This window comes from Clarias gariepinus, chromosome 23, assembly GCF_024256425.1.
Source record: "Clarias gariepinus isolate MV-2021 ecotype Netherlands chromosome 23, CGAR_prim_01v2, whole genome shotgun sequence".
In the NCBI taxonomy this organism is placed as follows: Eukaryota; Metazoa; Chordata; class Actinopteri; order Siluriformes; family Clariidae; genus Clarias; species Clarias gariepinus.
This window is the reverse complement of record NC_071122.1, coordinates 18575332-18647420: the sequence shown is the minus strand read 5'-3', so window position 1 is coordinate 18647420 and position 72089 is coordinate 18575332. Positions and strand designations below refer to the sequence as shown.

The following is a 72089-nucleotide window of genomic DNA, read 5'->3' as shown; positions in this document are numbered from 1 at the left end:
GTTTCCAATTTGTCTGTAGTGTGTGTGTGTGTGTACATGCTTGTGTGCCCTGTGATGGATCCACACCCCCGTTCAGGCTGCACCCTGCCTCATGCCCAGAGTCCACTGGAATAGGCTGCAGGTTTCTCACAACCCTGTGCATGATAAGCAGTATAAAGGATGAGTGCGAGTGAGTGTCCTGTGTAATGGACAGTTGCTTGTGTCAGTGAAAAGTGCACTGACACAAGCAGAATGTCTATTAGTGGAGACGTCTAAATCTAAGATGTCGCTTATTACACACACCATACAGTATGATTTATGCATTCATACATCCATTAAAACCAAGCTGTAAATGTAGCTTGTCTTTCAAAATGAGGAGCCATATGGTTTATTTATTGCGTCATCATCTATATAACATGATTTGTCTTTTAGTCTTTCAGTCAGTTTTCATATTTATGCTTTTATGTTGCAAATGAGGCTGCAGACAAAACACTCAGTTTTTTTGGTTCTTATTGTCTTTCTTAAAGGCAAGTGCTTGTATTTAAAAGTGGTGGTCTGTTGACCGTCTCGAACACATTTACACAAGAAAACTCCACTAGAAACCTCAGAGGGATGAATTCCTCACAGGTCATTTGCATAATCCGAAAGAGAAGGCGAGAAAAAATCGATTTAAGCGCACACATAACCTGTGTAACTTTGATTGCATGAATAGTGATGGAACTTTTGGACCCAAGTCTCCGACTCTGTATTTATGGCCATATACAGTACGGTATGTCAGCAAATCACTAGGAAGATTTGACGTTTCCGTGTTACATCCAGACTGGACTGGACTAGTTTCCTGCTGTACTGTACATCTCACATGCAGCTTATAACATCATCCACTTTTAAATGTTTTACATTCATAACGCTCATTGCCAGCGTTCTGCTATGAATGCAATCCGTAGAGGCTGGCCACCCTGCTGAGCTTGATAAAGTTGCTTTCATTTTGCCTTTTGTGCTTTCGTGATCGGAGCCTAGCCTGCTGTGCAGCTGTATTAACAACAGCAAGCTTGTCCTGTCAGATACTAAATGGCCATTTCTGACCCCGCAGCCCATCCATCTCAATCCTTCAGCGATTTATATATATATAAAACAGGCGTGATAAGAGACAGGATAGGCAAAGGATGCTGGTTAAAACCTGCTTGTGGGGTTAGAGAGAGAGAGAGTGCTATTAATTGTAGCCTAGTTGGGAAATCTGTCAGGTATGGTATGTATGTACAGTATGTATGTATGTATGTATATGTACATGTATGTTAATATACCCTACATGGCCAAAAAAAAATCACAATTTCAGAAGAGTCAAATTATTGTGCAGAATTAAGCAAGGAAAACAACTAAGGAAATTTAAAATTACTGGAATTGGGTCAAGCGCCCTTCAACGCATTATTAAAACACTGGCAGACTAGTGCTGAACTGTCAAGTTTGTGAAAGAAATGTGGTTAAAAAAAGCCTGACTTAAGATATCTTCAACACTTGGTTGCATAAGTTGCATGGAAAAATATTAAAAGCTATGTTTAATAGAGAAAGTAAGAGCATTTTAATTTGTGATGAGAACTCACAGGATTGGGACTAAACACCTGCATGGCCATAATAAACCACTTGTTAATCAGACAGAAAGGCTAGGGAGCATAAAGATTGGGCTTTGGAGCACTAGAAGACGTCGTGTGGTCTGATTGACTCTCTTTCAGAGCGATGGGCGCGTCAGGGTAAGAAGTAGGGCTGTGTATTGGCAAGGGCCATACGATACGATACGTATCATGATACATGGGTCACGATACGATAAATCGCGATATATTGCGATACAATACATATTGTGATATATTGCAATAGTTTGTATTAGTATGTGTGTCACATTATATTGACAACTTGATAAAGTAGGCAGACGAATTAAAATTCCAATTCCAATTTATTTTTCATCCATTCCAATTCATTAGAACGGCACAGTGTGATCGAAGTCCATATTGTTATAAAACACTTAACACTTAAACATTCAACTAAAATCTATATGCCACTTAAGTTACATATAAATTAAATAAACAATTTATAAAACTAAAATAAATGTAAGCAAAAAAATTCAAGTTCATCAAGTAAACATAAAACTGGAACATAATGCTCTAATATGAGGTATTCATTGTCACCAAACTGTTAGACCAAAAACTCTCTTGCCTCCAAACTATTAGAAACTTAAGTGTAGTATCGATACTTGAGGTTTGACTATCGATACACTATCATAAAAGAAATTATCGCGATCCTTAGATGTATCGATATTTTTGCATAGCCCTAGTAAGAAGGGAATCTTAAGAAGAGACGCATCCATCAGGCCCACTGTACAAGCCTCTAGAGACAGTGGGGTTCAGTTGGCCAGGTCTAGGCTCAGCCACGTTATGTGGCAGTAAAAGTCAGATGATGACCTGAATGTACTGAATGATCAGGTTATCACATTAGTGAAGTTGAGAGAGTAGTTCTGGGAGCATGTGGAATCACAACAAATGAATTGGCTACCAGACACATGAATTGGCCACCACATTGTTTATTTTAATCAAAGCTAAATCCTTTATATTGAACTTCCATCTTCCTAACACTCAGTATGACTGCACTACAATTCCTGCTATCCATTATCACCCAAATGAGGATGGGTTCCCTGTTGAGTCTGGTTCCTCTCAAGATTTCTTCGTATTGATATCTCAGGGAGTTTTTTCTTGCCACCATCACCCTCGGCTTGGTCATCAGGGCCAGGCAGTGCTTATGTACACAAAGTGAAAGTGACATCAAGAGCTGGTGTCTATAGCTGCGTGATTTTTCTTTAATCCAGCAAGAGATCATTGGACCAAGTGTCTAATGTCACTGTTACTCTTTGTATTCTGGACTGCTCGTGTCATTGGTCAGTTTTAGTTTAATTACATCCCTAATGTTCCATCACCTTATGCAGTAAAGTTAAAATAAAATGCCAGCAAAGTCACAAAAGAATGATTTGTGTTAGTGTTCAATCTAGAAACATGATATATACATTCAGTAGAATATTAGAAATATTAGACATAGAGAAGAAAATGTCAAAGTAATCAACTCATGATATTGCCTCCAAAGTGCCAATAAGAAACTTAAACTCACAAGGAAAATAGCTTGAGCTTTTCTTTAAAATTCAATAAAATTGTGTGTATTTTTTTCATTTGAACAAGTCTGTGCTACTGAAAGTCAAACTACATCTCGTTCTGAAGCACTGCCTGGTTTCCACAGTTAAAAAAAAAAAAAAAAAGTACATGAAATATTATCTGCCCACACCTGTATGCCGAGGGTCCCAGGAGAATATGGAGCCTCGGTAAGAGTTGAAATATTAAATGTGATGTGGAATTTCTAGAAATGTGTCCATGTCCATGATTTTAATTAAACCATCACATGTAAACTGGACTGTGTGCATCATCTGCTCGCCTTTCCTTAATCTGCTAAATTGGCATACCAATGAAGATCATGTTGGCCAAGAAGCCAAAAAGCAGTTTCTGGCTCACAGATTTGTTTATCACTTTAATTTAAGAATGATGCCGCATTTAAATCCACTGGGGAATCTGTGTGACATTTCTAAAACCATTATATAGCCTGTTTACTCCTACTTACATCATGAAAGGATTGGTCTGTGAATCGGAACAATAAGAAAGTCATCACTGATAGAAAATTTTGGGTTTGTCATAAATCCTAAAAAATATTATGGTTCCAAAGACATATTGTGTTTATCACTCGCTTTTTTTTTCCTAGCTGAAATTCGATTTAGAGTAGTATGTCAAGTCATTAAAGATGTGTGGCCTTCTGAAGAGCTGTCCTGCAGAGGTCATAGTGTTAATGATGATCGAGACCTGGGAGACTGGCCATTTCAACTATTTTTGGCAGTCGATACTGAGCTGTTGGTTTCTGTTTTGTCACGATGTGATGGCAACTGGTGGCCAGCTGTGGTAGACTGAGGTTGACCTTTTTTGAGCCAATCATTTAAGAGTCACTTATCGATCTTTCCGGTCTCTGTATTCGTCCTGTGGGACCACTGCCTAAGAGGACACAAAAACCATTGGCAGTCCATCAGCGGTATTGTCACACCAGTGCAACACTATTGGAAAGTGGATGAAAAATTTTTATGCTCAAAACACAGCAGGCAGTTTCCATTGTAACATAAGACCACTGTGTCATTCACTAGAGCCTGCATGGTGGAAAAAGAATATATTTTTAAAGAGCAATTCAGAATGATATCAGCAAGAAAGTTGTGTTTGCTTCTGTAGAGACATACAGTACCGATCAGCCATAACATTAACACTGCATAACTATTAAATTGATTATATATCTTAGTAACGGGATCTTGGGCACCCAAGTCTCAACCATGACTTGAAAAAGTCAATGTTGGCCGTGATAGAAAGGCACCAGAACACCAAGTGCACCACAGCCTGCTGCTCACGTGGCCCAGCGGCAAAAGAGCCCAAGACTGCCAACACGGGCTTCAAACTCTCCAGATCCAAGAGCTTCTCAGATGGCACAAGATTCAAGATTCAAAGAACTTTATTAATCCCAGAGGGGAAATTGCTTTGTCTTGGTCATGAAGGGGAAAAATAGACTAGACAAAAAAAATAAAAAATTCAAGAAATAACATTAAAAGGAAAGAATTAAATATAGCACACAGTTACATATTGCACTGAAAATAATTAATATACCGATATTGCACTTGGAATGTAGTGTAAGTGAATAGAAAGAATATTGCACAAATGTACTGGTAATCAGATAATGCACTTGGAACTTATCTTGAGTTGTGGGAACAGTAGTGTCATAAAGTATTATTGAGCAGTAACTACTGACAGTCTCTATCCTGTAACACAATATTCGGCATAATGTCCTGCACTTTTCTCAAAAAGTGTCTTGTTACTGGAAAAGCAACATTACATACTTCTTGTGCTACTCCGTTTTGGCTAGCAACACTTCTTACATGCTTACTGAAGTAACATGCACCATCATAACGCTTCTTGAGGTATAGATTGTAAAAAACTAAATGTCTTTTCTAAAATCCTGTATATGTACAGCTAGGTGTGAGTTACATTTATCTACAGTTTCTTCAAATAAGTGTAAAACACACCAAAAATAAGATTATTAAGCTGATTTTCTAATCAAACATTATTATTATTGTAAGCCAAATTTATTTTTTTTTTGGCTGATACTTTTGCTGCTTTTTAGGAATTTATTTTGAAAGGAACAAAATTCTCTACCAAAAAGTACCAGAACTTTTTACTTACAATTTTAGAAAGATTTGGCTAGAAATAAGTTTAATAATCTCATATTTGCTTTGTTATAATCTTTTTTAAAGAAATTATACATAGGTTTAACTCGATTGAAGCATATTTCATGTTAGGTTGTCGTTTTTATTGCAGTGTATTACTGTGTCTCTGCTTTAAGAATGTCTTTACCATCAAATTCATTATAGGGTTATACTGGGACAGACCGTTATAACCTATGAATATCTCAGTAGGCCTGACCTTTACCTGATGCATCACGAATAATCCCAGCCTGGGTGCTTCAGTTTTTTTCCGTATCTTGCTTTTATATTGTGACCTTTTCTAAGGGTTTAGGATAAAACAGGTGTCATTGCATTCACACTGATTTGACATAGCAAGAAGACCTTTTCCATGCAAAAACCTTTCTTAGTATGGAAGCGTTACACCTGAATAAGTTTCAATCAAATGATTGTTTGAAGTAGCGAGCTGATAAGCAATCTTGATTTCCTGATAACCAGCCTTGGGAAATGAAAGCAAACATTTCAGTGTTTTTCTTAAGAAGTTTTTCTAAAATTGGTACACGAGTAGCTGCTGCATGGTGATATTTGAAGATGTTCGAACATCTCGGTCAGGTGCGAGCAAGGTTTTCTTTCCTCTCATATTAAAACAGAAAGTCTCTGCCAAAACTCTGTTGGAGTTCGAGCATGGGCATGACCAACAGGGTTCCACTGAGCCTGCATCTGCCTTCATTTCTGCCAGAGGGTCCCAGTGGGAAACTTAGCCATCTGGAGGAAAGCAATGCTAATGAAATTGTTATGCAACTCGAGCAGGGACGGACAAGATTTGTTGACCCTGGAGGACGGTGTACGCAAAGCGCCGGGCGTCCAAGTGTTACATTATAAACTCCACTGCATGGTTTGTGGCTTTTAGTGTCAGCCATCTTCCCGCCTCGAATCACTCGGTATCCTTCTCCCGACTGATCTGAGTGCCGATATATAGAAGAACGAGGCACTCCGAGATCGTTTTATGACCCTCACAAATGTAAAACAGGTGGTAGAATAACATTAGATAGCTTTTTTTTCCTATTTCACAGTGGCAATAAAGAGAACCATGAAGCCCTGTTGTATGTGATTTGTTCTTTAGACATGCTCGGGGAATACAGTCGGCTATGTGTGCATTTGGAAGAAGGTGTTATGCCTCACCATTGGACACCTTTCTGTTACATCTGTTTAATTCTCACTTTGTAAGAGTTAACACGCTGCCTTGATTGCAGGGGGATCCCTGGGAAGAAGTGTGGAACCATCATCCTGTCAGCAGAAGAGCTGGGAAACTGCAGGGTATGTACTGTATACTCGTCTGCACTATATGGGTCTACATACTGTGTGTACACCGTGTATAGTGTATGTTTGTGTAGTACCACATTAACCAGCACTGATTTGCAGATTAATGAGAAGACCTCATGCTCTTTTCTCTTTTAATTACAGGATTTTCCTTGTTTATTAAATCCTTATAATTAACATGATTTTCAGTGGCATCCGAGATTTACAGTTTGTAATTAAACTCTGAGTTGACAGGTTGTCATCAGCAGGTCGGTCTGTTTTTTTTTTTTTTCGTAGTTAATGCTTTCATACGTTCCACATCTCATTAGATGGTAGTTGGCGATTCACTGCTAAGACCGGGTTGCGGTGTGTTGTCTAATTACCACGGAAACAGCGTACACTTTGGATTATACACACTAACTTTGATTATTACTCTACCTTGTACCCTTCTTTATTTTTTTTAACTCAGTAAAAAAGAAAAATTATAGTACACAGAACATTTTCTCAAAAAGAAAAAAAAAAGCATAAGTACTCGTCTGAAAGTAAATATATGCTGTCAGTGGTCAGTTTATTATGTACACCTGCACTATAGTTGTACATATGCCATTTTACCAGGTGTATCTACCATGTAAGTGCACTTGTCTTTATTTTTAAACTCTTCAAGGTCAGTGCCGGGTTAAGAAACAATTTTGCCGACAAGAAATGTCCAGCCAGCAGTTGTGATACAGTCAAAAGCTGACACTAATGAGGGGTAGAAGACGATTAACACAAAGTGCATGGAACAAAGAGATACTCTCAACTTTTACACAAGCTGACAAGCTGTTATTATTTTATTTTTTATCCCAGAAGGAGCTCATGCAAAGGAGGGTCTTGTCACTGCAACGAATGACATCAAGTAAAAAGAGACTTCTTGGGTTTCCTATTATAATATTGGAAAAATTGAAGGAAATCAAATATAATAATATTATCCACGTATTTGCATTTATTGTTGTGTGGCATGGTGGTTTAGTGATCAGCACTGTCGCTTGACATGCAGGTTAGGCTAATTGGTGTTCCCAAATTGCCCGTAGTGTGTGAATGTTGACTGGAGGTCCTACCACGCGGTCGTACAAGATGGGAATAAATACAGTGGTCATCAATGGCCTCCACGGTTCCTGTTTGGACTGCAGAGGTTCCTGGATGGATGGAAATATTATAACAAGCTTTAAAGTTTTTTTTTCTACTTAATAATAGATTTTTTCCCTCCTCATTTTTAGGGAGAAATGCTTAAAATGATTAAAACTTTCTGCAAATAAAAGAAGACTTTTTCAAATTTAAAATGGATGAAAATGATCAAATAATTTTTAAAAAAATCTTAAAATTGAGATTTATTGCAGAGTTTGAGACAGGGAAATGAGAAGACTATGGAGTCGATATTGCCAAATAAGATATAAAAATATATTGAAATATAGAAATAAGTATATGCTGATAATAAGTGTATGTTTTACTGAAACCTGGCAACCCTTCCTTATAGCAAAGGCAATACACTTCTTAAACATTAAACTTTTAAAACATGGCGTTAAACTGTATGCTGGATTACTTTATGTTTTAATTTACAGCTTCCTATTATGAATTAATTAAAAATTTTTATTACATAATGTTTTTGTTAAATTTAATCATTTTAGAAATGCACATTTAATTTCTTTAACAATTTTAATAGAAGTGGCAAATTCCTTCTCATTTAGTGTTTAAATGCTGTATTGCTATCAGCACTTTATATGCTGCAATGTTTTGTCTTTAATGTCCAGATGAAAGGTGTACTGACTCGTTATCGATGTAAATGAGTTTTCATCAAATGTATATGAGTGACAGATATTGATAGGGTCTAAGGCGGTTCACATACAGTACTGTGTAAAAGTCTTGAGCCACCCCTTATTTCTTCATATTAAATTCAATTCTGTAGAATAAATTAAAGAACTGGAACAAATGCTTTACTATAACAGGCCTCAAAGGGCCTAAAGATAGAATTAAAAAAATGCTTGTTTATGTATCAACCCCAGCAGCAACCTCATTTCCCCTCTCATCCGTTCCAACCCATCAGGATACTTAACACCGGCCTGATCATCTGTCATCATCTGCACCTCTTTCTCACTGGTTCATGCCTTAAATTAGAGGATTTTTATACTTGAATGATTCACAGGTCACTGTGTGGCTTAACAAGCAAAAAACATTCCTCTGAATCTGGCCAGGTACAAGGACTGGAGTGAAAATGAGAGGCAAACCCCTGCCAACACTGCAAGGTAAAAATGTCCTTCAGGAAGCCTGGAGAACTATTGCTCGAGACTTCATTAAAAATACAAGAGGGTCTGGGTCTTTATATCTGGCAGAATATGAAGAAATGAGTGATGGCTCAAGACTTTTGCTCAGTACTCCACATCATTCGAATTACGAAGTCATTTTAAAAACAGATCAATCCAAATATTGTGAATTTCAGGTTAATTTGATCACTTATGAGAACGAACACAATCTAAATTAAATCGCAAATGAATTTAGCGGCGTTCGTGGTGCAGTTGAAGCGTCCCTCTGTCTTTGAGCTACTCTCTGATATGAGGACGGGCACCGGACATCATCCCACTGAAACACCTTCATTACAATATCAAAAGGATTTCTATTGCCTGCCCGGTCTGTAGATCAATAAGAGAGCTCATTTGTAGTTTTTTTTTTTTTTTATTATTCTCTGCGCTGCCCATCTTTTACACACAAAAGCTTTCAGTCCATCTTAGGAACAAGGAGCTATCAAACAAACCGTGTCACGAGTTAGACGGTTTCTCCTGATCCCTCGTCTGAGGCGTAGAGACCTCAGTGGTGCACAGAATATTCATCCCCCAGCTTGATCCACATGAAAGACACTAGTGTAAATGGTTTTAAAAATGGAACATCGGCTACCTGTTGTGTAAGGAATAAAACATGACAGGACATGCTGTTATAGGAAAATAGTTGGTGGTGGCGTGTGGTGACGTGTGTCAACATGAAGAGGACCTACTGTTACAATGCCAAAGTGAATTATTTCCATCAACAGCACATCCTAAATTGGTTTATTTAACACATCTTTGAATAATAAAGTGTTTATAGTTGCAAAAAACATTACTGTACAACAGTACTGTGTAAAAGTCCTGAGACACCCCTCATTTCTTTATATTTGGCTAGAAAAATCAGACAATAAGTATAGTAATTTATTGCAACATACAAACACTAAATACATTATATAATACAAAGAGACTTATTGATATAATAATAATAATAATAATAATAATAATAATAATAATAATTCCAACAAGCCAGTAGTCAATATTTGGAATGACCACTGCTATTCTTCAACACAGCCTGAACTCTCTCTACAAGCTTTCCTGTGGTCTACAGAAACAGTTTCTAGTCCAGGCTTCTTGAAGGACATCCCAAAGCTCTTCTTTGAATGTTTCCTGCCTTTTGTTCCGTTTTCTGTCAAGATGATCCCACACCGCTTCAATAATGCCGAGATCTGGGCTTTGGGGACAGGACAGAAAATGAGAGTCAAAAAACTTTAAAAGTCCTTCAGGAAGCCTGGAGATCTATTGCTCAAGACAACATGAAAAAAAGGTAAAGAAATGAAGGTTGGCTCTGGACTTTTGGAAAGTACTGTAGCTTGTTAGTTTTTGAAGAATTGCTCATTTATAAAAGTGTCTTTGTTTAATGACACATTTATTATTCCTTTATTATTAGATCAGTCTTAGATTATGTACAGCACACACACCTTGTTATTGAAATGTCACTATAGGAACACAAATCAAATTCAAATTCAAATTCAAATTTTATTTGTCACATACACAGTCATACACAGTACGAAATGTAGAGAAATGCTTACACGACCGCCAGTGACCTTAAAAAGAGAATTAAAACTTATAAGTAATAAATATCAATATAAGAAATATGATAAAAAATTGAAATAAAAATTTAACTAGAAAAAATAGAACCTGAAAATAGAAATATATTGTATACATAGAACTATAATTTTGTGCAAGTATGCATAGAAAAAGTGACTTTGTGCAATGGTTATTAAAGTGACTTTGTGTAATGGTCCAGAATGTAAACGTGAACATGTAGTGTAGATGTGATGTGCGTGGAGTTGTCCATAGTGTCCATGGATGTATAGAGATTGATTGATTAATTTTGAGAACTGTGAAAATATTGTGTTAGTTTTGCCTAGTGGTGTGGTTGAGAGACCTTATCGCCTGCGGGAAGAAGCTCCTCCTCAGTCTCTCTGTGTTGGCCCTCAGGGAGCGGAATCGCTTCCCAGACCGCAACAGAGTAAACAGTCCATTGTTGGGATGGCTGAGGTCCTTCACGACCTTCCTGGCCTTGGTCCAGCACCGCTTGGTGTAGATTGAGTGCAGGTCAGGGAGCTCGATGCGGATGATGCGCTCAGCTGATCGCACCACCCTCTGTAGAGCTCGTCTGTCCTGCATGGTGCAGTGCTATAATATATAATCTTGTACAAGGGGTGTTCAAGTCAAACTTTTGAATGCAGAATAATAGAGGAAATGTTTGTATCTCCACTGTAACACTAATGCACTTATCGCAGCGTCTCACTAGTGCTCGAATACCATCAAGGCGGAAAGTTTTCTCAGTACCCCTAAGCCGTGATCAGACTGTCTGCATGATGTCTGAAACACTGGCCTCCCAGGAACTCCTTGCCCCAAACATGTGGAAACGGCTTGGAGTGAGGTCAATAACTCCCAGCCGAGTTTCTGTGATGTACAACTTGTGTTTGTGAATCGTGCTGTATAGTTCACACAGACGGATGTGTTTTTTTCATAAGTTGGCGAGAAATGATCCATTAGTTTCTGTCACTCTCTGAATATTCCTGGAAGAGACAGCGTAGGGCTCCAAGCCACTTTGAAAATAAATCGGATGTTGATCCTTTCTTTAAACTGTTTGCACCATTCAGAGTCTCGTCACCGTACTTCGCTTGTAGTCTTCTGTAAATGTCAATCGTTTCTATCTTTTACGCCAATTCCCTGGTTCGACTTGGACACCTCTCACAGTTTTAATTACTTACTATTGTCAGATCTGTTGTTATTGACAATTCATCATCACCTGTCCAATCAGATTTGAGAGTTATAATGAGAGCTTCAGGAGAGCGAATATTGGTTTAGCACTTCAGCTCAAAACTTGTATTTGAGAATGTCCTTTATAATGCTGTTGGATGTTCCTGATAAAAGTGGTTAGGTAAATATGCATGTATATGAAGTATGTGTGGGATGCAACGGGCATATTTTTGCATAAGAATGAGTGTGTGGATATTCGAAAAAAAATGTTGATGGCTCTAAGGGGTAAAGACTTTGCTGCGAGAAAGGATCAAAGCACCTCCCTGGATGATAATCAGCCTTGTTTACGGGTGAAATGCTGCATGAATGTATTAGTTGTTGTGAAACCAATGTCATAGTGTCATAGTGTCAAGACCGCCTTTTATGTGTGTTGGGATTTTTATGTGTGTTGGGAATTTAATTTTAGATTAAATTAATCATATGACAAATTTTGACCTTAATTACTTCCCATAGTTGCAGTGCAGGTACCTCTGTGTGTGTGTGATAATGGCACATTGATGACAAGTTTCATTATAAAAAGTTCCTACTGTAGATGGAAGTTTGGATAAAGCCAAACAAAGTGTCCAAGCTACCTTCAAAGGGAATTATTGTCACAATAATACAATAGATGTAAGCTGTGGAAGTGGTGGCTCAGATGGCTAAGGCTCTACAGTAGGTTGTTGTTTAAGATATCATAAAACTACATAATATAATGTTTCCTCTAACCAGTTTGTTATGCATTTCTTCATTCCAACATTGCACGTTTATAATACAAGCCAATCTGAGCAATTGTGATAAATCATGATTAATCTGTGCCTGGATTAAAAATGAAAAACTAATCGATTCACAGCACTATTAAAAACGGAAATGTGTACTAATGAAAACGTTGAAAATGTGTATCTTAAGTGCATCAGAATTTGCTTAAAACAAAAGTAAAGTAAAACCATGTCTATAATGTAGTCAAGTATGTAGGAGTAAAACTTCAGCTTGGCCGCCATCCACCCGAGTGCCTTAAACTGGGCTTTTGAAGTCTCTGGGAGCGAGAATTGATCACTTTCTTGGCTCTTTTGTGTGCAATGCAATATGTACAGTACTGAGATAGCGAGATGCATGATTATCTGAGCTCACCACGCAGCACGCTGAGGCTTAAGGGACTTACATGTTAAAAAAAATGGCCACACTGATAACAGTGATAGTATTGATTTCCTTTTCACAGCGGGATGTATGTCTAGATTTTCTCTAGCTATATTTCTGTAGCCCCCATTTGTATCTTTCATGTGAAGGATCCTAGGGCTCAGAACAGGCTTAACTGTAGCAGCCGACAACATCTCGACTGTTTCCAGAGAAAAGCCCGGCATGTGTCTGATTAATAATAAAGTGCAACCGCCTGCTAATCAATCAGCCGCAAATGCTATCATGCAGTCACCTTGGTCAAGCTGAATAATGATTTCAGCTGTGATATGTGAGATGAGATCGAGGTCTTGAAAGTAATATTTCTCATATAGAATATTCAGCACATATATCAGAGGGAAACTGGCCCTTGGGGATATTTTACCTGCTCCTTTTGAAATTCCGCTGTGCATCCTCCCATTTACTGAGCCCGCGTGCTGCTTCACAGACCTATTTGGTATGCTGTTAACATTGATATTCAGAACAATGGATCACGCTGCACTGCTGATGAAGCAGATCTGATTCCTGCCCCAAAGACCATGCCATTTCTTTTTTACTAACATCTGGTAGCGTAATCTGACATTTTCCATCATCAAGGGTGCATTGAAGTGGGTCAGATGGGTCTACAATTGCCTATTAGAGGCAGAGATGGAATGTCAGCTTTCTGTTGCTTTTGCACCATGCAAGATGTTAAGAATTAACTTTTTAAAAAGCTGTTGGAGCAAAGCGAAGTGCAAATTGCATGATTTGGGTCAGTGCTATTCAAACTCAGAGTGGTGATGGGCGTCATATTTCATCATTCTGATTATACCTGGGCCGCATGCACGGTGGCTTAGTGATTGGTGCTGTCACCATGGTCAGGGTTCAATTCCCGTCTTTGGAGTTTGCAAGTTGTCCCTGTGCTTGGTGGGCTTTCTCCCACAGTCCAAAGACATGCAGTAGGCTAATTGGCGATCCCAAATTGCCCGTAGTATGTGAATATGTGTGTATGTGCGTGCCCAGTAATTGATTGGCACCCTGTCGAGGGTGTACCCTGTCTAAAGTCTCCTGGGATAGGTCCAAGACCCAACGCGCCCGGTATATAGGATTAAGTGGTATAGACGATGAGTGAGTGAATAATTTTACCTGTAAAACCATCATTGAAAATGAAAGCTTCAATGATTAGATGATTAAGCCTTAACACAAGTGCGAGTGAGTTATCGTGAATTAATAAGGGTCTTACCTTTGGCTTGTTGCAGCCAAATCACAGCCACAATGTTATTTAGAATAACACACGATCTCAAGTGTTATATTGCTTTCATATAATACAGTTTACAATATAAGGAAAAAGTAACCAAAATACACTATGAACATTGATTCAAATATATGGTTTTAATATCGTCCAATTCTTCCCCATGATATAGCCCAACTTCAAAGGATTTTCCCTATGCATTAGAGTAGAAGAACAATAAATAAATCAAATGAATATTAGCGGCTACTCTGTAATCGTACAAACAAAGGTGGCACAAGCAGTTCACTTTTGGGCTGATATCTTCATAACAGAAGGAAAACAAAAAGCATAAATCTGGTATTGGGAGCAATAAGCACCATGACAACAGTTTTTTTTTCAAAAATAATGCCAATAGTAATGTATTTCTTCTTGTAGTGTTACTTTAAGCGAAATACCTGAATTTTAAAACTTAAATTTTGGAATTTTGAAAAAATATATATATAATGCTCACTCACTCACTTGCTCGTTCATCATCTATACTGCTCTGTCCTGTATACAGGGTCACAGGGGACCTGGAGCCAATCCCAAGAGACTTAGGGTACAAGGCAGGGTACACTCTGTAATGCCAATTAGCCTAATCTCCATGTCTTTGGACTGTGGGAGGAAAACCAAAGGAAACTCACCAAGCGCAGGGAAAGCAAGCAACTCCATGCACACAGACCCGATGTGGAAATCGAACCCCGAGCCTGAAGGTGCATGGCGACAGTGCTACTGTAACCTTTACGTCACCATGCCGCGTGGTATAATGCTTCTGTAGTCAAAGACGTTTTCGAAACTAATTGCAACTCACTGTACATAAACAGAAGTTAATCTTAATTCTCAGCTTGATCTTAAAATGTTAATGAATCTACTGATTAATTGCAGTTAATACAGGCATAAGCAGCTCCTTCTGTAATCACGCTGTAGTACAGGTTACTGTGGGTAGGCCTGCTTTCTTTACAATGCTACAGCTGTAATTGCGTTTTTTACAATGCTTAAGTTGCATTTCTTATTGTGAGCTGTGGATGCTTTTATGATTGCTTATTTGACCTGTGAGTTATAAAACCGTGGTCCAAACATCATCTTCCACTATAGAGTGAAATCTATGGAACTGAGAGTGTAAAGGGGAGAGGAGGTGGCGGAGGCGAAAGTGCAAAGCCTCATGTATGCTTTTGATAATAGGGTGGAGGTGTAATGACCAAAATGACTATTTTTATTGAAGAAAGAGGTCAGAGTCTGTGGGACTGATGTCTGCCAACACGTTTTAGATAAAGCCATTTTTAAAAAAAGAAAACATTATTGCTCTTGTGGTTCTGCCAACTTTACTGAGATTTACATTATACAGTATAATGATACAGATGTTATTGAATATTCGTTATTTGGATATACATTATTTGAAATAAACAGAAAAAAATATATTGTGTTCTAAGCATATACACAGATTATACAAAGTTCTTTAAAACTAGGTGTGTGCGTAATGCAGAAAAAAACTGTCAAGAAAGGGACACATTTACTGTAGGATCCATTTATTCATCTTTAGTAACTGACTGGTGAAACCTAAAAGTCCTCATATGAAGACATGATATTCTCTTCCAACTATACTTGTGGATATACTTGTATCTTTCTATAAGGATTATTTTGCCAAACATCTTCCTCTTTAAAGACATTGATTAAATTCATAACGAAAGAGAAGAAACACTCATTCACTCCTTGTCTATACCGCTTTATCTCGTGTACAGGGTCGCTGGGGGCCTGGAGCCTATCAGAGATGGGGTACCAATTCATCACAAGGCACACACACACTGCGAGCAATATGTAAACGCCAATTAACCTACTGTGGAAAAAACCCACCAAGCATGCACACAGACCTAAGGCGGGAGTCGAACCCAGATAATGGCGGTGCATGGCGACAGTGAGTCACAATAAGGACAAATTGCAGTGTACACAACAGTAGAGTCTAGGTCTCAGGAGGGTAATACGTTTAATAAGCTTTCTACTTTAGGCCATGCCCATGTAAGGATTAAAAGCAAATATAGCTGTGAATATAAGTATGAATGTTTGCATGGTGGGTTTCCTCCGGGTACTCCGGTTTCCTCCCACAGTCAAAAGACATTCAGATTAGGCTAATTGGCGTTCCCAAATTGCCCATAGTGTGTATAGGTTTTCCTAGATGGATGGATGGATAGATGGATAGCTATTAATATTTGTAGTACTCTACAGGTATAGAAAAACATACAGCGAGTGGAACTGCATTCCATTCCTCCCTAATACGCGCTATTTGTTCTTTGTTAATTTTTACAACCTTGTCATCGAGGAACACTGGCCACCAAAGCACCTCAGCAATTGATGTTAAAAATAACCACAGTCTGCAACCTTAAAAACCACCAGCATGTCATTTGCAGTCTGCAAGCCACCCAGGCACCAGCACCATTAACTCCAATCCCAGATAACAGACCTGGTATTCTAAGGATGTTTGATTAGATGTGCCAGTTCCTGTCCCACTAATCTCCTCTGCACTAAAAGGACACAGTGTGCAAAATCTGCTCTCCTCTCAAGAGCTACTGTATAATTTGTTGTACAATTGGGAAAACACTCCTGTAGAGGGGCTTTGCGGAAACATGTTTACTTAATGGATTCGAGTGAGAAACCTAGAGATTAAACAGGATTGGTTTATCCACAGGTAGCATAAATGAATAGGGAATGCATAAATCTTGCTAATACGTTTCCTGGGTCAGTCTGTGCCAGATCGTACTCTGGCCATCCCCTAAGACCACTTACGATAACCTTAGAAGGTTAGCCAATTGACCAGGTGTATACTAAAGTAATCATCATAAAGCTGATAAATGTTCAAGTACAGGCATGAAAACATTAAACGCACACCACAGAATACACTACAGTATAATGCACTAGCCTTGAGCGTGATTGCGCCAATAAATCACTATTCATCTTTTCACATTTCATTTTTCGACCATGGTTTTAGAGCCTCCATCTCTGATTCTGTCTAAACTTTTAACTAATCTTTAGAAATGCTTCTTCAACAGGAAATCCAAAGACATGCAGAGTAGGCTAATTGGCGTTACCAAGTTCACTGTATTGTGTGATTGCGTCTGTGCATGTGTACCGTTAAGTGCCCCGCATCCCCCAGGATAGGCTCCAGGCCTCCCCTGATGCCGTACAGAATAAGCGGGATAGAGTATGAGTAAGTGAGAGAGTACCTACTGTATATTGTACAGATTCATGAGTGCTGCATAATGTTTTATAATGCAAGGCAGAAGAATTTGCCCGAAGGTTAAGGAAATATTTCTCACAGTAGAAGCTGGACTCAGTTATCATTAATTTGCATTGCTCCTGTGTTTTATTCATTGTGCCATTTTTATGACTGTAATTCAGTTGCTTTGTTTAAAACTAACAAGCTTTAGTTCAGAAGAAGAATGGCGGTCTAATTCTAGATTTAACATTTGACTTTCGTGTCTCAAGCTTGCCAGATGTAGACTAAGCCATGTGACTGTAGAACTGGTTCATTCAGTTTAAATTGTTGGTGTCTATCTAGTATATCTCTAAATGCTTGCTCACTCACTTACTCAGTGTCCATACCGCTTTACACTGTATATAGGATAGCGGGGGGGTGGCGATGGGGCCTGGAGCCTATCCCAGGAGTATTAGAGCACAAGACGGGGTACACTTTGGACAGGGTGCCAATCCATGGCAGGGCGTACACACTCTCACACATTCTTTCATACACTACGGGCAAATTGGTAACGCCAATTAGCCTAATACTAGTTTTAGCCCGGCAAAGTGTTGGTGTTGCCATAGAACTGTTGTTGTTGTCTGAGAGCCAGTGCTTTGGCGGTCTGAAAAAACAAAGAACCGGTTGGAAATCAGGCACCAGCTCCAGGACCGCCTTGGTGGAAAAGGAGTATAACTTCCTACAATATACTTTATTTATATATTTTTCTAAGAAAAGGGTTCAGTGTTATGGGCACTGAGATGTGGTCAGATAAAAATTCATTCAGACAACACCGTCAAGTGGCTCTTGCACAGAATCTCCTCAGATGGACACTGATGGACAATCTCACTGAGAGCAGCTCATCCACAGTACCAAAGGTGCGGCAGACAAACATTTGGGACGTCTTTTGTTTTTCGAACAATGTTTCTGAACATCTTCTAATGGCACAATATAATAATTCTATACACACAGACGGCACAGAAGTTCCTGGATGGATGAAATGATTAATGTTGCTTGTATTTTTTTTGTAATTTATCTTTTATTGCTTTATAAATGTAAAAAATGTGTTCTTCATAACCTGTAAGTATCTTCTTATAAAAAAAAGTGTTACCAGAACTTCTATACCTTCTGTTCCATTGTAATTTTCATTGTAAATCCCTTGATGTTTTCACATACTCTTGTTGTCTGATGTCAGGGCATAGGAGCATAATGCTCATAAAAAATAAAATATTACTTCAAATAAATAAACCCAGACACTGAGAAATTGGTAACCTTTAGCAGAACACAGTGAGAGGATGATTGTTCTGGAAATCTGGCAAGCCAGGGTATGTCAGACAGATTCTGTATTTCCAGGAAGCTGAATGTGCTAACAACAAGCAAGAAGCAAAAACAAAAAAAAATAATCAGCGGACAATTTGATTTTTCACACTCCCACGAGCAATTTTACCAATTTGCGCCTTATACTTCAAACAGGAAATAGTGTGACGGCTTTTACCGCATTTGTCACTCTTATGTTTGACTCTCTATAGTAGTCATCAGAAGAAATGATTTCAGCCTTATGTCCTTGAGGGCACAGTATTGAAGGAAGAGAGAAGGATGATGAGTGAGCCAGCGCGGTGTGTTTTCCTAGAAAATGTCTCATACATAAAACTGTTGGCAGGAGCATTCTTCTGACATGGAGAAACAGCCTTCATATTTTCAAACCAAGTGCATGCGAGAGCGAATTACTATCAGAAAAACATTATGCTATCTGGTCTCATGATTATCAGGATTATGTCTATCTCCATGTGTTAATTTTCCCTGCAGTGACGCTTTATTTTCAAATCAACATGAAGTCTGATTCATTTTGTAATCACTGTGGGGTTGTGATACAGAGGGGAAAAGGAAGATCTACCTCGGTTATGATTGTATATATTGTTACAATGGCACCTGTAAAGGCGTGGCATTGAAGGTGGGTGTTCGCTATAAATATGCTACAGTTATTTGTTCTGTTATGATAAATGCGAAAACAGTTTATGGCCAAGATTCTCGCAAATACAGTAAGAGCTGCTGCTGTACATACTGAATCTTCTTTCCCGAAGGAAACCAGCCAAGCATGGGGAGAACATGCGAACTCTATCGGGAATCGAACCCAGACCCTGCAGGTGCAAGGCGACAGTCCTAAGGACTAGGCCACAGTGCCGCCTGAGACAGTGCAATACCTTGTAATTCTATGATCTGGTGTTTCTCAGTGGGAAGTCTGATTCCTCTCAAGGAGAGATGTTTTCTTGCCACTGTTGCCTCTGGCTTGCTCATTAGGGATCCAAGTCTCCTGCAAGTATGCTTTGTGAGGATGTCTGTTGTTAAAAGTGCTAAACATGCAAAGCGACTTGACATGAATTCCATTTAGTTGTTTACTTCGTTATGATTGAGTGTTATGCAAATTTTTGATAATTGTTTTTTTTGGTATTATTTAGGTGAAATAAATGATGCAGAATATTAAAAAAAACAGCGTTGAAACTCATCATGTTCTGAGTAATACTCTCTGATACAGCTCGAATCCTCATCAGTGCACACATACTGTATAGACAGGACAGGCTTTAGTGTGCAGTCTGTTTGCAGGCTCCCTTATACTCTGATATGTCAAAGAAAACACCAGGTTCACTGTAATGAGGATCTGTTCCTCCTGGTGGGATTACACTAATGGGCTACAGCTTTACTTTACTGCTGCGTTGCAGTCATTAAGATGCAAAGAGCACAACGCAGTTTTCTAATACACAAAGAATATGCATATCAACATCAGCTAAGATGTACTTTCTTTTTTCTTTCGACAGGATAGTGCAACCATGCAATTTTGCGCCAATAAGCTGGACAAGAAGGACTTCTTCGGGAAGTCGGATCCTTTTATGGTGTTCTACAGAAGTAATGAAGATGGAACGTAAGTTTGCTGTTCTAACCCGGGCCCTTTTTTCCTGTTAACCCTCATGAGCCAGATTCATGCTAAGACTCTGAAACTCAAAGCAACATTACGACGCCTATTTCCCCAACAGGCTCTTATTCCGAGAAGCGCGAAATATCCTGTAGCGTCTGATGTAATGGATGTCCTTTTTTTTCAGAAAGAAGCAAAACATGTTGTCCAGTCTGTACATTACCCAGCTGAGTGCACTTCACGGCTCTATCATGGTCTACTCTTACTGCGGTCCATCATTTGCAGGACACAGTAGAGTTTTATCATTCACAGAATTTCATCTTAAAATAAGTAGGGGAAAAAATCTCACTATCTCTGCTTTACTGAGATCCAAAATAACACATGCTAATTTGTGTGTGCAGTGGGATAAATTGTGCCATGTTTGAAATGGGATATGAATAAATGAATCAAAGTGTGTTTAAATAAGTATGCATTATGTTAATAAGAAAATCTTTTCAAATATTCTACTAAGTAAGAAATGTATTTGTAATAAATGCTGTTAGTATGTGAGTGAATGAATAGCACTATACAGTATAATATGAAACCAATGTTACCCTGGAAATATTAGAAAAGCATTTGGAGAAACATGATCTCTACAGTATAGCTATAAATACACACACTCCCAATTAAAATATTGGACACACCTTCTAATTTCATGGTTTTTCCTGATTTTTATTTCTTTCTCCATTGTAAAACAATACTAAAGGCATCCAAAATATGCAATAATCTCATTTGAACAGGTGATATTGAGATATTGTGTCTGCTACAGTACGTATGCTCTGTAAAGCCTTCGTAACGGCTCTAATCTGAGGTGCTGGTTGTTAATTTGAGCCTGGTGACTGTAAATGAACATCTCCTCTGCAGCAGAGGTACGTTTTGGTCTTCATGAGAGACAGTTTCATTATGGTGCTTGATTTTTTTTTTAGTTTTGCAAATACACTCAACAATACTGTTCTTGCAAGAACTATAAAATAACAGTCAACTGTTGTTGTTGTTGTTGTTACTTCAATTCCTAATTTGTGTGATTTTATAATTTAGAAATTTCCATTATTGTTCTGGAATGTAAAAAATAATTCATAAAAAAAACATTATTTAATTAGAAGGTTTGTCCAAAATTTTGACCGGTACTGTGTGTTCAACGTTCTAATTATTAAGACTGGTATTAATAGTATTACAGTCCCAAATTTACTACTGTACATGCTCGACAGACCTTTTCAGGTGCGTAATTAAAAGGCATCCACATGTATTTTGCTACATGGGCTTAGCCAGGTACACTGCTTGGCCAATATAAAAGTTGCCTCTTGGATTTAAAAAAGTTAACACTTAAAGGCATTTGAGTAGATAAATGTAAGTGATTAGATAATTACTGTAGTAATTAATATAAACAATATACTGTATTTTGTGGTTGTGGAAAATGTGTTACTGTGTTACAGAAAGGTCAAATTATTAGGCTACATCAAGCAAAGAATAAAACTAAGGAGATTGCTTAAATTACTGGAATTGGGTCGAGTGCATTATTAAAACCTGGACAGCGCAAAATAAACGAAGTCAAAACAACCCCTCGTTGGTGAATGTGGTCATGTGATGAGTCTAGATCAACCCTATTCCAGACCCTATTCCAGTTTACTTTACAACAGGGTTGCCAGATAGCAGCAAATGCCTTACCCTTTGGGTATTTCCTGAGCTGCATCTCCTTCAGATATGAACAAACAATGGCATATGAACAGCTGTAACATTAGCTAATGGTATCGAAATCCAATAATATCATAAATATCATTAACATAGGAAAAACTGATCCAGTGTTTGTTGTTAATTTGTTCTGGTCAATGGCATACCACTACTCTCAAGGGCAGTCTTCAAACATTGTCGTGAGTGTTCAAGTTACTACAGTATATAGTCTAGTCCGCATACAACATACACATGCAAACACACTCCTTTGCGAAATCTCATAGTAAGTCAGTTGAGAGATTTTAGACATGCAAAACATTTGTAAATTAGGGCCACAGGCTAACTAAATACTGTAGGTGAAGGGAAATTCCTCAGCACACATCACTGTGAGACACTTCTATTTTAATTCTCTGGCAAATTTGACTGAGCTATGGATGGAAAAGGAAAAGTTAACACTAATAATAGGAGAAGCTATTAAAAGCTTATTAGTAATACAGAAAGGAGGTTCTTACTTGCTATACTGTAACAATATTCAGGATGGAGACCTGAATACTCAATATACCATATGATGCTAATGTCAATTTAGCAACAATAAACTTTCAGCGACGTACATCCTAACCAGACACTAATTAGTTGAATACATGCCCATATGATGTGTTACAGTAGGTGTCATCTTCTGAAGATAAACGCAGCCACTAGCTGATGTCCTCCTATGTGCTTTATTTGCTGGGTATTAAAAAGACTCTACTGGCTTGTCACTTTCATTCTCTCTTTCAAGGTTCACCATCTGCCATAAGACGGAGGTGGTAAAGAACACCCTCAATCCAGTTTGGCAGTCTTTTAACATCCCAGTGAGAGCACTCTGCAATGGGGATTATGACCGGTAAGATTCCTGGACCACTGTACCACCTCAAGGTGAAGCCCCAGCTAGTCTTGAATAATCAGTGCAGCTTTCATGAGTATGGCCTTTAATCTCTGTAGAGCTGTTGATGAACAGCTGTGGCATCAGATGCATTGCTGCCAGATGGATGCTTTGCCATGCAACTGAGCTTTATTTATTTGGATTTTGCCAGGAAAAAGGATACGCTTGGGCAGGTTACAGTACCAGGTTTCAGACATGGATATGGGTGCCTTCGATCTGTACAATACACACATTGGTGTTCAAGTGAAACCGGGACTTGTAATGAACGAACTGTATAAAACTGATTGACATTTACAGAATACTCCAAGTATAGTACAGGTGATGAGAAAGCATTTCAATGATGCAAAGATTTAAAAGAAGCCTGTGTGTCCATGCATGACAATGCTGGCTGAGGTGGCTTTGAGTAAGTGGAAATCCTGATTCTTGAAAATGGATGGATAACTTGTTACCAACTTGTAGAACAGACGCTTTTGTCTAAGAGAACTCTACACACAATCATTCATAAACACCACTTGCACATTAGTGGAACTAATCGCCATACAGTTCTGACCTCGTTCCAAGCCGTTTCCACATGTTTGGGGAACACATCACGGCTCCAGTGTACTTAGAAAGGTTTCTACCTTGATGGTGTCCAAGCACTAGTAAATCACTGGGATGATGGCATTGGTGTAGCAGGGGATTATATAGAGACATAAAGAGAGATTTACTCTCACACCTGTCTACTGTTATTCTGCACAACCAACTTTGATTTAAATGCCCCTTGTACGGCATTGCAGGGAGTTAAAAACGCAAGAGAAGCCTATTCGCCCATCAATATTTGTCCACTTATTGACAAATTTATTTGTTCCTGGCTATAGAAGCTAAAGTTTGCAACACCTGTCTGATGCATATTGTAGCATTACTATGAGTCAGCGATAAATTACACTTTGAAACACTCCGCAGAGTTCATTAGACAACTCGCTCATTTATAACTGAGGCAAGGCAAGCATCCACAGAACTCAAGCAAGACACACATACACAGGGGAATTAAGACATCTAAAGAAGACACATGGGATAACAAGAAGACAACCAATATAAAGATAGCTGATGCCGTGAACAAAGTGGTGAGTCCCTGGTTTCACCCCATCCCCATTTCCTATTGGGGCTAAACCGCCTCACTCATCTACTACTAATCTGTACCCTTTCTGGTCAAAACAAATTTGCATTCCATTTTATGCTTTAACCTTGAAAGGTAGATGTAGTTTTCCTTTAAAAGTTTGCTATCAGTCACTCATTCACTATATCCTGCGGAGGGGTGGGAGGGGGAGGGGGGGATTGGCATGGGGGCTGGAGCCTATCCCAGGGGACTCGGGCCAGAGGCAGGGTACTGTACATCCTAGATGGGATGCCAATCCATTGTAGGGCACACAAGTGCACAAACACTGTAGGTAATTTTGAAATGCCAGTCCATCTAATCTGCATGTCTTTGGACTGTGGGAGGAAATCCACCAAGCACAGGGAGATTATGCAAACTTCACGCACACCAACAGAGAAGGGAATTGAACCTCAGTAGCCTAGAGGTACAAGGCCCTGTGCTGCATAAAAGTTTACTTTAAAAGGTAATTATTATCCTTAAGACCTAAACCATTTAAATGTGCACTATATCCACATTTGCAAGTGTTAGTTAAATATAAGTTTTACAGAAAGCACTGGAAGAGTACGACCAACCTGACCAACTAGATGAGGTATATTTAAGTACCATCTCTTGTTTCGCCAGCCTGAAGGGATTCAAACCCCTCTCCCCGAGGTGACAGTCCTAACCACTTAGCCACTGTGACACAAAAATAATATCTTTAGCAAGTGAAAATATCTTAAATATATGCAAATTTTTTTGGTGTTTTAGGATTGTTAAAAGTTTTTAATAAACTAACTAATTTCAAGCTTGAAATTGTCGTATTTTATTTTTATTTAATTAAAATTATCTTATCTTATTATGATTTTAAAATTAAAATTAAAATTAAAAAGATAATTTTAAATGAATAAAAATTTTCTTATCTTATTATAATTAAGATGAAATAAAATAAAAAAAAGAGTACAAATGTTATACAATTTAAAAATCGCCTGTTTATGTAACAGGAAGGCATGGTGACTTAGTGGTTAGCACTGTCGCTTTGCACCTCCAGGTTCCGGGTTTAATTCCCACCTCAGGGTCTGTGTGCGTGGAGTTCGCATGTTCTCCCTGTGCTAGGTGGGTTTCTTCCAGGTACTCCGGTTTCCTTCCACAGTCCAAAGACATGCAGATTAGGATAATTGCCGTTCCCAAATTGCTTCGCAGTGTGTGTGAATGAGCGTGTAAATGTGTATATGTGTGTGTGTGTGCCCTGCGATGGATCCAGGGTATACCCCGCCTCATGCCCTAAGGCTCCAGGCTTCCCGCGACCTTGTATACAGGATAAAGTGGTCTGTTCCAACCTTTTAGCATCACCATCACATATACTAATCACCAGCCTGATCATCTGTCATCATCTGTACCTGGTTCATGTCTTAATCTTTTAAAATCTTAAATGGTTCTTAAAAGACTGGGAATATACACTAACTGACTGGCTTTCACAGATAAAAAAAAAAATGTCTACTCGAAAGCGGTGGATCATACACCTAATGACTGTGCCAGATGAGGGATCATAGAGTCGTTGAACGCACTAAACCCTCATGACAACTCTTGAAGAGTAAACTTTCAAGAAGAAAAAGAAGAAAAGCAAACAAACAAGACAAGTTTAATATGTGCCTCTGAGCTGAGAAAGAAAACTGGCACTGTTTCTAAATGTGCAATTTTATCTATTTTTATTTTACTTGCATGGTAGACTTTTCTTGTATGAGTTTTTAGGTTAGTTTTTACACCTGACATCACACCATGAACAAATGAATGAACAGAGACACATACTGTATGAGCAGTTAAGGGGTAAGGGCCTTGCTTAAGGGCCCAACAGTGGCATCTTTGTGGTGCTGGGGTTTGAACCTGGGACCTTCTGATCAGTAGTCCACCACCTGAGTTACGACTACCCTGATGTGTTTGATATACTGCGACTTGTGTCAGTAGGAGTATGTTCTCAATCTGTTTTCCTCACACACTTGCAGATTCTAGTCTGTAACACCTCAAACAGAGATTAATGTGTCAACTTGCCACGCCAACTGGCTGCTACGTGCAGACCAAGAAGGACTCGGAATGATTTTAAACATAAATCAACTCTGGCTCCTCACTAATATCCTCCAAGCTTGTAGACTCCTGAACAGTAAAGCTGCATGCCCACTGCGCCAGTAACAAATGCCAATCAAAGTCTTACTGATCTTCGGAGATGAGTATGGACAGCTGTGTTGACAGGATCTGGTTGACATGCTTCCACCAAGTCATCACGCTGGGAATGAAAAGGGGTGGTCTATGTCTTTCTAGCCTCCAAGCAACAACCTATTGAACTTTAAATTGTGACAAATATTACCAATGGGTGATTCTTGTTATGACTGGTGTATTACTGGTGCCTCTCTGCATCATCAGGATTTGTTGGTCCCTTCAGGAGCACTGGGCAGAGAGTAACATTTTGTACCCAGTTCAAATAAAGTCTCAGTGCTGTGCTTCTTGTGCTATTGAGTTAAATATAAATAGATACAAATTGGGCGGCACAGTGGTGTAGTGATTTGGACTGTTACCTTGCACCGCCAGGTTTGATTCCCATCTCTGTGTGCATGGAGTTTGCATGTTCTCCCCGTGCTTGGTGGGTTTCCTCCAGGTACCCCAGTTTCCTTCCACAGTTCAAAGACCTGCAGATTAGGCTAATTGGCGTTCCCTAATTGTGCTCCCCTAGTGTGTGAATGAATGTGTGAATGTATGTGCCCTGCGGTGGATTGGCACCAAGTTGTACCCTACTTCATGCCTCCTGGGATAGGCTCCAGGCCCCCCGCAACACTGTACGCAGGATAAAGCAAATTGGAGTTGTGTCGTTTTGTCACTAACATGTACATTCTAAGTGTGAACACTATTGTTATTGTTGCCATTTTTTTTTTATTAATGCTGCTTGTTGTGTTACATCGTTCTCACTTACTGTTTTTTGCATCTCACACTTTGGGCAGCTTTTGGTACACTTGAGAAAGAATTACTGGGCTTGAAAATATTACACCAATCTGGTGTGATACACTTAACAAAGAACCCAAGAGACTTCAGGATTGTTTTCCATTTTAGCTCTCACCACACGTCAGATTCGAAACAACTGCTAAAGAAATTTAACACTTTTTGCTTACATAGTGTAGTTCAGAACAAATTTTGCCGAGAGGCTTCTGGAGAAGATGACCTGGGTAACTTCCTACAGTATGGGATGAAGCTGTGCGCTTCAGTGTCATTTCCAAACCATTTAATCTTTGCAGAACTCATCACACTTACATTTGAAAAAAAAGAGTGAGAATGTATTAGGAGACATCTTGCGAGAAGTGCAACCCGACAAGCTTGTGGCAACAAACTGAGCAGATGTTAAAGATCGGTGTTGGTGTGTTATCAGACACAAATACTTCAGTAACTTAGCACTGCAGCAATGTGCCAGAACAGCTGGAAGGTGTGTGACTGTTATACTGTGTATAGAAAACTGATTATTTGTAGAAACTGTAGGTAGCAAACATTCACTTACTCAACCACCTATACAGCCTTATCCTGTATACAGGGTCACGGGTGCCTGGAGCCAATCCCAGGAGACTTAGGGAACGAGGCATCCTGGACAGGTTACTGATCCCTCATAGGGGACAAACATACAACCCTCACACATATTCACATAGTATGAGCAATTTTGGGAAATGCCAAAGGAAACCAGAGTACCCTGAGGGAAACCACCAAGCACTGCGAGAACATGCCCAGAAGTGGGAATCGAACCCAGACCATTGGGTGCAAGGTGACAGGTTTAACCACTAAGCCACCATGATTAAACAAAAGCCATCCATTCATGTAGTCCAGCTAGGGACCGTGGAAGCCAATGGTGACCATTGTATTTAATCCTATATTTACAACCATGGTAGGTCCTCCGAACAACATTCACCTGCTACAGGCAATTTGGGAACGCCAATCAGACTAACATGCATGTCTTTGAACTGTGGGAGGAAACCGGAGCACCTGGAGGAAACCCACCAAGCACTGCGAGAACATGCCCGGAAGTGGGAATCGAACCCAGACCCTGGAGATGCAAGGCAACAGTGTTAACCACTAAGCCACCGTGCTTAAACAGAAGCAGAGTAAACACTGGCAGAATAGGCAGGAATAAGAACACACACGTACCTGTCAAATTTGACCTTGAAGACCCAAAATCTGATGAGCTACAGTATGTTTAGCAAAATCCTTCCACATATGCTCACTTTATCACACTACACCAAGCAGAGCTGCACCTCAGATATTCCACGGATAGCACTCAGGTCTCTGTTGTCAGTAGTAAGTGCAGTGTTGGCGAGGACAGTATTCTACTTTTTACTAGAAATAGAGCTAGTTATGCCACGAGAAACAGGAACGGAGTGCACTCTGATCCCAGAAAAAAATAGCACCATGAGGGAGTAAGTGCGCCCGTCCTTAACAAACATACTAACACTAAATCATCAGAGGTGCAAGCTGCATTTTCCAGTCTAATGGGAGTAAAAGCATTATTTATCAACCATTATCAGTGTCTCCATTATGTTTAGTTATGTCTTTTACACGTCAGAGCTGAAGTGTTGGTGCTCCAAAACTCATCGTATCATTTTGGTTTAAGGTCAGAACACTAGTCTTCATAGTTAATATCCCAGCTCCCCTTTCCGCACTCCCACGCTACATATTTTCCATTCATTCCCCCCCCCTCCCTCTTTCCCTCTGTTTCTTGTAAGATTGATGGGTCGAGAACATTGTCTATTTCTGTTCATCTGCTGGGATTGTTGAGTGACAGCTGCCTCAGGGATCGCCCTGACAACAGTTCCCTGTTGGTGTCAGAAAACAAAGCGTTCGGGTGATGAGGCGTTATAAAGGTGCTGACTCGATATCTTTGAAGATAAACATCGGAGGACGTGGCCACCTACGCATCTGGATGTGCCGGAGCGTATTTCCGGCTTCTTTCTTCTCCGCAGTCGTTGTGTGATCGTTCTTGTTTCTTGCTCGATGTGTGATTTTGTGATGTGCTGCTGTTTAGGATTGGTAAAAAAAAAAAAAAAAGTTTTGACAGTTCCTGGCATAAATCTAGTCTGGAAAGTTGGAAAGTAGAAGAGAAAAATAAACAGACTTCATGAACCATCCAGGAGCGTTTGTTTGTAGATGGAACAGAATTTAGTTTTTATTTTTGATTCAGCCAGAAATGGGTTTACAGTTCAGAGATCGCAAGAAATGTCATTAAGCTTACTCAGCAACAGCAGTTTAAAGACACTAGCAAAGTGTGCCAAGTCGATTTCACTACCCGTACTCTTTCGCACTTCTGAAGAGCTCATCGAAAACTTCTCAGGATTTTTTTTCAGCTCCTTTTTTTTTATTTGCGATCATGGCGACTTTGCAGTAGAATGCATCCAACAATTAGCAATGTTTTAGGTAAACAATCTTAATGATTTGCCAGTGCGTTCTGTATCAATTGTGACCAGAAAAGCTTGAAATAAAACATAATGTAAATGAGCTGAGTTACTCTTTCTCTAAGACTCTTTCTTAAGCGGTGCATGAGTCTTGTTATACTAATGAGCTTATTTACAGGGATCTGCGTTTTTTCCCTCATTAATATGTGCAGGTGGCCACATTTCCCCCCACAATCTTGACAGTGTGAGCTGCAGAGCAGAAACACCCACTGAGGGATGTAAGACCCCCGCGTTCCACACCCTTGTCTATTAGTGCGAACGTGACTGATGACTTAATTGAGGCCCTGTGATACAACAGGCCAATTAAAGTTGCTGCTGCTGACGATGACATTCCTTCCAAGTTTTTTGATTGTTAAAGTAAAATAAACACGTAAGCATAATAACCAGCCAAGGCTGAAATGTGTTGTTTTAGCAGAATCGCCTCATTTACATCAAAATCCTTCTATGAATATTTTACAGGTCCAAGCACCTAGGACTTACAGCTTGATTGTGTTAGTTTTTCTTTTTTTTATTCCATCAAATCTTTCATTAATATTCTGATTCTGTCTTGAAATTTTATGGTGACAGTAAAATTATTCCTTTCAAATTCTATACAAGTTGTTCTTTACCTGAAGTGTGTCTACATTTTTTGGCTGACTCTGTATGAAGTGGGTATAGAAAATATTTTGCAATCTGAATTGAAGACAGGCACTTTTTTGTTTTATTCAGTATTTACTCAGTGCAACTTTAAATATCCAAGTAAATGATATAACACCAATATGTCCGCAAAAAAAAAACAAAAAAAAAAAACAGAATCACTGATTTGGAAAAGGATCACCCCCTTCCTAAGTGACCTGCAACAGCTTGATGTTGCTCCTTTAGCGCAGACTTTTTGTCACGTGAATACTGGAAATGCCAATTATTTATACTTCCTGTGACAACCTAAGTAGCTTAAAAACATGGCTGCTGAGAACTATGTCGTATTACACACACCTGTGCATTTTTACAGAAAGAAGAGATCATTGTGATCTAGTTGCTCTGTTTTATGCACCAGTCAATACCAAGCCTTTCACTTTAATTGATATTGTGATCACGGCTAAGATAATGTGCCTGGTTTCTGGCTTCGTCTTTTGCCTAGGTACCTGTATCATTGTTCGCACCTCATGTGACTTCTACCTGTTTTTTGCCTTTGACCGTTTAGATTTTGCAAAATTCTTCATAATAAATTAAATGATGTAGTCTAAATTAAAATAAATGGGAACATGTTTAAAAGCACCTAAAGATACTGTACAGTTGTAAAATTTTATCCTATTTATTTAACAACCTCAGCAGCGACCTCATTTCCCCTCTTGTCTCCAACCACTCAGCTTTCAGCATCAGCAGTATACTGTACTAATCACCAGCCTGATCATCTGCAATCATCTGCACCTGTTTCTCACTGGTTCATGTCTTATTTAGATCATTTTTTTTTTTGCTTGAATGATTCATAGATCATAATGTGGCTTAACAAATAAAAAACATTCCTCTGAAACTGGTCAGGTACAGGGACTGGGCTGGAAATGAGAGCTAAAAATGTCCTACAGGAAGCCTGGAGAACTGTTCCTTAAGACTGCATAAAAAATACAGGGAAATTTGGACCCTTTAAAGAAGAATATGAAGAAATGATTAGTGCCTCAAGACTGTATCACTGTGTCTTTAATAGTGAAATACTAGAACCTGTTGTGTAACCCCATAATTTTTTTACAATTTGTCTACGTTTCAGAACAATTAAGGTCGAGGTGTATGACTGGGATCGAGATGGAAGGTTAGGCACCATTTCATTTGTTTATATAAGCATAATAATTTGTCGAATTCAGTAGAAACATCTCTCGTCTTTAATGTTAATGGATCTACTGTAAAACCCTGATTTAATTTTGGTTTCTTTTTTCAGCCACGATTTCATTGGCGAATACACCACCAGCTATCGCGAGCTCGCCCGAGGTCAGAGCCAGTTCAACGTGTATGAGGTGAGCTCACTTACAAACGCCTCAATTTGTGTTGCAGTTTTAATAACTGGTTCGTTAGCATTTCTGCTGGTGAAATCTCAATAAAGGATTGAGAACGATCCTATTATGTTAAGATTAAAAACCTTGGTGAGGATTTCACTGTCTGCATTTAGATAACATTATCTATTGCGTAAAGACTTCTCTATAGCGTTTATTGTGCTGGTAACCTGGAACGATCTCTGAAATATAAAACAACAGGGCGCTAAGACATCAAAAGCAGATCCAATAAGTCATGTAAGTTGCGAGGATCAGACTTGTTTGTCCAGCACACACACAAACGCTCGATCCGATTGAGATCTGTGGAATCTGAAGGCCGAGTCAACACTTGGAACTGTTTCTCATGCTTCTCAAATCATTCCTGAACAATTGTTTGGAGCGTGTCAGAGCACATTATCCTATTGATAGAAACCACGGCCATTAGGGAATATCGCTGCCATGAAGGATTGTATTACTTGGTCTGTAACAGTGTTTAGGTAGGCGGTATATGTCAACGGAACATCCACATGAGTGCCAGGACCCTGGGTTTCCCAGCAGAACATTGCCCAGAGCATCACACTGCCTCCTCCAGGAGAGTGTGTATTTTTATACACAACTGCTTATGCACTTTTTGTGAAGCTCTTGAACATTACAAGTAAAGTCACGGAGAGAAAGTTCAGCTTGTCTATAGACAGACCTAACCTTGATTTAAGCATGAAAGAGCCCATTTTAATCATCGATTCATTCCGTGTTAGAGAAACCCTGTGCATTAGCAATATTTTCTCCTTGGACGATGGATGTAAAAAGCTGGCAGGTGGTCGTTCCGCTGCTTTGTGTGGATTCCAGCGTTTCACCTCTGTCGCTCTTTGTGCATCTGCAGACATCCGGCCTCTGCCACATCCATCTTGCTAAATTGTCAATAATATAGATGACCTGGCCACTACTGGCCCAACTATCTCTCCCACCATTACCATCACTGCATATGCAGTCAAACACTGCGCGCTCTGCTTCCTCGCTCCCCTTTCATTATATAATCCTGCATGTGAAACCGAGACCGAGCGCTGAGGTGGGAAAACAAAGTTGTTAAAGTGTGGAGAGAGATAAAGGAAGAAAAATGCACGCAGATTAGTCATTGTCTCACTGTAACTCTGCTCTCTTACTGTAGGACTGAATAATTCCCTGTGATACCACTTTCACCTGAACTGTGGCGTGATTTCGTAGGAGAGCCCTGAACTGGGCTTATATCATTATTTAATCACTTAACTGCATAGTTTTAATATTATTATGTCATTATTATGAGTTATCGATTATTTTGTGACGGCATCTCTTTATTTCCAATTCTGACATTGATTGAATATGATGTTCCTGTAGGCTCTTTTCCCAGGAGCCAGATGTCACTGTAATGGAATGTTTTTTTCAGAACTTGCTATTCAGGGCTTGTTCGTGATACATCATCAACATTTTCTGAAAAATATACTGCACAAAAAAAATAAAGGAACACTTAGTCCTGGTTTAACAAGAACCTTACATATACATATGAGGACGTTCAAGTCAAACCGGGATTAAATGTTTCCTTAATTGTTTTGAGCCGTATATTAAACTCAGTGTCTTAGTGGTTAGCACTGTCGCCTTGCACCTACAGGGTATAGGTTTAATTCCTATCCAGGTTCGATCCCTGCCTTTGTGTGCATGGAGTTTGCATGTTCTTCCGATGCTTAGCGGGTTTCCTCCAGGTACACCGGTTTTCTCCCACAGTCCAAAGACCCAAAGATTAAGCTAATTGGTGTTCTCAAATTGGCCATAGTGTGGATGGATTGGCACCCCATCCAGGATGTACCCCACTCTCCTGGGATAGGCTCCAGGCCCCTACCACCTACACCCCCCCCCCCCTGCAACCCTGTATACAGGCTTAAGCGGTATAGACGATGACAGTACATTTACCCGCGTAACAAAAATATCTTTTTTATGTAACTTGGACGTCTTTTACCCAATCTGATAGGCGTGAGCGTGTTTAGACTTGGCTCTCAGATGGTTTCTCCATCCTGGTTTATAGGTAGTGAATCCAAAGAAGAAGATGAAAAAGAAGAAATACGTCAATTCTGGCACGGTGAGTTTAATTTTGGAATACATACACATAAACATATAAAGTCGCACATTGTTTGCCTGCAAGCTTTTCACATATTTCGCTGTCTCCTTTCACACCCCCACTAATTAAAGGAGTAAAAATAAATAAAGATCCGATGATTGCTTATGTAGATGCACGGAGACAATGCCTTTGACACATCCTTAGACAATGCAATATTCAACAATATTTAACAGATAGTAAAGGTTAGAGGTGATAAATGGCCTGAGAAATGAGAGAGAGAGAGAGAGAGAGATCTGTGAGTGATTCTGATTGTAGACCCAAAAGCAGAAATTTGTATCCTAAAAGAGTAAATGTGACATAAATCTGTTCCTCAGACTGATGACTGCACCACAGATGCCTCATTTCCTGTACTCTACATCCCAAGCCCATCCTGGCAACATTACCTAACTTCATCTGCTTTTCTCATTCCCATCACTCACTGTCTTGTTCTTGGACGCACAAAAGTAATATTGCGGGCGATTTTTGATATGAGAACATAATCTACTATTGAATTATAGAAAAGACTCCAATAAGGAATTAAAACAGAAAAACACACAAGCGTAAGGTTTTCAGGCACAATGGATTCTAGTTGTGTGGATTTTTGGTGGTGTGATGATGTAACCACCATAAGGTCAATCTTTAGAGTATTTATTTATTTATTTATTCAGTTATGATAATGTGTCAATTTTAACCATGTTTATTCACATTTAATGCTTTTTAAAGCTACAAAGAAAATTTTTTTATTAATACTGTATCAACACAGATATTGTGATTTATTTTAAGATTCCAATATTAGACTAATCACCAATGTTAGACTAATATAACTTTAATAATGGCGTTGTGATTTCTAGCACCCAGACAAGTTCAAAATACATTTTTGGAAGACATATCAGAAGGATTACATTTTTAGCTTGCATCAAGAAAAGAAAAGGAGATTGCCGAAACTGGATTAAGAATAGTTTAACGCGTTATAAAAACCTGGAAGGATAGCGCCGGACCGGGAACTTCACTGAAGAAATGTGGTTGGGAAAAATGTTAAAGTTGCATCATATAAAATCTAAAGTAGAAATCTCATTTAATAAAGAAATTTAAAACATTTCTAACACACAATGTGACAAGATCCCACAGAATTGAGAAAGCAGCTATGTGGCCATAGGAAAACCACTCATTTAAAGCGTCAGTTTTCTAGGGAGGATATTTAGCCCAATGATGAGTGATGAGTTCAGACTGTCCCTGGTCATATGCTTTATATGAAAACTACCAAAATAATGAATGCAACAGGATAAGCTACAAATTCAATAGTATATACATTTTTTTTCTTATTTATATTCATGTTTTTGTGATAAAAGCTGCTTACTATCTGATAGACATTCTTTACATCCATCATGCAACGTTATGTAACCCATAAAAAAAAAAAATCAGTCAACTGATGACCTGACCGTACTGACCAGCTTATCAAATTTAAGCATTTTATAATGTTGCATAACATGACCAATGCCATGGCAAACGCACACTGACTTTTTTTTCTTCCCCGATGGCACGGCATCAATTTGTAAAAATTGTCAAAGAGTGGCCCTGAAGCAGGAGGAATCATTTTACCTTTATGACATTTGGCAGACACACTTATTTATAGTTTATCTCATTATAAATTTGATTGGTTGAGGGTTAAGGCCTTGCACAAAGGCCAACAGTGGTAGGTTGGTGGTAATGTGGTTTGAATCTGGGACCTTCCGGGCAGCAGGCCAACGCCCTAACCCCTGAGCTAACCCATGGCCTGGGTATTAATTTTCACACCTTGCGAATTCTGTGCTGTAATTAAAGCAAAATGTGTTTGATTGAAATATTAAAGTGTGCAACCTTTAGGGGTAAGTAGTGTACATATGTGAATGCAAATATTTAAGCATTTCACTAAAAGAGGGCAAATTGCCATCTGACACTTCAAGTACTATAAGGTAAATAGCTAACATTTCAAATCAGCAGTAACTCATGGACCAAAATCTACATAGTGTAAGTTTATTAAGGAGAGAAAATACGAGAAGCGTCCAAGTCAATCAGGCACTTCAGGCATATTTCATGAAGGAAAGTGTAAAACTAATTGACCTTTACAGAAGACTTTAAGTATAGTACAGTGAAGAGACTCTTAGCTGCAGTAAAGCATTTAAATGGTGCAAATGTTTAAAGAAGACCCGTACATCTGTGAATGCCGGCCGCAAAGGCTCAGAGACCACTGTAGTCATTTGTGTGAACATAGAGCGAATGGAACGCCTGAGCTTTAAAAAAAACGAAGGATCGTTTTTCACCAACTTGTAGAAGAGACACATCTGTCTGTGGAAACTGTACATACAATCATTCAGCAACACAACTTGTACATTACAGGAACTCATCTAGGAGTTATTTCCACATCCAGTCCTGACTTCGCTTGAAGCCATTTCCACATGTTCAATTCTTCAAGGAGCTCCTGGGAGGCCAGCGCTTCACACATTAAGCAGGCAGTCCGATCATGGGTCCCGTGTACCGAGAAAACTTTCTACCTTGATGGTATCCAAGCACTAGTGAAACACTGGGATAAGTGCATTAGTGTAGCAGGGGATTATAGAAAAGAGAAATAAAGGGAGATTTTACTCTCATAACAATGTTCTGTTATTCTGCACAAAAGCAGAAAAGTCCCAGTTTGACTTGAACGCCCAGTAATTTATTCATTTATCTTATTTATCTTAATCGTTTATTTCAATAGATTTGGTTGAAAAAGGCTTAGTGAACTGTGAGTTTAAGAAAACAGGATACAACAATTCCGGCTCACGCTGTCCTCATTCAGCTTACTTTTCATTATTCGCTTCAATTGTCCCTGTTACGTTCTCTGTCAGCATTTGAAAACAAACAAATTTCCATTTCTCAAAAGATGTAATCACCTAACTGCACACATCACAAAATAGTTATATATTATATTTGCTATATTAGTTTTTCTGCCTGGTCCTGTCATTCTACTGAACACAAATGTTTCAATTTTCTCACACAGGTGACACTGCTGTCTTTTTCCGTGGAGTCTGAATTCACTTTCCTCGATTACATCAAAGGAGGGTAAGTAGAGATATAAAAGCCTGCAGCTGTGTTGTTTTTCTGGAATCTCTGAGCAGTCGTCTGTGCTACGTTGTTATTTCAGTATTTATGTGGGAAAAGTTGGATTTAGGCGATTTTTCTGAGCACATCGTTCATGCAGATTATCTGTGTGAAGTCTTCCGGACAGGGCCTAGACTGATGCCTTACAATACAAGAACTTGCATTTAAACACGAAAGCAATCAGGAATACAAAATGTGGAATAAAAGACTGGGGAAATAATGTGTTTTTTTTTGCTGTCAAATGTAATGTGTAATGTGTAACACAAATCTCACTCACTCACTCACTCGTTATCTATACCGCTTATCCTGTACAGGGCTGTGGGGGGCCTGGAGCCTATCCCAGGGGAGTAGGGCATGAGTCGAGGTATACCCTGGACGTGCCAATCCATCACAGGGCACTCACACACTATAGGAAACTTGGACTTACCACAGACCCGAAAGTGGGACTCGAACCCTTGTCGCGTAAGGTGAAAGACCACAGTGCTAACAACACTACGTCACCAGCCCGCCCATGACACAAATGCGAAAGATATTTAAAATAATAATAAAATGATTCATATAATGATAAATTAATAAGAAGATGCATGCATTGAAATCAACTAATGGGAGTGTTAATTGCATGATTAGTCCTAGATTGAATTATCAAATGAACTGTAATTAAATTAACGTGATGAAGTAATTACAGTAAATGTGGGCCATTATCACGATTTTCATTTTCCATGTTGAAATGGTTTAGGTAAAATTAATGTCAGTGTTTTTTTTGAGTGATCTTTGTAAAGAAACTTTCCCATAGCATGTTTTTTTTTTGGGGGGGTAATCAAAACATAAAGAACATTATGGATACATCACTATGTCAGACAGTCGAGCTCAGGCTCATAATGTGAATGTAATATGCACTTGAGTCCAAGGTCACTGAGACATGCTTCTTTCTCAGTGTGTAACTCACACAGTTAGTACGAGGACGATTTCTCATTTCTGTATATGACACATGTACTGTATATGTCTGGATAAATAGCTATAGTGCGCCTCTATGGCCTCTATGGCACCACTTTAGTGAGGAGGAACAATTCACATGGTACTTTAATTTACGACATAGTCAACATCTGGCTGTTTCTCTTTCTTCTGATCTATCACTTGTCAAAACAAGACAAGACAAGCAGATCTATTTTCTCCTGAAAAACAACAACAAAAAAAGCAGTCTGGATATGCAGTGTCTGATCAGCTTGTCTTTTAAATGCTCTGACATTTCACAGGTTAGACGGGGCTTTCCTCACTGTCATGCCTCTGAAAGAAACAGCCCAAAGCAGTGGTGCTAAAAAGAAGACAACCCCCCTCCCAAACTGAAATTTATTTTTCCAATTCTTTTTTTTTTTATTTTTTTTTTAGGGACCCATTCAGGCTGAATAATGCTTGGCAGATATGTTTTTCTAAATGGCCCCAGTGCTTTTAAGTGCTTGTTCAATCTGATATTCTGAAAAGAGTGAAAGAGGGGTCACCTTCAATCAGCTAGGCAGCATCCTTGGATAGAATGCTTTTAATAGTTCTGTACAAGCACCATAGATATTTAAGAACGTCTAGTGGAAGGTGAGCAGCTTTTATCATAAAAACATAAATAAGGAAAAATATATGTATATGTATAATAATTAGTGCTGTCAAGCGATTATATATTTTTTATCTAGTTAATCACAGTCATAGTCTGTGATTAATAACAATTAATTACAATTTTAATATATTCAGATTTACTTGTTTTATAATCGTGCAATGTCTGAATAAAGAAATGCATGACAAACCCAAACTCAAACATTAACATTTACCAATTTTTTAATTAAAAACTCTCAAATGGCACAAGCGGCAGGATAGTATGGGGTGTGGCAACCCACCGACCGCTGGCAATCGAACCCGGATCCTCAGCCGCCCAAGGCACGTCTCTCACGGCTTACCTTTAATATAGTGTTGCAAAAAATGTTTCCCCCTTGATGGTAGCCCGAGCACACAACTTTGATAATGAAACTTGCTGTTTAGCACACCTGGTGATGTTTCCTCAACCATTTTATTATCCAAACTAAATGTGCTATTATTAACATTATTATGTTAATGTTAACTTATTTACGTAGTTTGCTTCTATTTGTTGTTCACAAAGACTCAGTATAGCCAAAGAATCTCAAGTTTGGGAAATATCATGCAAGACCTCTGAAAGGCGAAGTGTCTTATCTTGCACAAATAAATTAGCAGCTTTGAATCCTGGTTCCAAGCGGGATTTTCCAGTACATCCCACAGAACCTCAATCGAACTGATATCTAGAGAATTTGTCACCTCAAAAAATTCCTGAACAATTTTTGTAGTGTGGCAGGGCACGTTCTACTTCTTCTTCTTCTTCTTCTTCTTCTTCCATTGCTCCATGGTCCACTTCAGATACTCAAATGGCTATTGTAGGCACTTTAGGTGGTGGACAGGGGTAAACATGGGAACTCTGACACCAGTCAGTGGCTGTGCAGCCCTATACACAGCAAGCTGTGTTCTGTTCCTATCATAACCTGCATTACTGTTTTCAGCGGCTTGTTCTACTGTAGCTCTACAATACTACCAGGCAGCATAACCTTCATGCCCCACATGTATTAGTATTTCCCAAACACACACTCTTGACCCTGGGTCACCCAGAAGACCTGCTGTTTTGAAGATGCCATCAGTATGCCATCCTAATCCTAATGAATCGCTATGGCATAAGAAGATATGCAATGCTATTCACTTCACCTGTAAGTGGAAAATCAAAGAATCAAAGTTGGCATGCATATCTTAAATGGATGCATATATTAAAAGGTCAAATATTTCTCCCCACAGTTCTAAACAAAAAACACAGAAGCCATGTCAGAGTGTGTGTGTATGAGAAATTATAGTACCATTTATTACAGAGAATGAGTTATCGATAGTTTTCTTTTAAGTGACATCAGTGATCACAGTCTGCCCGTTCTGCTATAAGTGAACTGCATCTGACTTGCATTTAATTGTAACTGACATGGCATTTAATTGGTGTGTAGAGTCTGTATAACTGCAGTCTGTATAACTGCATCAACATAGTAATCGTGCATACTGTACTTACTGCTTCACACTGTGAGCTTTCCACCTACAGACAGTAAATGAGCACGTTTGAGATGTGAATAATCCTTGGTAAACAACTACAGCGAGTTAAGTTCTGAGGTATTCAGGAAATGTTTGATTTGCTATGCTGTCAATCATGCGCTAGTCATGCTTAGGTACAGTATATACCTAAGTTTTTATGTAAGTGCATTACAGTTCAGACCACACCTTCACCATTTAGCAATAAAGGGGGAAAGAAATGAATTTTTGAGTATACTTACTGTGAGGAATAAAATGCAAGATGTGTAACACACTTATTAGGTGTTTCACAGGTACATCAGATAAATAGCACTTGCACAGAAAAGCACCATGCTATAAATATCTTAGTACGAAACTAAAAGATAATTATATCATGTGAGTCAAGTATAAGAAACACATGCTGTCCTCAAGTAAACACTTCATACTTATTGCTACAGTAGTAGGTACAGTTCCAGTTCAGTGAATGCAGGGCTTTCGGTAAAAACAATAATTTAAAAAATGTGTTTATTATTTAATTAATTATTTGGTAATGAAATGCAGTTTGTTCAATGCTCAGTTTGCCCTTTATGCATTCTCAGCCCAGATGAACTCTCGAATAAATGCTGATAAATGACCACATATACCAGGGTTGTCTTGGGCAGTGTTGTATAAAGTACTTGAAAGCATACGTGCGAGTATCTGACTAGAAAATGACTTTGGAAGAAGTTAAAGTAAATATCTGATATTTACTATAATAAAAAATATAAAATTAGATTTTTTTATATTAAATGTACATAAGTATTGAAAGTAAAATAAATGTAATATAAACTTTATTGTAGCTTGCTTATACTAAACGCACAATAGAGTCACGTGCACAAGTAAATTTTCCTTTTTTTAATTCGATGTTTTGTGTATGTGAAAACATAATAAAAATCATCTGCTGGTCTTGGTATTAGAGGTTGATAATACAACCTATGACGAAGAAAATATAGCTTTTTTATACCATGCCATTATTTATTTAACAAAAATGAGGTCAAAAGGGGAAAAACCTGCAGGCAATACTAAGTACACCCTCCCTGCCTTCACAATGTTTAAAGGGGTAAGGTGTAGCCAGACGCTGCTAATCATCAGCCATTAATCGTGCACACCCCTATTAAAGCATAGGTTTGCTGGTCTGGAGCGCTCAGGTGTGTGTTAACACTATGACAGGCTTAAGACATAAGCAATGTTCTGCTGTACATTATGGTTGCACAATAATCAAAAAAGTTTTTAAAACCCTTTTTTAAACAGTGTATAGTTTAACCTTTTACAGTATAGTGAGAAAAATTATTTAAGAGTGAAAAGCATTCAAAATAGTTCCCAGGAGTGGTCGTCCCAGCACATTCAGCCCAAAGTCAGACAATGCAATGTGCAATGCTCAGAGAAAGACAAAAAGAGCTTCATCTCAGGCCCTACATGCCTCACTGAACATTTTAAATGTTAAAGGCCATGACAGCACAATTAGAAGAAGACTGAACAAGTATGGGTTGTTTAAAAGGATGGCCAGGGGAAACCACTTCTGTCTAAAAAGGACATGGAATATGACTGAGGTTCGCAAAACTGCCACAAGACTTTTGGAACTATTTCCTATGGATGGATGAGACCAAGGTGAAGTTGTTTGGCCTTAATACCCAGCACATGTTTGGGTAAAAAACAAACAGAATTTCAGCAGAAACACCTCAAACCCACAATCAAGCACGGCGGTCCCGGGGTGATGATTTGGGCTTTTTTTTTGCTGATTTGCTGATGATATTTGCTGCCGTAGAACCTGGGCACATTGCAGTTATTGAGTTGACAATGAACCCTGTATATCAAAATATTCTGGTGGCAGATGTAAGGCCATATGTCTGACGGCTAAAGCTTAGTCAAAATTTAGCAAAATCAAGTTGTGATTAGGTCTCCATCTTTCCGTGTGTCGTTTGTGTCGTTTCTCGCATAGTCAAACCGCGTAGGTGAGATAGGGGGATAACAGCAGGAATAACAGAGGGGGGTGGGTTATCGGGGGCGGGGCTTGTTGGTGACTTTCACACACACACTACGGATTGAGAATGACTGCTGTCTGGCTCACGGATTACATAAATTGTCTGAATAATGGATTACATTTTTGAAAAAACTAACTACATAACTGAGTACTTAAATGGCGGACCTAACGCATTATATTACTCGTTACGTCAAAAAAGTAATCCAAGTACTCGAACCCATTACTTTGTAACACATTACACCCAACACTGTAAATAACATATAAATTACATACTGTTTGCACACAAAAATACATAGAATTAAAAGAAGGTGCATGAACTTTTACACATAATTGTATATTCACACATCATGTTAAACATTGAGTTTCACAGTGGTGTAGGTAAAAATCTGCAAGTTGGCCTATCAGTGAGGTTAGCCAGATATTTCGAAAGCATTAAGTTTTTCAGGTTGAAATTTCCCAAAACAAGATGGGACACTTTCCTCTGAAAAGACATTTTTAAACTCCTAGTTTTGGCTCGTGGAAGCGCTGTAATGTCTTCAGCAGGGTGAAGCAGGTGCGATGAAGGTATGAAGCATACAGCTGAGTGGGCTGATCAAAATTCATAAAAACGGCCTCCACAAAATGAGAAAAAGCGCACACGTGTGTGTGTGTGTGTCTGTGCGTGTGTGAGCGTGCACATGGATGTTCTCAATCATAGGCAGGATGAGTCAGATCAGCGAGGTGAATGGTACTATTGCACACAAGTGCAAAGCAATGCTGATACTTTTTAGTGTGTGTGTAATAGAAATGAGAAAGTGGGCTAGAGATGTAATTTCTGATGATAGAAATCAATTATGAGTTTTCTTACATACCAGTGGAGAAGAGAAGTGGAGAGAAAATGGAATAATAATTAAGGAAGTGAAGTAGTGACTGACACAACTTCGGATTAGCTTCAGTGTCAAATTGTTAAGTGGCCAGGGAGGTGGAATACACACACACACACACACACACACGATCAGAGTGGAACGATACTGTTCTTCCCATTAACCATAGATACTGCTCAGCAGGGTTACTACTGTGCTACTGTAGCAGTTCTTTGGCAGCTACTCTTAAGTTTTAAGCCTTAACTTTTCATAACTACGCATCATCCTTTAGTTTTATTCAACATGGCAATTCAGAACAGTCACTGATCAATACGGCTTAAAATAAATAAATGAATATTTAAAAGACAGTAGGACACACTTTTGTAATACTTTCACAAATGCAAACTTGTTATGCCACAGCAATCTGTCTAAGATGAAATTCAGGCATTTTCTTGACCCTCCCAATTACCATTCCAATCCTGAGCTCTCTCTCTCTCTCTCTCTCTCTCTGTGTCTCCTACACAAACATGTAGTAGTTTGAAATAAAACCCATGCTGGGCGAGCATGGCTGTGCTCTGATTAAAAACTGACCTTCTGCTGTGCTCTCTGATGGTTGAGTGGCAGATAGCCAACACATGACCCGTCCTGACAGTTTTTATTAAACGCTGCTGTCCTAGCACTTACCATCATGGGGTGATAAGAAGAGGCAGTGGAAAAATAAAAGTGTATTAAACATGAATTTAACTCAATATTTTAGTAAAAACCAATGACACCCTAGTGTACTTAGCATTCTGATTTTCCCTGGAATGCCACCCCATGTCAACGTCCCTTCACTCCATCCTCTATAATTAGACGACTGTAGTCATCATCCTGCCTACTGCAGCATTGCAGACATGCTCCCTCTATTCTGCCTGACAAATGAGTGGCCAATGCATAGTGACAAGAGTTTCTATCTGCCCAATGATCAATGCCTGGCCTTGTGTACATTCTCCGCAGGCTCCTGCACAGTGCTGTCTAGGGTCACTACACTGCATTAACTCCAACCTGACAAAATTGGATCTTCCTTGTGAATAACTGGGCCATGCTCAAGCACATGCAGAGACCATTTCCTTACACAGTAATAAAGCACTGTGCCAATAATTGTAGGGATATTGTAGGGATATAACTGAATATAATTTCCACTGCAAAAAAAAAAAAAATCATCTCAACAAGTAAAAGTAACTGAAGTATGTACAGTATATGAGATTTTTTCTTATTATTAGATTATTATAAATAGAATAAAATATTATTCAGATTACATTTCACAAATTTAAACCGAAGAGGGAGCGCATTATTTATTTTTATTGCGCTCTCTTGTTTAAAAAAAAAAAAAGCTTAGGATAAACATTTACAGTACGTGCGATTTTGAGACATTGGGACATCCTGTGGGACAAAACAATAAAGTTGCACGAGTCGGCTGTTTTTACGCTAATGCGGTCATTTAACATGTTGCTTTTTGCATTCACTGCAGAGTTTGTTAATTCATCCATAGTTTAAATTAGGCAAGCCGTTGGGTTATCTTTTCAGGTAATTTGTTCGACAATATTGCAGGCAGGAGGAAAAAAAGAAGGATGATTTCCAGTGCATCATCAGGTGAGACCGATTATAAAAGATGAGGCTGTGGATCAGCCAGAGCATGCTGACATTGCTGGCATTTCTACCTTAGAATTTTCTCTCATAGTGGTATGGTCAAAAATAAAAAATTAAAAAGGTTTAGGCCACACCCACTTTGGGTTTAAATCTGAATGCATATATTGGGAAACACTGGAGTAGATTTGGAGAATTCTGTTACATCCCTAACATACAGGGACATTAGTAATTCTACCACCAAACCTGTTTGAAGGTTATATCACCACCTCTGCCTGCCTTTGTGCAGTTAATCATCAAAATATTGAGTTGTTTTGTAATTCATGCTTAAATGCAGAACATGGCCATTCATGAATTAATAAAGGGGATAACTAGAATCCAGGTTACAAATGGGCGAGAGGCTTAGTAGTGGCTAGGGATTTTAAAGGTTAATGTACTTTTCAGCCCTTTTCATTACAAATGTATTAGTCCTTATCCCTTTTAAATCCCTTAAAGTGCTCAGTATTATGCTTATTTTTCCCCTTAAGTTGCGTAGTGCATAACTCATTCACATGATTAATGCTGCATAAATTCAGTCTTTTAGAAAATTGGATTATGTTTTTTTAATGTTCTATCACTTCAATGGATAGGAATAATTGTCTCCTAAGATGAGAACCAGTTTGACAGCAAAATTGACATTTTTGGACTTTTAACCTTTTCACAATTTAGTCTTCCTTGGCACACAAAGTTGGCTATAATAAATTTGAAATTTTGAATTTAAAAATTTGTAAACCACTGCGTATTATTTAGAGGCTTTTATCTGCTACGCTTTAAGCAAATCACAATACGAAGCGTTCACATTTCATAGCAAATGTTGAGAAGTTGTGAAAAGGGAATCCCATTGCGTCCTTCTGTCACGTGATCAGCGAAGTGAAACTATCTAGTTTGTTTCGCAAAATAGCAGTTGCAGTTAATGTACGAATTGTGTTTAGTGGATTTGTGGAGAATGTTAAATCCAAGGAAAAAGACATTTACACTCTTGTCACTGAATGTACTGTACCACAGCATTAATGGAGGACATGTAGGCATCATTTACCGTCGTTACACAATTTGATATTTGTGCACACCAATATCATAGAATTAACTAATCTATGTTGGATACTCTGGTGTAATATTTTGTTTTACTTCCAAATCAATACTCAAGAGTTTTATGATAAATATTGTTTCCCATGCTCTTTAACAATCTTTAAAATTACAAAAATGGTTTGTGTGCACTTTTTTTTTTTTGGTTCCGATTTGCTGCCCATGACTCAATGACTCAATGACTTAATGACTATAATTGATTGATACTAAATTGCGTACTTAAATAAGCACAAACACAACTCCAGGCTGATTTATCCATTGTTATGAAGATGTGGGAGGAGATAATTATAAATCAAATCCCACAAAATTTTGAACGATATAACCAAAACAATGTTGACATTATATTTTGGCATTTATGCTTTACAAAATACAGCAAAATATTCTTGCTTTATTTGAAAAGAAATTTTCCTCATGAATGCGAAAATGGAGCTCATCAAACGATTAAAAAAATATTTCTAAATGCATTTCACTTTTACCATTTAATCATATTTGCAGAAGCTATGCCATTTATTTCCTGGTCACAAAATTAGAATTAGATTTTGGTTAGATTTATTAGTCTTGCTCAAGGACTTAACATTCATAATATTGGGTCACAAGCTAATTCTTTTAGTGCTTATTATTATTATTATTATTATTATTATTATTTGTTAAGATTTCTTTAAGCCATACTGAAAAGATGGGTCACAATTGTGAGCTACATGTTTTTGTTCAGGGGAAAATTACTTGTTCAACACTACAGAACTTAAATTGGGCAAGCTTGGTGTAATTGCTTACATGGTCTCTCTAATTAGACCATGCAGCTGAAGTGGATGCGACTGACACCATTAAACATAAGTGTGTGCATGTGTGTGTTTACATTCACTGGACGCCTTAATAGGAGCACCTGTTCACATGCTCATTTACGCAATTGTCCAATCAGTCAGTGTCAGTGTCAGTGACGCAGCACGTGAAACCATGCAAATACAGGTCAAGAGCGTCAGGGAGTACTTTATACATTAAAACGGGAAGAAATGTTCATTCAGTGGAACGATTTGAATATTTATTTATTCCATGCACAATCATCTCTAGAGTTTATACAGGAAAAATGAAAACAAAAAAAACCTGAGAGATTGTTCTGTATTGTGGTAGGGATAGATCTTTGAAGTCAGAATGGGTCAAATGAATACAAAAGCTAACTTTATCCCAATAGCCAATCTATACAACTGTGATGAGCAGAAAACAAGCTTAGAAAATATCCTGCCCAACCAAAAAAAAAAGGAGGAAAAAAAAGTCACACACTTGAATATTTCCTTTGATTGCCTGTAGCTTTGTTTACAGCATGCAATATGGCGGATAATTCATGTGTGAAAACGATTCCTCATGCTCCCAGAACCTCCCAGAAAGAGTCTTTCACAATTTGAGTCCTGGAATATGTCTGTGCCATCAGGGAAGAATGAAATGCATTGATGTGATATCCTGGTGATTCAGTACATTCAGGTCGTCAGCTGACTTCATTTTATTGCCATGTGACATTGATGAGCCTAGACCCGACCAACTGATGCAACTTCAATGGAGGAAATTCTATGGATTACTATTAAAGTGATTAGGAAATGTCTATGGATGTTTCATATCATATACATACAGTAGTGTGTACAAAGAAATGAGTGCTTGATGTGTATTTGTAATGAAATTGACATCTTTTTTTCTCCTTGCTGTCTATCCAGGACCCAAATCAATTTCACGGTGGCCATTGATTTTACCGCTTCTAATGGTAAGTAATTGTTTTTTACTTTTGACCAAAACATGTTATTGGTGCTAAAAAGTGTCTTACCTAGGCGACACGTAAATGTTTAGATAGGAACACAATTTTTCATATTTCAATACAATTTTATTCACTTTTATGTACTGTAGTGTCTGTGACTTTTTTGAATGATCTTAATAGTCATTCAGATGAAACTTGGGCAGTTCAGATTTCACATGAGAAGACATAAAACTTAAAATGTGTATTATGTTAACAATGCAAAATTGTTAAGATATTACAGCATGAATTTGACATGGTTATGGACACTAAAGATTTTAAGCTTTTACCAAAAAATTTTTTTACAAGTCATATGCTCTTTTAGCATCAATACTCATAAGGAAGTATGAATAACTTTAAATTATTATTGTTTAAAGCGAGGCAGTGCTGAAAAATGGCCATTTTGGGGGCGCGTATAAAATCGTCACTCAAAAACGGCTAAAGTTAGCAACTTGAAATTTTTATGGAAGCAAGATTGGTCACTTCTGTGTTGCATAAATCTCAGAAGTAGCTTCTTTGGCACACTTATTTTCTGTATTATATGTTTAACAGAAAAAAAAATCAGCACTAATACTGTTCTGGCTGTATATATATAAATAGCTTCTAAATGTTTTATTAGATTCCCCAAAGTCCAAAACCAGTCTTTCTTTCTTAAACACCATGTCCCTTATGTTTAATAGATTAAAGTGTTATATATTTAAGAAAAGACACCCCACTGCAATGGGGATCTGAAATGAATGCTACGTCTTGCCCACAGGGGAACTGGGTATAGAATAAGCTGGTAATATAGTATAGCTAGGCTGCACCTGCTGATGATAAATGGCGCACTCCTGTTCTTACAGCAATTACTAATAATTGCTCGGCTTCTGAAAGTAGCTGCAGAAGAAAAGTCTATTAATAATCAAGAGCTAATGTGGACCAGCCAAGAAAATGGTGCTCGAGAACATATGAGGGTGTAAAGTATGAAAAAAATATCTAGTTGGGCTTAGTGGGATTTTCTGTGGAAGGCTGCCTGCAGTTCTTCTTGCTATTCAGAGTTTGTGAATAACAACTAAATAACATGAACAACAGCTGCTCAGAGACCCTTCAACAACAAACACCCTTCAAACTCAACAACACAGTAAGGAGCCCCGTGAATAGCTTTTCAGCAGTCTCGAAGTGTTTGTATATACTAGTTTCTGAATAAAGACACCATCGCATTAAGAATGAACGATTTTTACAACAAAAAAAGACCCCCTGCTGAAAACCGCTAAATAATACTTAGCCTTCTGTTTATTTTGTATACTTTAATATAAGAGTACACCCTCTAGCATGGTTTAATATTGTCCTCCGATGTTTTTTTTTTCTTTTCCGAAGCTAATCTCTATACTACATCTGTCGTGTTTGGGTGACTGCCAAGAATATCAAACCTGAACTGAGAACAGATTGTAAACTCTTTTCTTTAATTAAAGTTACTACTTGTACAGCATTTTAAACAAAACATATCATCTTATAGCAGCTTTACAAGGATTCAATTATTTGAATCACATGTCACATAAGGGTCATGTACATACTGTATATGTTTGTTCTCGTTGCCACCCATTCCCTCTCGCAGGTTTGTTACCCAGTTGTGTTAGTTCTTGATTAATTTATCAATGTACACCCGCTTGTTTCTATGCAAATGTTTGTCATGTTGTTTTGCAGCGTTAATCCGAGTCCCGTTTTTATTTCACTTTCTAATTTTTCTGTCAAAGTCTTAATAAATAGCTATTCTTAAGTACTTTCAGTATCTGCAGAATGATAGATACTCACTAAACAAGAGAGAAACTTGGATATGAACTAATGATGGAAAGAGTAAATGATCAGAGTATCCATGTGGGACTCTCCACAGTAATATGTCACAATTGTAGAGGCAGAAGAGGTATTAAGATGAATCAGAAAGGTGACACTGATCTACAACTAAAATCCTGACGAAACATCAATCTGCTTATTTTAGCTGAGCTCAACTCAACAGTTTTTAAAGTAATGCAGCTAAATGGCTAAAATACATAAGAAGAGTATACACGTAGATCTATACTGTGGGTCAGTGGTAGGTTTCTTGCCTACTACAGTATGTCAACGCCTAAACCCCAGCCGCTGGACGCCGGTCTTAAGGCTGGATGAAATGGAAGGATTGCATCAGGAAAGACATCTGGCATAAAACCAATGCCAAGTCTGGTGCGGATTGGATGTGCGCTGTGGCGACACCTTGACGGCAGTAGCCGAGGTATCAAGGCAAGTGGCTGACCAGCAAGAACAGATGCTCCATTAAAGGAATACACTGGACAGCAATTTTTAAGGCTTTCTTTGCCTTTTATGAAAGCTACCAATTATTATGTGGTACTTTTATGGGCTAAATTAAAAAAGGACAAAACTACTGATTGGCTACAGTTTTCGGATATATACTACTATACACATAAAAACCCAAATGGCTTTCACCAATCAGTAGTTTTAATTGCCCCATAATAGTTTAGCCATCTTAATACATAATAATTAATAGCTTTCATCTCAAAGAAAGCTAAAATTGCTTTGCCGTATGATAGAAGCCACAGCAGTAGACGAGTGTCATCACACCCTGCAAAGGAAGAACTTGTAGCTCTACAGAGGGAGCGAGAACAGATTATTATGCATGCCCTTATCCTACAGTGGTTTAAAAGGTTGTGCATTGTGATTAGAGTGCAGTCTGTGACTCGGTCAGGTCTAGCTGTGAAGCATTGTAATGGAAGTCTAAGTTCTGTCAATAAAGGTTTATGCAAATCTTTTTATCTCATCTGTGCACTGAAATGTTAATTAAGCTTTAAATAGACATAAAATTAATTTCCGCCAGAGACCTGGAAGAGATGAAACTTGTGGTTATGCATGCTGTGGGAAAAGTGCATTTTAAATTTGTAGCATCAACACTTTGGATAAACACCCTTATACAAAACAACTTACACTGTATATATGTTATTACACATGTGATGATTAAGGGCCTTGCTCAAGGGCCCAACAGTGGCAGCTTGATGGTGCTGTGGTTTGAACCTCAGACTTGCTTGTCAGTAGGCCACCGCCTTACCCGCTAAGCCACCTTTGTTGAATATATAATCACTGGAATTGCCTTTTACACTTTTGCTTACGTAATAAAATATTTAGTGTATGTCAGAATGTAACAAGAGAGAGTTTTTAATGACAGTATGTAGCTGTTGATTTACCCATGTAATCATAGGTTTTAATGATCTGTCCTCTGGCTTCCATTCTATTTTGTCCTTTTCTCAGTTCAGGTAAACGCTTTCTATAGTAATCATGCCTATACCATATTGTGGGTAGATCACAGTAAATTGTCCCTATGCTGTAGCTTTTTGTTCACTGCATAACCCAATGCTAATGCTGATGTCTAGGTAACCCTTCCCAGTCTACATCCCTCCACTATATGAACCCCTACCAGATGAATGCCTATGCCATGGCACTGAAGGCTGTAGGAGAGATCATCCAGGACTACGACAGTGACAAGATGTTCCCCGCACTGGGATTTGGGGCAAAATTACCCCCGGATGGACATGTGTCCCATGAGTTTCCTCTGGTGAGTTATGAAGCAAACATATCTGCATTTTTCCTTTTCTATTAGAACAAGAACCGATACTAGGGATTCCTCCCTCTGAGCAAAGAGCATGTGTAATACATTATCTTACTTTTTTAAAATTAAAAGTAAACTTTGTCATTAACCCTCCTTCTAGGTTAAATGATAAAAAGTTACAATAGATCCCTGCTAATGATGGATGTGGTGTACCTGAACGTATATATGCTAGGGTGTAGAAATGCAACCTATCCCTGTTTTCTCGGGGATGAATTATGGAGTTGTGCTGTCCTTGTGGACCGATGCGGGCTCAAAGCAAGCTAAATTGATCAGAGCCTCTGTTTCCGCTCTCTCTCTCTCTCTCTCTCTGTGAACTGCATCTAGAAGTTCCAGTGTGTCAGCTTATGATAAACGCCTACAGAGAGGCGAAGAAGTGGTGGACCTAATGTTATAGCTGGAGACTATGTTTTATTGTTGTGGGCCTCTGATTCCTATACAGTTCACCTAACGAGGTCTTACACAACCCAGATTCTTTCCTTTAATCTCATAATCGTTGCCTATGAACTCCAGTGTGCTGGAATGTAATTCAAATGTGTCACATTTCAGTATGATGAAGAGCACTTATAATGATTTGTTTCTTTCATGATTAATAGTGAAATTTAGATATATGGATACTTTTACATTTACCTCCTAACCGGATAATCATATCCTGCATTTGTCTTGTGTTGCAGAACGGTAATATTGAAAACCCCTATTGTAATGGGATTGAGGGGATCTTGGAGGCGTACCACCAGAGCTTAAAGACTGTCCAGCTTTATGGACCAACAAACTTTGCACCTGTGGTTAACCACGTAGCCAGGCATGTATGCACATATATACTGAACAAAATTATGCAACACAGTGGGCATGTACAATTCAGTATATGAGCAAAAATTAATGGCACACCCAACCATCATTTAAATATTGCACTTCAAAACTATGGGAATTAATATGGAGTTCGTCCTCTCTTATATTAACATTTAGGCATTCGTCAGATGCTCTTATCCTCCTCGCGACCATAATGCGACCACAAATTTTTAATGAAGTCTTTGCACGAGATTTTAGATTGGGTCTGTGCCCATTTAGGGGTTAGAGTATTAATGAGGTCAGGCACTGTGGTCAGACAAGGTGTTCAGAGGTTGGGGGCGGGGCCCTGTGAAAGCTGCTCAAGCTTTTCCATTTCAAACTTGGCAAACCATTTTGTATGGCCCTCACTTTGTGCACAGGGGCACTGTCACGGCATGACAGGTTCGCATGTGTTAGTACCAATTAAAAGAAGAGTTAACACATACAAGGACATTTAAGACAGTTCCATTTGACACAGTTCTTCCAACTTTGTGGCAAGATTGTGGGGAAGCCGCAGATATGGATGTGTTGGTCGGGTGTCCACATATTTTTGATCATATTGTGTGAATGAATGCATACTTCAAAATAAAGAGATACTATTTCCATGAAAAACTCTACGATGAGCTAATATAATCCCTGTACTTGTTACTTTTCCTCAAGTGTACATGTAAATGGAAAACTTCTACTTTAACTTGAGTAATATTTGCTCTAAGTAATCTCTACATTTACTTAATTACAGGATTTGTGTTCTGGTTATGCTATGAAAACTGTGGTGGTCCAGTTAATATTGTATGCCAGGGTTTAATTAGATACTACATAGTTAAGTATACAGTGTATAGCATTAAGTATATACCACATATTATACCACATTTAGTTCCTATCAAGTAATCTGATTGGAGGAGAGGTGTTCAACGAGTGGTGATAATAGATAGTAAGGGCACAGGCATGTTTAACTGTATGTATCACTCTGCAGCCCAGGTGTTCTAATGACTGTTAATTATATAAAGTAACTGTCGGTTGCCAACAAGGGTGAAGAGTGGAGAGCAGCTGGCTGCCAAAGAGAGCTGCCTCTTTGTCTCTGGCTTAATAATTGCTTCTAAGTTGTTCTGTGTTGCATTTGATCAGTCCAAGTTCTTTTATTTGTGACTACTGCAATGCTAACTAGTTTCCAACACAAACCTGAATCCAAAATCCCACACTAAACCCTAATCAAGGGCACTTCTCATTATGTGGAACAAGGGATTTTTCACCTTGGTTGAATTTTTAATTTACCGCTATTTGGGATTCAACAAGACAACTTGAAATTTAACTGAGCTGATATTTCAAATGGAATAAGTGAAAAAGTTAAGAGAAACTAAAGAGCTTTAAAGGACATTCCAGCACCTCCATGGTTTATTCTCCTCACCATTAGTACCAGAAAGAATTTAAACCTACTTTCAACCCCGTTAATTACATTAACAATTGGTCGCCAGCTCCACCAGTTACGCTTAGTTAGTTCCACCAGTCATGAAAAGATATGTGTTGGTGCAGCAAAATAACTGGTTGAATAAGCAAACAAATCATAATCTGTTTTTTTTTTTTTTTTTTTTTTTTATTTATTTGATCAGGGACAATGCACAAACAACATTAGTCTAAAATAAGAAGAGATGTCATGTGCCAGGTTATAGCAAAAATGCTAATTTCCACCCGCAGTCCCTGGACAGGTTGTTGTTACACTTACAAAAGCTTATTAAATGTATACAAAAAAATACATAGAAACTCATAAAAGCACTTTCTATCATCATTCAATTCACTCACTCACAATTTACAGCATTCATATCACAATCATTTAGTGCATACAAATTTGCTTTGATAATAACCACTGTTTGGTCAGGCGTGTAAAAGTACAATAATTTGTGCATGAAATAATTTCATTTGGAAGAGTATTCCAAAGGCTCACTGCTTTATAGGAGAAAGATTGTTGACCATATGCAGTTTTGCATCTTGTAACACTGCACTCTCCTCTAACTGTCGACCGTGTAATTCTATAAATTCTCTCCGAATTTAGTGTGAAAAATTTTTTCAAAGGGGGAGCAGCAATGTTATGGATTATTTTAAACAAAGCAGAAATTTGATTATATTTAATAAGATTTTCAAAGCTTAAAAAATTATATTTACTTTGTACTTTACAATGATGATATAATCGAGATTTTTTATCATGAATTTTTATGGCCCTTTTATATAATGATTCAAGTGGTTTTAACGATGTTTTACACGCCTGAGACCAACTAGACATGCAATACAAAAAATGTGGAACAATCATAGTGTTAAGATAGGTATTTGACGCCTCTGTACTTAATGAATTTCTAATATGTTTATAATTCATCAAATTAAATTTCACTTTATTACCAAGGTTTTTTATATGACTTTTAAAACCAAGGTTCGAATCAAGTATTAGACCTAAATATTTTATTTCGTTTACATTTTTAATTTTTTGTCCATTTACTTGAATTTCTAGAGTTTGTTGTAATTTATGTTTATTTGAAAATAACATTGAAACTGTTTTATCAACATTTAAAGTAAGACATGACATCTGCAACCATTCTGCAACTTTTTCCATCTCTTTTGATAATTTATCAGCAACCTCCAGCTCGTTTTCCCCAAAAGTAAAGATAACCGTATCATCGGCGTACATAATCACGTCAACGTCAGAGCACACTGTAGGGAGGTCATTTATATAGATGCTAAAAAGCAAGGGTCCCAAAATAGACCCTTGCGGCACTCCCATTGAGGTGGCTCTGAACGCAGATTGAATGTTATTTACTCGTACACACTGTTTTCGGTCACTCAGATAAGATCTTATCCATTTTTGGGTGTGCTCAGAGAGACTATATTGATTTAATTTACTGTAGAGTATTTGATAATTGACTGTGTCAAAAGCTTTACACAGATCAAGGAAGACCGCTCCCACCACCCTTCCCTGATCCACATATGCCCTGACAGTTTCCAGGAAGTAGCAACAGGCAGAGTCTGTTGAATACTTCCGTCTAAAACCAAATTGCATTGGATTTAAGAGCTCTTGTGAGTCAAAGTGGAAAATAAGTTGCTCCGCCACCGTCTTCTCGAGCACTTTTGATACTGCTGGAAGGATGCTTATTGGACGATAATTGTTCATTTCTTGTTTGTCACCAAACTTAAATATAGGGGTGACAATCGCAGGTTTTAAAGCTGCTGGGAAAATTCCCTCACTAATTGATTGATTTATTATTGTTGTCACCGGATCAGAGAAGATGTCCCTATATTGTTTAAGAAAAGAAGTATCAAGTCCATAAATATCTTTTGCTTTGCTGCTATTTAACGCAGCAATTATTTTTTCGACTTTAGTTGTAGTTATTGGACTAAGGTTAAAATCTGAGTTGCCACTAATTATGAAAGGGGGATGAACATTTTAAAAATTCTGAGCCATTTTTTGGACAATGTTTAAAAAATATTCATTAAAATTGGTTGCTATTGCAAAAGAGTCATCAATAAATTTTCCATTAATTTTGAGACGGATATTCTCACACTTTGACTTTTCTTTTCCAATTAATTTATCAATAGTTTTCCATATTATTCTACTATTTCCTTGTGCATTTTTAATAATTTCTAGAAAAAAACTAGCTTTGGCCTTTCTAATCTCAGCTATAACTTTATTTCTTTGACTTGTAAAGACGAATCGATCCGTTGTTAGTCCAGATTTTAAAAAAATTTTTAGCGCCTCATCTCGCTTTTTCATCATATCCCAAATAGTTGTATTAAACCATGGCAAATTTCGTTTTTCATGTTGCTTTCTTTGCTTATTTTTTGTATATTTATTTAAGATGTCATTTACAGTCAACATAAGATCTTGACAGCCCTGTTCACAAGATTTTTTCACCAGGATGTCTGCCCACTTTGTTTGTTTTAAATCTTTTTCAACTAGGTGTAAATCTTTCTTTGGAATAAAAGTGATACACATTTTACTATTTAGTGAATTTTCATTGTTGCACCTTGCTTTTGTCAATTTTCTAGCTACTAGAATTAAATTGTGGTCAGACATACCTGTGATTAAATTATAAGTTTTAACTATTCTCTCAGGTTTATTTGTCAGTATTAAATCTATTAAGGTTTGAGAAGATCTTGTTATACGAGTCGGTTTACTTAATAGTTGTGTCATTTGGAAAGGTTTTGTTATTTCTTTGAATTTTTTTCTACATGATTTCTCACACCAATTTAAATTAAAGTCACCTAAAAGAATGACTTCCTTTCCATCATATTGTTTCAATACATTACCAAGAGAAATAAAAAATTCATTAGTAGCTTTAGGAGGTCGATAAATTGCTAATACACAGAAAGACATTTGAGGGGATAATGTAATGGTAATCCCCACACACTCCAGGTTACAGTTGGCAATATCCAATTGTTTACTTTGGATATGATCTTTTACATAAATCAGCACACCGCCGCCTTTACCCTTATTTCTATCACGTCTATACAAAGTGTATCCTGGCACTTTCACTATAGATGAGGGGATAGTTGGAGTTAGCCAAGTTTCCGTTAAACAGAGATAATCAAGATTTGAGTCCGTTAACAAATGTTCAATCTGCTCAGTCTTTGACACAATGCTGCGAATGTTTAGATGTCCCCCGAAAATGCCTTTCGGCTTTGTTTTTAAGTTCCACAGCACACTCGCGTGATTCACAGTCTGAAACAGTTTTATTTGCTGCTGTTTAAGTAAAACGGTAGTATTTGCAGTTGATACTGACTTAGCATGAATCACAGATGTTAATATTTTGTCAGGAATAGAGTTCGGAGCAGAATTTATTAGGGTGTTACCTCGTTTTCCCATGCTAGAACCTTGAGTGTGGATCCGCGGCGTTTTCACCCCGTAATTAGGAACAGCTGATTGTAGAGCGTTTACACAATCTTGATAATTCACAGGCCCAGGGTTTTGATGAATATCCCCACATAAAAGCAGAACCATGCAGAAAAGAAAAGAATATCCTCGCGTCCGACTTGCTGGCATCGTTGCTTGAAAGTAGTGCCGCTCACGCAGCGCGCTAGGAGTACATGCTCGCCCGTCATTTAAAATGTTTGAATATATGGTGTATTGACACCAAGAAGCGAGTGGCATTGGCACGGCTATGTCTGCAAACATCGTGGCCTGCAACAGAATGTGGCGTTCTCGTTCACGTGCGGCAGACCGATTTCCCCACAGTTGTGTCAGTAGGAGAAACAACACAGTTACCCAGAGTCGTAATGAATTCTCTGTATTAGTATGTTTGACTATACGTGAGGTCCGAAATGCAGAAGTTCCATTTGCAAATGAATCATATGGCGGTCTCCCAGTTTGTTTTAGGAAAGGTACAGCAGCACCTGTCCAGCCACCCCCTTTCTCCGCCATCTTTCCCACCACTTGGTGGTGTTGGGGTTTGTACTTAAAACCTTACAATCAGTAGTCCACCGTCTTAACACAGACAGACAGTTGATAATAATTGGTGTTGTGGAACTGCTGTATGATATCGGACCTGATTAATATCAGCACGGCTCTGATGTCTTCGTCACTCATCACTCATAGCCGTGCTGATATCCAACATAACAGCATGACCTCCAGTGTGATATTGCTTAAGTATACCTTTAGAGTTAACATCATAGCACAGCAGATAGTTTTAAATTGCTTTAAGTTTCATGTATCTAAGTGTGTTTTTCGATAGAAACGAACTGCATCTTTGATAGCTAATCTCTAATGGCTTTTGCATTATTAAAATGACGGTTTTATTAAAAGGAAAAATACGTTAGACAGTCAGCTAAGCTGGTTTGATGTGTTTAATCAATGCATGAGTAAAAGAACAACTCATTATTTTATTATTCAGTCACCTGTGCTGTGCTTTCAAAGCCATCTGATATCTTGTATCAGAGTAAACAAGGCTTCTCCGTACTTGACTACCATATCACAAGATCACAATAGTAGAAGAAGGTGTTTGAAATGCTTTCACAAGCTTCCTTTTGTGATTTCTCGGCCTGTGACATTCCATCATAGACTACACTTAACCTGTCTCGCACGCATTCTTCACACTGTATGATGTTTTTACTGTTCTTGCTGACAAGCACGATACCTTGGAATCATGCTCAGTGCATGAAACCACCTCACATTTAAGGGTTCGAATAAGGTTTTGCACTTTTTGAATAAGTGTACATGAAATATCTGTAAACACAAATAAAAAATTATGACCAACATAAACACATTTAGAAATAACTACTGCAAACCGGTCAGCTACATTTATTGTGTTCATTCCGAAAGCAGTCCCTGTTGCATTAGCATACAGGTGTTTTAGCTGTGGCAACTCATGTCTACTTTACTTCTTGTAATTTGATTCCATGCACGTTAGCGTGACCACCGAACAGAAAACCATGTGTGTATCCATTAAAGCAGAAAGGCATAAATAATTGTCTGAAGCCTCTCCACGCCCTCCTCTCATTCCGCTGGCATCATGCGAGCAAATCTTCATTCTAACTATGAGGTCTCTGTGCTGTAATTAAAAAAGCCATCTTGATAAGCTTGAATTAGACTTCCTTAATTAATGCATGACGTGCCACCCAGAAGCCTGGCGCTGCGAGACACACATACCCACGGAGCATGGTTATTCTTAAGCAAATACACCCACAGAGCAGGATTATTTTTAGAGTCTCACATGGATGGTGGAGATCCTTATAATTCCTACAAGTCATTTGCATTCTATGATGGTTTGTTAAAACGCACAAAGCAGAAGGTGAAATCTAGCTAAAGAGCTGGAATATCCGGAATAAAATGAATAATAATAAAAAATAAACAGCTTTTTTTTATGAATCATGAGATGTTACCATACTTAAAGCAATAGTGTGCAATAGCAGCTAGACTGCAGTATATGACCAGCATAATGGACAAACCTGACCTTTTTCTTTTTCCCTCTTCTCTTTATTTTCTTTGTATGAAGGTATGCGGCAGCTGTCCAGGACGGATCACAGTACTTTGTCCTTCTTATCATCACAGATGGAGTCATATCAGACATGTCCCAGACCAAAGAGGCCATTGTGAATGTGAGTACAGACCACAGGAAAAAAAAAAGGTGGCTTTACTCATTATGATATATTATTGCATTGATGTAGGATTTTTGACATTAATAAAATTCATTTAAAAATATCTTTAACTTCGTTATGAAACCCCTTAGGCTCCTATTAAATGTAGCTATTTATACATGATATGAGCGCAAATATGGAAGTAATATGACCTTTTAAGTTTTAATTTATTTTTTTCTTGTAACTATTAAGGACTTTTTAAACATTGTGGTAATATGGCAAATATCCATATTATGCTCAAATCAAGTGTGCGGCTTGTTTTTCTTTTATCTTAAAAAACTGCTTTTTAATCTATAGTACCTACCAACAGAAGTATTTTATGCGACCATAATTGCCCAAGAACAATCTGCACTGTCTGGCCAAAAAATAAAAAATGAACAAAATGAGTGTCACATGTGCTAGTATTTTATTCTAGTATTTTCATTCTAGTACAGTCTTAGGCCTTTAGTTTTGCTAACATTCATGTGTGAAAATGATTGCTTATGCTCCCAAACCCACATGTTTACAGTTTGTGTTAAAAAAAAAAGATATAATTCATTGATGGGATAGCCTGCTTGTTCAGGTCATCAACTTTTTTTTTTTTTTTTTTGCTTGATGAAGACCAATAATTTTACCTTTGTGAAATAGTGAGTTTTTTTGGCCAAGCAGTGCATATTCACAGGAAGATGTGATTTTTCCTTGTACTGTACAAGCAATGATTAACCACATTACTTGAAACGATTTCCAGCAAAACTTTAATAACTTTTAAAGATGTGCTGTTCAAAAAGCTCATTTTGTTCAAATTTGTTTTCATGAAATGTTTTTTGAAAATAGCTCCATCCACATGAAAATGGAAAATTGACTTGAAAACATTCACATCTGCTCGCCAGCCCCTTAAAAAAAAACCCAGACATCTAACATCTATAAAATGTCTAAATTCCTTTTTTAAACAATAGTTCTAATTTTGACTCTTTCATTTGCAAAGTTTTTATTTCATTAACTCTTGTATGTCATAAAATACCTCATGAGAAAACTTTAAGAGGATGCATATAAAAGGTGAAATGCAGGAAAATACCAATTTGCACACCAATTACCAAATATAAAAAAAAAATCCAGATGATCAGGTGGACGTACTTTTTAAAGTTTGCATGGGTATCTAAGAGTATCCACATTCACAGTTGGACACTGCTGGAGTGGTAATTTCAGAAGTACTGTAGTGTATACAAAATTTTGTAAAAAATAAAACAGTGAAATAAATGTTAAAAATGACCAAACATGGTAAATTTACAAGTCTTACAAGTCAATACAAGTCTTTATAGAACACTTGGTAAAATTTCTCTACCAGGGACTTATTAAAAAAGTTTCCCATGACCTAAAACGCTGTTTGTGTGGATAGCATTCCCCTAAAAAACATCACTATATGCATAGCCCAAGACTATTTTAACCCAAATTTAACCATAAATACACAAAATCCACTCCCTACATGTATGCTCACTGTTTATTTTTGCTGTTGTCTTAATGAGCTTCAGACATTATATTCAGGTAAGTGCTCAGCTTGTTTCTCCAGCTAAAATGGTAGCAGTGGAACATCACCGTCATCTGGGCATCACCAAGGCCTGATTCCCAGCAGACTGGATTTAAAGGGAATTTGCGACTGTTAATGGAAGCATTAGAACAGCCACACCTTCCTTTTAAGATCTTGCCTGCTGCTGTGTCTCAAGTGGCTGGCCTCCACATCAGGAGTCGACGGATGCCTACCACTACAGAGTGTATCATCTTTTTTTAAACATTGAATGAAAATGTTTGCATTTATTTACTTAAGGCATGATCATGTACTTTTACAGCACAAGCTGTTTCTTTTCTTTTAATTAAAGGTGTTGGTGCTTTAATGAGGAACTGGGCCGAATGCGAGATGTAAAATATAGTCAAGAAAAAAAAATACTAGTACAGATATTAATAATAGAGCAAAGTAGGTCAGATTTAAATGAGTAAAATAAGCATAATGATATATTTTTTAAAACTATGATTAGTCCAGTTTGCAAGTGCACCATTTAAAATTCCGCACTGCCGAAAATATCCAGACTCCCACTGAGTGTTCACATGAAGGTGTCAGAACTGAAAACCATAGCTAAAGCCCCAAACTGATTTTTTTCACTTTTTCACTTCGCTTTCAAGCTCGAACCATGACAGATATCTGCTGGTGCTGGAACTGTGCCCGAAAATGGAGCACTATTTGAGGTTGGAAATTAGCATTGCACATCAGATAACAAACCCAGATAGAGTAGTTCAATAGCTCACATAGCAGCATGTTAAAGGAGGTGTGTGCTGTGCTTGTACCATGTCCTGAGGGATCATTTTGCAGGCCTGCTGACCTATTTCTGCCATTTAGGTTCTGGGATTAGTGTAGAGAACTGCGTTATCATTTATAAGAAATGCAGTTATCGTAAGCTACTCTCTGACCAACATTTTAAAAGGAGGTCACCAATGGGCTTTTGTATTTCATATAGTAGCAGTTTTCAGCAGGTACTTGATGGAAAAAAATTGCCTAAGCTATTACGCGATAGGTGGAAATTATTTGATATACACTGATTAGCCAAAACTATAACACCACCACTTGGTGAATTGAAGAACAGTGATTATTAATTACATACCAGTAAACTGGTGCGAGGATCATGGGCACCCAAGGCTCATATATGCTCTTTTGAACCAAATGCTAGCCTGTCTGGTCTGATCCCACAGAAAATCCAGTATTGCACAACCTGCTTAAAAAAGTCAAAGCTGGCTATGATTTTCATCTCAGGGAGTTTTTCCGCGCCACCATTACCCTCGATCTGCTCATCAGGGATAAACTAATAAACATATTCTGTACATTTTTCCATAGTTTTCGAAATTATTTTCATAGGTTTTAATTCTGTAAAGCCGCTTTGAGACTACTGTTAAAGAAGCTATACAAATAAAATAGAATTGAATAGAATTGAATTAAGTGGTTGCACTGTTGTCTTGCACCTCCCCATGATTGGTGGGTTTCCTCCGGGAACGCCGGTTTCCTTCCACAGTCTAGTTCTTTAAAGGTTCCATGGGGTCAGAGCTCCCGGATGTGCAGAAGGGGAACCTAAAGACTGCCTTTTATGACTGATCATTGTCACATACTGTACTGTATAACATTACACATTCAGGTAGATCTTCGGTTAAATGTGGAAACATCCATCGGTTTCAGGCAATTATGTGTTATAGTCACCATGGTGGGCAAGGTACTCAACTAGACAGGCCTTTGCCACACTGAACCACCCACTCAGTCAGTGACTGACGAAAAGCATAATTGGAAACGACTTAAGCGTCTGTGTGAAGTTATGAAAGACTGTCTCCTGTTCTCGCCTACAAACATCTCTTCTCTCTCTTTTATTAGTCAAGTATGTCATTAGTTCAGGCCCAAGCTGTCATTTAGGACACTCAGTGACAGTCTTCTCAGTGTGTTTTATTTTTAATTACATGAATATGAATAATGCAGCGAAAGGGAGATTGAAGCCTCTCGCCATAAAGTTGGATACTATGAACATTCTTTAACCTATCGGCCTTAAGGAAATCTGTCGGTATTTAATGATATAACGAAAGGATTTTGTGATTGACAGTTTACGTGGCAATATGGCATGCTTCCGGATTCTTTTTTTGTTTTGCTTGTGTTGTGCGAATACGCATGGCTACATGCTACTGAAACACTAATTCTTGGGTGCTGTCAAGGCGGCTATTGTGAACCGACAGTCAGTTTTGCTTTCTCATTATGTTGGATCTGTACCGTCATTCAAAGCGGGATATGATGGCACAAATGGGGCAACGGGGGCTCAATTATCTATGGAGCTTCTGACACGCACCCATAACACAAGACTGTCACAAAGCCCTGTCGTATACGGATCATCCGAGATTGCAGAAGAAAGAGATTTCACCTTCTCTGTCATTTTTTCTGATATATTTTCAGAAAAAAAAAAAACAGATGGAAAACAAAACCGAGCTTCTCGAGTCACATCTGCAACGCGAGCCCTGATTGTTGTATAAAACATTATCATTCTGGAATTATATTACTTATTTTGTATAATTACATTAGGTACAGAAATGCAACATACAGTACCTATCAAGTTGCTTCACAGGGTGGGAATTAAGCATGTCATGTACTGAATTACTATAAAACTTTCTGACATTGTCTGCAACGTTTCGAAATTTTCACGAAGCTTCTGTTCTAATGAAAATTGTGAGACTGCATTTCTTGTGTGCAACAGATGCAATGCGACATTCACATTTGGCCAATTAGGCAGTCATAGATGACAGCCATCTTTCCAAATATATCTCGGAAGTGGAACTGCTGTCTATAACCAGTGCCAACCTAGACAGGCTCCGAACAAAAAAAAAAGGGCTTTGTATGATATAATTGGTTATTAATACATTTGTTATAAACGTACAATATGGATCCCTGTACAGATGGTATATAAATAAGCTGACTGATCCCATCCCCGGTGCAATCATCTGGTCCTATTTAGGACACCCAGAATGAGAGTAGCTTGGCGGGTTGCAGGTAACGGGTGTCGTGGTGATCATACTGGCCCCGCCTCCCCCGCCCTCTTTTCCCATTCTAGAATTCTCTGCAGATAACCTGCACCAAATGACCAAATGTAACAAGGCATTCCAAAAAAACATGCTTGACAGAACAAACCTACTTATTAAGGCAGGGTGTGTTTACAAAATGCTGTTTTATTACAGCCTCCTATAGACGTTTTGGACATTCTCTAACCCATGGCCATACTTTTCTTTGGTAGACTAAGAATAACGGTTTGTTTCATTAAATGCCCTCATGTGTGTCCTGAATAATGACTTTTCTCTCAGGGGTGTTTTATAGACAATTTACTCCCTTCTGAAATATGGTGCATAACTGCCTGTAACATTCTACAAGGTCAATTCCATTCTGATTCACAAACATAAGAGTCAGTCCAAGAGATGCCATCCCTGGTTTAACAGGAACATCTGATTCTTATGACTATATCTTTTCTCTTGGATGTGTAATACTGAATAAACAAATAACATTTTAGTTGATTAACTTTCACCATAATTAACCAGGAGACATTGTCTACTCTTTTGTACACAGTTGCTTTGTTCAAGCCTACAGGGGATGTTCCTTGGCTTAAACTGGAAATCAAACAAACTAATTTATATAGACTCTAATAGTCATCTAATAATAAGAATTATAGTCCAATTAGAATTAAAATGTATCCTGTAGACACGCACTCTAAACCTGATCTAAGCGTGACCGGAGTGGTGCAAACTTTTCATAATCTGTACAATAAGTAAATATTGTGACTTTACTGCTCCAGAATCATGAGTATGATCATGAGGTTACTTCTACAGTAGTTGTGCATGTTCTCACTCTTTCTCAATGCCTTTCTTTTGGGTTTTCCTGGTCTTCTAGCCCCCTCTTAGAACCATCCCAGTAGGTAGAAGTGAACACCCTAAATAGAACATCTATCCCCTACAATCATTTGAGACTAGAATTTGCTGGAATTAAGACCTAAAGATACACTATATTGCTGACAGTATTCATTCACTTGCCTTCACATGCATATTAACTTGTTTAACATTTAATTCTTAATCCATAGGGGTTGATATGATGTTGGCACACCCTTTGCAGCTTAAACCCCTGTTTAGGAGTGTGTTTTGGGGAATTTCTGACCATTCTTCCAGATTCCAGCATTTGTATGGTCAGATACTGATGTTGGATGAGAAGGCCTGGCTTATAGTATCCACTCTAATTTATCCCAAAGGTGTTCTCTAGGGTTGAGGTCAAGACTCGTGCAGGCCAGTCACCAAGATCGCTTATCGATGTCTTTATGGACCTTGCTTTGTGCACTGGTGCGCAGTCATGTTGGAACAGTAAGGGGCCATCCCCAAACTGTTCCTACAAAGTCTGGAGCATGAAATTGTCCAGAATGTCTTGGTATGGTGAAGCATTAAAAGTTCCTCTCACTGGAAGTAAAGGGGCAGTGCCCAACTCCTAAAGAACAACCCCACACCAGTTCAGACATGACTGCACACCAGTGTACACAGCAAGGTCCAAAAAGACATGGATGAGTAAGTTTGGTGTGGAAAAACTTGACTGGCCTGCACAGAGTCCTGACCTCAACCTGATAGAACACCTTTGGGATGAATTAAAGTGGAGACTGTGAGCCAGGCTTTCTCATCCAACATCAGTATTTGACCACACAAATGCGCTTTTGGATGAATGGTCAAAAATCCCCATAAACACACTCCTAAACCTTGTGGAAAGGCTTCCCAGCAGAGCTGAAGCTGTTATAGCTGCAAAGGCCAACATCATATTAAACCCTATGGATTAAGAATTGGATGTTACTCAAGGCATGTTGCATGGCAGGTGTGCGAATATTTTGGCAATATATTTTATATCAAAATTTTAAAGTAATTGTTCTTGCATAACAGGAAAACTGAATGTTGTTGCCCTGAGTTAAGTAAATATCCTTTATTCCTGCAGGGAGCCAAGCTTCCCATGTCAATCATCATTGTTGGAGTGGGACAAGCAGAGTTTGATGGTAAGTATACAAAATTTCTTCTATCATCATTTTTTTTAAACAAGCTCTTAACCGCTGTAAGCAAAGGAGAATATTGTCTGGGTGTATGTCTTTACTTCTTACTTGTTTACAAGAGCATCCCCCTTTGCCTCACCCAAGTTAATTATTAGAAAACACATCAATAACACTGTGATTGAATTTTTAAAAACACAGGTAAGCACTGCTACCTCTTTGCAATTATCCAGACAGATGCTCTGAAAGCAATTACCAACTCATTTCCTTGATCAGTGCTAATGCAGGGAAGATGGGTCATGGGGAGCATTGATTAAAGGAGCACAGTCTAATCACTAAGTGTGCTGTAATTAACATACTACCTCCAGTAAATGGGCACAAGTTGTCACATCTGCCATTCGTGGTCAAAGAAGTGGCTGGAGTTAGACGCTGTGGTCAAATAATAAGCCTAAACCTCCCACGCTTTTCTATCCCACTGAGACCCTGTACAAAGTCTGGGCCAAGAATAGTGATGTGGATTTCAAACAGAGATGGAATGATTTTTTTTTCCATGTTCATGTGGACAAGAAGTGCTGTACACAATGCCAGTAATACACTTCAGTGCACTGCGTCATTATATGGGCCAATGACTTTCAGTAGAAGTGCCAAAGCAGAAAGCAGGGATTAAAGCAGTAATGAGCTCTAAGTCTCAAGTTACCAGTCATTCTAACAGCTGAAGGCAGAGGTTTATATACACCATAGCCAAATAGATTTAAACTCAAATCCTGACATTTAATCCTAGTAAACATTCCCTGTCTTAGGTCAGTTTGGATCACTACTTTATTTAAAAAATCTGAAATGTCAGAATAATAGCAGAGATAAAGATTTATTTTAGTTTTTATTTCTTTCCTCAAATTCCCAGAGTGTCAGAAGTTTACATGCACTTAGTATTTTTTGGCACTGCTTCAAAATTCTTAAACTGGGACAAATGTTTCGGGTATCCTCCCAAAATCATCTTACAATAACTTGCTGTAATTTTAGCCCATTCCTCCCAACAGGACTGATATAACTGTGTCAGGTTTGCAGCCATCGTTGCTTGAACATGATTTTTCAGTTTAGCACACAAAATTTCTCTTGGATTGAGATCATGATGCTGCCACCCCCATGCTTCACGGTTGGCATGGTGTTCCTTGGCTTGCAAGCCTCTTTCTTTTTCCTGCAGACAACGATCATTATTATGGCCAAACAGTTACATTTTAATATTGTTTCTTTAGAAACCACAGGGTCCGGGTTCGATTTCCGTCTCTGTGTGCACGGAGTTTGCATGTTCTTCCCGTGCTTGGTGGGTTTTCTCCCACAGTCCAAAGACATGTAGGTTAGGTTAACTGGCATTCCTAAATTGCCTATACTGTGTAAATGGCGTGTATGTGTGTGTGCCATGCGATGGTGTACCCTGCCTCGTGCCCTAAGCCTCCTGGGATAGGCTCCAGGCCCCTGTGACCCTGAATACAGGATAAAGCGGTATAGAAGATGAGTGAGTGAGAAATAACAGGACATTTTTTCCAAAAAGTAAAATCTTTATCGCCATATGCAGTTTCAAACCGTAGTCTAGCTTTTTTTATGGTGGTTTTGGAGCCGTGGATTCTTCCTTGCTAAAGCAGCTTTCAGATTAGGTAAATATAGGACTCGTTTTACTGTGGATATAGTTACTTCTGTATGTTTCCTTCAGGGTCTTCACAAAGTCAATTGTCTGTTGTCCTGGGATTGAGTTGTACTTTTCATCGCAAAGTATGTTTATCCGCAGGAGGCTTGCTAAGCGTTATGATGGCTGCATGGTCTCATGATGTATACTTGCATATTATTAATTTTATACAGATGAACATTCATGCATTTTTTTCATGTCATCACTATTTTGTTTTGATTTTAAACCTGATGATGTTAAACAAAGAGGCACTGAGTTTAAGGCAGGCCTTAAATATATTCACAGGTACACCTCCAGTTGACTCAAACAATGTCAAGTAGCCTGTCAGAAGCTTCTAATCCACAATATAATTTTCGTAATATACAGTAAAGTTCTTTAACTACACATCTAACTAAGTGTTTATTTTAATTGTTATTAAAAGTGTCTCTTATTATGGTGTGAGGGCACAGATTCTACAGGAACTCACTCGACAGGAGCATAGAAATATTTCCTCAGTGTGTTGATGTTTGTGTAACCTGACTTTCTTGACTTGTTTAGTATTCTTCTGTCTTTCTGGCTGTGGGTAATAATCGGGCTACAGTTGAGTTGTAGCAATTTATTTTATTCAGCTTAATGGCAAAACATTATACAAACTTCTGCCATGCGCTTCTCTCACGCCGGGTCACATCGTATCATGCCCTAACCTGTCAACTGGGAAAACAAGGGCAAGTAACTTGTTAGTTCCATTTAACATGAGCGACACAACCAACAAATCACATGTCACTTGCTGCGACACAGACAAAATAATAGTGTGCTGTAAATAATAGTTAAATAATATTCTATTCTAAATAAAAATATATAAATAAATAAATACCTTTTGGCTGTACTGCATATCATAAAAATAACATAAATCATTGCAGGAAACATAAAATAATCCAAAAATACAGTATAGTGTGTTTGCAGAAACTAAGGTTACATTTGCTTGCTTGGTCTTATATACCTCTGATGCTGCCATGCAGAGAAAATAGTATTGCATTTTTATATTCTTTAAAAACCTAAAGCACACGTCAGAACTACCCAAATTTAGTCCCAACCACGGATAATCCTTCCTAGCAACATTAGCTGTGAGCTCAACAAGCTGTGATAATTGAGCAATCATCCATTAAATCTTCTTAGCGTAGAGTTGCTGCCAAGGCTAGCACTCTAATGCAAACCAGCTAAAGGCCGAGCAGCTGCTATCTCATTGGGCATTTCTGCTCAATAATAAAAAGGGTCTGCCAAGTAAAAATGCTGAACGTTGGCCAGTTGGTTTATATGTGTTGAACCCTATTTGCATAGTGATAAAGAGAGGGTTGGTGGGAAAATGTAGCCTGCAGAGATGCACGGAAAATTTCAACTATGTTTTGTGCACATCTACGATGCCAAGAAAGTGTGTGCACTTACATACCTAGAAACACACTCATTTACACCTAGGTGGGAGTCTAGTCATCAATCCACACATTGCCGAGAATTCAGCAGGCGGAACAAAGCCAAAGACCCTGTGAAAAGGGTCTCACTCGGCCGTGAGATCACATGAAACTCCCAAGGGACAATAAATCCAAGTTCTTGATTCCTACATCAAAGTGCGGAAATGTACTTGCTGTTAAAACATGCATTCGTTTAGTCAAGCTGCAACATTGTGAGCATATTTGTTCACATACAGTACAGTACTAGCCCATATACTACAGTACCTGTGTTATTAAATGTATCAAGTAGGAGGTAAACTGGAGAATTCAGTCAATTCAAAACAAACCTAGTGACACTTGAGGAGCTTAGTTTTCATATTGTCAATCTTCAAGATATTTAAGTACTGACATGCATATTTGTCACTGTGCAGCAGTAAAGGTATATCATAAAGGAGGGGGTAATTACAGACTTGGTTGTACAGCATCCTTGAAATTTTCCACCATTTTTTTCATGCACGTTGACTACACTGTACCTACATGCGTTTATCCGTTTACCATCGTATTGCATCTTGCGAGCACCTCACGATAATATCCGAGGATGTGCACAAGCTACACACCAAAAGAATGTTGCATACACGAGGCAGTCGTGTGAGGCATCATGTATGCACATAGTTAACAGCAAGTATATTTCTGCCCTAAAGGAACCCAAAATGCTTAGCATTAGCATAAGGAAACATCATATTTGTCACTTACCTGTATTTTCCATTCTAAGATCATTGTTTGATTTTTTTTCCCTCTCAGCCATGGTGGAGTTGGACGGTGATGACATAAGGATTTCTTCACGAGGAAAACTAGCAGAACGTGACATTGTTCAGGTGACACTCAACAAGCGGAAAAAAAAGTTCTAAAACTCTTATTTATGCTCACGTTAAAATCATGTTATGTTAAATGCTCATCTTTTGGAATTGCTGTGACACTCTCTCCTTTCACCCTCTCTTTCTCTCTTAGATTGATCTCTTTTCAAGAGATGAAATGCAACCAAGCATTAACTCATCAGCATTTTTCATTACTGATTTAACAAATGCCCTTTTTAGTTAGGCTTTAGGTAGATGATCCATGAACCATAACCCATTTTCTAATTATTAATGTAGATCCCGAATGAATTTCTGAATTTCCCAGAGGCATTTTCCTTTGTGTTTTCTGTTCTCTGCAGGGAACATTAGTAATGATAATGTCTAAGCATGCGGGATTATACTCATTAATTATATTTCATTAGCAGCTTAAATTCAACCCAGTCTCTGATTTGAGTGCAACTCTGATCACAGTTGCATTTAGTTAGCAAATGATTGCAGAAATGAAATAAACGAACCCTTCTTGGTCTTTGCAGTTTGTGCCGTTCCGGGACTACATGGACCGGACTGGTAATCATGTGTTAAGCATGGCTCGGCTGGCCAAAGATGTCCTGGCAGAAATCCCTGACCAATTTATTTCATACATGAAGAGCCGAGGCATCAAGCCTAACCCAGCGCCGCCTCCTTACACGCCCTCAGGACACACACACCACACACAGATATGAGGTAGGCCTTTCCCGGAGTGTGTTTCAAGGTGTGATCAGCATCACATCGCAACTCCTTGGAATTATGGAATTTGACTGATGGAGGAGCAGCAGGCCACTGGCTCCGTGGATGACTCTGTATACCGTCTCTCTGGGACACTCTGAGATGCCAAGGCATTTCTGTTACAGCTTTTGTTTCCTGCCTGTTTTCTCTGGGACAACAGCATGATCAATGAAGCACACTTCAGTGACGTTTTTTTTGTTGTCAAAACAAAACAAAACAAAAAAAATCTCGGCTCATGACTGTTTCTCTTTTGGGGAAGTGAGTTGAGATGGGAGGAAGAGAATGATGTTTGTGGATTCAATTCGTGCCTGTCTGTCGTTGTCTCAGTGTACCTGGACGGGTATTTCCTGCTCTGACCGTTGACCTTACTCCACATTGGTGTACTATGTGCATTCAGGTGAAGTTTTCTGATACTTTTCTTAGTGGCATTTTCAACAAGTGAGACTTGTTCGTGTGGCACTTTTGCGCACCACTTGAGTTAAGTGTTGCTTTTTAGTCTTTACATTCCTTCTTAGTAAATTTTGTTTCTCGTCTGTTCAAAGCATGCTGCTAAGATGATACACAGTGGAGTGTTTCTAGACAGAAGAAAGTCACATAATGGGTAAATTTAAGCTTATTCATATCAGTTAAGAAGCACAGCAGTAAAAAAAAATATTTCTAATTATATGCTCAAGGGTGAAATTAAACTTTAAAGGACCGGGTAAATTAGATTATAATCTACAAGGTTATTGCATACTGCAATACAACTGATTTTTTTTTTTGTTTGTTTGTCCTGTTATGATAAATGGTCACATCTGCTATTCTGAAAATAACTTCAATTTTTTTTGCTGTTTGTTCCCCACCTCTCTCCCTCTCTCTCTCTTTCTCTCTTCTCCAACAGTAAATGAATAGTACTCTGAATATTGTGACCCACAGAAACCAATTTGAATTTCTCAAAACACTTGTAATCAAATAAGACCAGACCTCGGCGATCAACTAAATTACAGTCCTGGGTGATTAAAAGATCGATAAGGATCAGCACAGCTTTATTTTTTACTTTGCAGCATATTTCATTTAACACATGTCTGGTGAGTCACAGGATACTTAAAGATGTGTCATTCCTAGTGACCTGTTACAGTGGGCACTCACTGACACTGCAGTGATGAGTAAATGACAAGCGAATTATCGATTGTAATTAATTAAAGCACACAAAATAATAAGTATTATATAATCTGTGTTGCACATTTAGTCAGAGTGAACATTCCAACAATTCAACCATTGATGCTATTATGTTCATGATCTCGAACTCAATATAAGGAAAGCTCATTGGCAAATCAGCTCTATTTAATTTCCAGTTCCAGCAGGATAACTTTCAGGTTATGGAAGCTCCTGAAAGATCTTAAGCACCATTTGGATTAAATTACATTTTCTATAAAATTAAATTTTCTTTAAAGTGTGCATTATTATTATTTTTTTTTTAAAAAAAAAGGTACATTATGATTTCCAAATTATGATTCAACAACTACACTATATGATCTATTGGGAATATGAAATTGAGTGGCCCAAGCTTTGACCTCAACTTCACTGAACTTTAATTAGAATGCCGAATGTCACTAGGCCTCCTCACCATTACTGCCTGACCTCACTAATCCTGTGGACAAAACCACATGGCCACGCCCCAAAATATGGACTTCCTAGAACATTCATGGCATTTGGCAGACGCCCTTATGTATATCAACTCATAATTATACTGTTATACACTTAAGCCCTTTCCCAAAGACCAAACATTTGTAGCTTGGCGGTGCTGGGGTTTGTATCTGTGACTTTCTGATCTACAAAATCTCGTCCACTGAGCTAGACTGGAGGTCATTATGATAGGAATAATATTACTGCCCAGGGTTTTTTGGAATCGGCACACGTGAGTGCGGTCAAGTGTCCACATACTTTTGGCCATATGGTGTGTTTCACAAGAAACAAAAAACGAATACCAATTGGCCCTCAATAAACTATTGCTTAATGATAATAGGATCACTGCATTGTGTTTCCATTATATTTTTAACACACCACTGATGCCTTTCCTTTCATTACATTCATG

The 72089-nt window shown here is 38.3% G+C and overlaps 1 protein-coding gene across 1 annotated transcript; it reads left to right on the top strand.

The window, feature by feature from the left end:
• Positions 1 to 31192: 31192 nt before the first annotated feature.
• On the top strand, positions 31193 to 70079 carry LOC128511482 (copine-8-like). Its single transcript, XM_053484365.1, has 11 exons — positions 31193 to 31229; positions 31356 to 31431; positions 33500 to 33553; positions 36588 to 36649; positions 47095 to 47141; positions 50564 to 50745; positions 51471 to 51598; positions 58596 to 58698; positions 65243 to 65300; positions 69198 to 69271; positions 69784 to 70079. Exons 3-11 carry the CDS (start codon positions 33521 to 33523, stop codon positions 69970 to 69972), a joined length of 876 nt encoding a protein of 291 aa, XP_053340340.1. The 5' UTR covers positions 31193 to 31229; positions 31356 to 31431; positions 33500 to 33520; the 3' UTR covers positions 69973 to 70079.
• The last annotated feature ends 2010 nt before the right edge of the window (positions 70080 to 72089 follow it).

Excerpts from the sequence above, each read along its gene's own strand:
- LOC128511482 (XM_053484365.1), top strand. The coding sequence starts at position 33,521 with ATGAAAAAGAAGAAATACGTCAATTCTGGCACG. Across the intron at positions 51,599-58,595 it reads GTGGTTAACCACGTAGCCAG|GTATGCGGCAGCTGTCCAGG; the intron begins GCATGTATGCAC and ends CTTTGTATGAAG. Across the intron at positions 65,301-69,197 it reads GGGACAAGCAGAGTTTGATG|CCATGGTGGAGTTGGACGGT; the intron begins GTAAGTATACAA and ends TTTCCCTCTCAG.